We start from the raw sequence: 66,685 nt of genomic DNA, 5'->3' as shown, positions 1-66,685 counted from the left end.
TATATATGCTAATTAAACAATTACAATATCATTTATCGAATGATTAACACATACCTTATATAATTAAGAATTATATTTGATATTATAATTAATAATTTATTATTTAAATATTTTTTTGTTTATTGCTAAATTATTTTCTCATTTATACTCATATTCCTTTATAAAAGTACAAAATGTAAATGGTGTTGCCATCACTTAACAACTTGGAGAACTTATTATAATCTTTTTTACCATAGAGTACTCACCGTATCGCCATCTATTGAAAAATTAAAAAACTAACAATAACCATTTTTACCAATTCACAAAAAAAAAAAAAAAAAAAGTTACTAGTGTTCAGTTTAGATGTGTTCAGTTTTGTTTTCCCTAGGAGTTCAGTTTTGTGGAGTTCAGTTAATTGGTGTGCAGTTTCACTTGTGTTCAGTTAATGACCTACCAAAACCGACACCTCTCCCCACCTACCCTTATGTTCTGAGAGTATCGAGTGAGATCGATCGCTAGATCTCGGTCACTCGGTCAGAGTTAGTTCCTTGACCTACACCAGCTCTTCCAGCTCTAACTAGCATAGGCACTTTGCCTCTTCGAATTTTAATTGCTCTAAAAAAAAACTTAGAATATTTTCTACAAATCGACACAACTGTAAGTTATTCTTATTCAATATCTTATTGATTATTTTATCAATTTACTGTTTCGATAATATTTAAGTAACATTTGGTTACTTAGATTATCAATTTAAATTCATTAAATCATTTACAAATTTAACTTGTAATAAATTACGACCGCATGGTCTAAATTTTCTTGCTTGAGTAAATTAAATTCAAGGCACGCATTGTGTTACATTGTCTAATCAAATAAATATTGAATAGAATAAATTACATTTTTGCTACAATAAATAATCAGTTATTTATTTAAAATAATTAAATATTTAATTATACAAATTCACGACCTCGTGGTCAGCCATTCAATATTGAATACAATTTATAAAGTACAGTGAAAAAGTCTCGTATAATAATTTTATTTTAAATTCAAATAAAAGTAACATTTACTGTGATTTTGTTGTAAAATCAGTGCTACGTTTATGTCTACAATTTGACATAATTTAATCTTCGATCACATTCAACCAACTTGTATAATTATATTGTACCACATCTATATAAAATATATATATATATATATTTATACATTTTGTATATCGTTACTGGCGATAAAATAACCAAGCCAACCTGTCAATTTGCGAGCGTCTCCGAGGTCAAGCCAAGGTACACTCCGTCACTAGATTGCTAGATTAAATTACCGACAACCAATGTAAGTACCTTCTTTTAAGGAGGTTATACACAAATTACTCTTTTTTTAAAAAATATAATGAGAATGTTCTGAAATTTTGTATACAAGTAGATCTTTTCATTCTGAATACAACGGTATAATTATTTTCTTATGTTGATCGGTTAAATTTTTTGTAATTAATTATTGAAAATAATATTTAACATTGGCTCTTATGGAGATTTCAACCATTTTTTTCGGATAGAAAAAATGATGAAAAAGTCTTGAGAAAAATCACACATATACTAGAAACCGAGTTTTATTAATTGCGCGAAAAATTTTCATATGTTGATCGGTCAATTAATAAGAAATTAATTATAAACTTTACAAAAATTAGATGTGGCAACGTATGGCATGTTCAAACACACACACATACCCGCAATCCCATATATTGTATACGGGGCGCAGGCGCTTTACACTTTATTATTTTACAGTGTAGCCAAGTTTCACTTGAGACTGTGACGTCAGAAGCTCCCCGCAACACCCGCAATGAATTTGTGTATAACCTCCTTAAATAAATTTTATTCAGTGTTTGTTCGGTGAATTTATGACAAGTGTAAAATTATTAACATTGTAAAAGCCAAGCGTCATTGTAGCGTCAATGTAGAGTCAGTGACTTGTTTAATTAATCGACTGGATTGCTTCTCAATCCCGTCGCTAGTATTTCGGCCGTCATAATTTAATTATTGTTCGGGTTATCCGCAATTTTAATAATTTTCAGTCTCTGTTTCCGTTATGACCGCATGGCTTTAGGTTCTCTCTTTTCGACGCGACGCGCGAGTAAAATTTAACTGTGTTACCTATTTAATAATTGTTTTTGTATCGCATTTTCATGTAATAGTAACAGGGTTAATTTATAAATAAACTGTGCTCCGATTTTTACTGAATTTACAAGTGTTATTTGAAATTATTTCTACTGTATTACTGTGTTATATTTTCGCGTATTTTTCAGGTTCCTTTTTACCTCTCCCTACATTACGCAATTCCCTCTCCCTACCTTTCTTATGCGCCCTGGCTGCGCAGGATAAACAGGGTTAAATTAATTACATATCTAGTTGGATTATTTCAAAGGGCAATATTGATTGTCTAATAAATGATCCGGCTACGATATTTCATATTTATAATTTTTTTACAGTGATTTAAAAAAATAAAAAAAGGAAAAAAATAGTCACCTGTAATAGTTGATTATTTATTACGTATTTTATTTATAGAGTTGGAATTTGGTAATAAAAAATTTTTTATAGTGAAAAAAAAAAAAAAAAAACGAAACTGACGAAACCGAAACGGAACGACACTGACAATTTTCAATTTTACCGAAGCTCACCCAAAACCGGAACCGAAACGAAACAAGGCCTGACGGAACCGGAGCCGGACCAGGACGGAACCAGCAGTTTTTGAGTATAGACGAAACCGGCACGGAACTTGTCTAAATTCGGTATCGTTTCGGTTCGTGTCCAGCCCTAAAAATTATCGACTTGAAAAAAAATTTTTGAATTTAAAAAAAAAAAGAGTTGAGTGCAGTAGATAATACTAAAATACACTTATAGCTAAATTTTCAGAATTATTCGAGACGTAGTTTTTGAAAAAAGTTGTTTCGAAAATTTTCGAGGTGGTAAGGCAGAACGGGTTTCATGTCGCCTTAAATAAAATTGAATTCTTTTTTTCTTAAAATGTAAAGTTGACTGCAAAATTCAATATATTAATAAATAACATCAAAATTTTAAAATTTATATTAGTCATCGTTCAAAATTTAAATTATTCTGTTTAAAATTTGACCTTGTATTTCAAGATTTTTAAAACTAATATATAAATTATCAATTATTAAATTATTTACAAAAGGATATAATACACATCTTATAATTCAGTTTATAAGATTCTGATGAATTTGTACGACTCCTTGAATATTTCCAGCATATTGCAGAAGTAGCATCCACCATAATATCATTTGGTTCTCACATGACATATATCGAATGCGCCATTGAAGCCCACAAATTAATATAAAAGTTAGCAAGCCACCTGGTCCTTGGCATGAAGCATAAGACAATAGCCAACTTGATTCACCATTGCCATCCTTCAATTGATAATCCAAGACATATATATTACACATGTCCCAGCGACCATAATAGCGACCTGCCTCCAAATTTACCATCATGTTTATACTTATTGGATTGCCCATTATTGTTATTTATTAAATGCAAACAAGTTAATTTTATTTTGCATTTAATTTTATTATGATTCTCCATTTTATTATTTACCAATTTCAACTTTATTTTATTTTTATGTTTATTTTTGGCACAATCTATTTTGTATTGTTGACCAGCATTTATTTTTCCAATATTATTGTCATGAGTATTATTCATGACCTTGAAATGAAATTTCTTTTCAACAACATTCAAATTATTATTATTAATATTATTTTTACACATATTATTATCACAAATTATTTGGTAATAATTATTTGCTTTATCAACATGATTGTTGTGATTTTCATGCATAACTTTGATTTTATCTTTATTTTTACATATATTATCAAGAGTTATTTGATGATAATTATTTGCTTTATCAACATGATTGTGGTGATTATTATGCACAAAATTTAATTCATTTTTATGACAATTATTATCAATCATATCATCAATTATTTTATATCACATATTAATTTGAATGAAAATATTTTGTCTAATTTTCATGTATTATTTTATCATACAGTACATTTATTATTATTATTTTCTGATGAAATCAGGCGTGCCCAACGCTTAGTTGCCACGTGTATCCAGATTTTATTGTTATTATTTTTATTTTTCTGACGAAATTTTTACAAATATGGCGTGTTCAACACTTCGTTGCCACGTGTATACAAATTATTATTATTATTATTATTTACTCACAGAATTTGTTGATTTTCTTCCAATTTATATGCGAAAATTCTTTCTCAACAATTTTTATTCTTAATTTAATGATGTATTTTATACTTTTATCAATTTGCATATCGATACTTCTCTTCTCACTCTCGTGATTGAGATTATAATTTTGAGCCAATTATATGTACTCACGATTGAATTTTCACAATTTTATTAATTTCTTTATTTTATCAAATATTTATTTTTTCTTTCTTTTTCTCACCTCGTGGTTTGAGCTGTTAGTTGGAAACCAATTGAGAATTTTGGTCACAACTAAAATTTTATATCTATTAATTTATATAAAATATTACTCTTTTTTTTTTCACCGCGTGGTTTGTGCCGCTAGTTGGGAGCCATTTGTGAAGTGTAGTGGTTTTCCTCACTTTACTATTTTTACATTTATTTGAATTTCAAACAATAATTTTAAACAAAGACACGAAATTTATATTTAATATTAAAAAGAATAAGACAATTTATTTAACAATTAGACTATTTGATATGATAATTTAACAAGACACAATATATATAAATTAATGGTTGTGAGGTGGCATAGCCACATCACCAATACAACTTTACAGGTATAGTTCGGACGCACCGTTTGGCTTGGTGGCCGGACTAGATGCGAAGAGAGCAGAGTCTCAAGCGACAAGAAGAGAGAGTTCTCTCCTACCCACACATATATATACGGCTAAAACACCTCACTGACTACGTCACATGACATGTCAATGTGGTGGAAGACATCAAATATTTCTATCTCGCTACATAGTTATTTTGATTTTTCTAGTTCGTGAGCTGAAACAATCACTGTGCCCACGTTGTCAAAGAGAAATCGTTGAATACAGGTCAGTACCATGCAACCACTGGTTTGCATGCAAAAATTGCATGCGTACAGAAAGAGAAGCAGCTTTGGAAACAAAAGAAAATATATACTGTAAACTGTGCAAAGAAACTATTATAGCTTTTTTTAAAAATTATGTTTCATAAAAAAAATGCAGCTGATCAATGTGTAATATATGATTTGTCACATGATTACTAATAATAAAATTAATAATATTAATTTATTTTATTTTTTTCAGTGAACATGATTCGGGTAATATCAATGAAAAGCCTAAAAAAAATAGCAAATTAATAAGTAAAAAAATGAGGTGATAAATGTGCTAAAATATCAGATCAAATTAATGGAAAATTTGGTATAACTGGACTTGTTAATGATAATGTTAAATTACAATTTAAAACAAAATATATTTACATGGAATGCAATTAACATGGTGTAAAAGTTGAGCATAATATTGACAATTTTAATTTAGTACTAACAGTTATTGTTCCGGGTCGAACCACGTGTCTGTCGGTCCCAGACTGACCGGATTTTTATTCTTTTTATTTTTTAAACAAAATACAATAAGTTGATAAGTTTTAAACATTACTCTGCTTTTTATGGCTAGATCGTGAGATCATACAATTTCAAATAACATGTGACTAACAATTTTGGTTTATATTTTTTCTAAAATACTTTAAACATATCGATATAAGTCGATACTCGAAAGAAAACCGATTTATGTTTATATGTGTATATGTATGTATCGACTTTTGTGTGAATTCCTCCTTACTTTTATGTTTCCCTGTAATAATCTCGTAGATACAGTGACGTTTAGTTAGTTTCTTTTAGTAAATGTGTATGAAATTTTTTAATTTTAAGAGGTTATAGAAATGAACAAGATGCAACTTTAATTTATATTTTTTTTAAAATATAAAAAAGTATTGGGGCGAAAAAAACTTGCAAAATATCCGTACATGGTTTTAAAATTTATATACATGTAATTTTATTAAATTGCCTTTTCAATGATAATATAAATTAAAAGTATTACTAAAAAAAAAATACATGAAAACTTTGACAGCTATCTACGGTAAATAAATACGTGTCAAATTGGAGTAATTGAAAAGAATCTTGAGAATTGTATCAGAGAACTATAAAATGAAAGAGTGGCGCTTGCAGATATACATGAGTTATTATCTATTATCGTATTATACATGTAGTATGTATATATGACATACTACATGTATATAATACGTGTATATAACATGCATGAGCGCTCTACTCCTTTACTTTATGGTGCGCTGATACAATCTTGGATATTTTATTGAATTTCACTCTTTCTCTTGAAGTACATATTAAAAAACCAACATATAGTATTAAGAAAGTAGAAAAAAGAGTAAGAAGATGTTTTAATAAAATGTTTAGTTTTTTTTTTTTTTATTCCATTGGAATAAAAAAAATAATTTCAATGTTTTATAAAAAAAAAAAAAAGATTGAGAATAAAAGATTCGCGAAATATCTGTAGATAATTTCAGCATCAATTAAAATAATATACTTAAAATTAATTTTATATGCTTAAAAATTGTATTTTTTTAAATTTAATTTTATTAGAAATAAAAAATAGTGATTTGAGCAGGAATCGAACCCGTGCCTTGTAGATACATTTCAATTTTTGTGTTTGAAAACGTGTGAATTTTTTTTTTAATTTTATTTTTTTCTCATTTAAAATAGCAAGTTAAAAAAAAAATCCCGGATAATATCTGTAGATAATTAAAAAATTCATAGTCTGCCGTATTTTATCCGAACGTACTCCATACATACGCTGTACCTTATCTGTACGTATGCCGTACTCAATAGAAATCCATTTAAAAACCAACAAAACTATTTTCCGGAACAATAGATATTTCATTTTTTTCCAATATATTATGCGGCCGTACTTAATCCGTAGGTATGTGGTACTTTATCAGTACGCATAACGTACTTCATCCATACTTAAAAAAAAAAAACGTTTAATTTCAAAGCCAAAAATTCTGCTTATCGAAATATCAGATATAAGATAAATATTAGATGTAAAATAGCGATTTACGAAAAAAAATCCGCATAATGTCTGTAGACATGAAAAAGCATAGTCTGCCGTATTTTATCCAAACGTACTCCATACATCTTTATCCGTACATACGCCGTACTTTATCCGTACGTATGCCGTACTTGAAAAAAATCTATTAAAAAAATCCGCATAATATCTGTAGACAATTAAAAAAGGTTAGCATAGTCTGCCATATTTTATCCGGACGTACTATATACATCTGGTGTACTCTATCCGTATGTACGCCGTTCTTCATCCGTACATATGCCGTACTTAATCCGTACTTTGTTCAAACGTATTTCGTATTTAAACGTATTCTGTATACCGTACTTAGAAAGTAAGAATTTATAAGCTAAAAAAGTTGCTTTCCAGAACAATAGATATTTATTTATTTTATTTTTTTTCTTTTCATTTAAAATGGCAATTTCAATAAAAATTGCCGCAACTGTAAATAATTAAAAAATTCATAGTCTTCCGTATTTTATCCAGATACTCTATACATCTGGTGTACTCTATCCGTATGTACGCCGTAATCCGTACATATGCCGTACTTAAAAGAAATTTATTTAAAACCAAAAAGCTATTTTCCGGAACAGTAGATATTTAATTTTTTCGGTGTGTTATGCTGCCGTATTTTATCCGAACGTACTCCATACCTTATCCGTACATACGGCGTAATTTATCCGTATGCATGCCGTACTAAATAGAAATCCATTTAAAAACCAACAAAACTATTTTCCGGAACAATAGATATTTCATTTTTTTCCAATATATTATGCGGCCGTACTTAATCCGTAGGTATGTGGTACTTTATCAGTACGCATAACGTACTTCATCCATACTTAAAAAAAAAAAACGTTTAATTTCAAAGCCAAAAATTCTGCTTATCGAAATATCAGATATTAAATAAATATTAGATGTAAAATAGCGATTTACGAAAAAAATCCGCAAAATGTGTGTAGACAATAAAAAAAGAATAGTCTGCCGTATTTTATCCGGACGTACTTTACACATCTGCTGTATTTTATCCGTACATACGCCGTACTTTATCCGTACGTATGCCGTACTTGAAAAAAATCTATTAAAAAAATCCGCAAAATGTGTGTAGACAATAAAAAAAGAATAGTCTGCCGTATTTTATCCGGACGTACTTTACACATCTGGTGTACTCTATCCGTACGTACGCCGTACTTCATCCGTACATATGCCGTACTTAATCCGTACTTATGCCGTACTTGAACGTATTCTTTATACCGTACTTAGAAAGTAAGAATTTATAAGCTAAAAAAATTGCTTTCCAGAACAATAAATATTTATTTATTTTATTTTTTTTCTTTTCATTTAAAATGGCAATTTCCATAAAAATTGCCGCATCTGTAAATAATTAAAAAATTCATAATCTTCCGTATTTTATCCAGACGTACTCTATACATCTGGTGTACTCTATCCGTATGTACGCCGTACTTGATCCGTACATATGCCGTACTTAAAAGAAATTTATTTAAAAACCAAAAAAGCTATTTTCCGGAACAGTAGATATTTAATTTTTTTTTTTCGGTGTGTTATGCTGCCGTATTTTATACGAACGTACTTCATACATCTTTATCTGTACATACGGCGTACTTTATCCGTATGTATGCCGTACTATTAAGAAATCTATTTAAAAACCAACAAAACGATTTTCCGGAACAATAGATATTTCATTTTTTTCCAATATATTATGCGGCCGTACTTAATCCGTAGGTATGTGGTACTTTATCCATACTTAACAAAAATAAACGTTTAATTTCAAAACCAAGAATTCTGCTTATCGAAATATCAGATATAAGATAAATATTAGATGTAAAATAGCGATTTACGAAAAAAATCCGCATAATGTCTGTAGACAATTAAAAAAAGCATAGTCTGCCGTATTTTATCCGGACGTACTCTATACATCTGCTGTATTTTATCCGTACATACGCCGTACTTTATCCGTACGTATGCCGTACTTGAATAAAATCTATCAAAAAAATCCGCATAATATCTGTAGACAATAAAAAAGACATAGTCTGCCGTATTTTATCCGGACGTACTTTATACATCTGGTGTACTCTAACCGTATGTACGCCGTACTTCATTCGTACATATGCCGTACTTTATCCGTACGTATGCCGTACTTGAAAAAAATCTATTAAAAAAATCCGCACAATATCTGTAGACAATAAAAAAGGCATAGTCTGCCGTATTTTATCCGGACGTACTCTATACATCTGCTGTATTTTATCCGTACATACGCCGTACTTTATCCGTACTTTATCCGTACTTGAAAAACATCTATCAAAAAAGAAGTGGACAAATATTTTCTTGGAAAAGACCAGAGATCAATGCTCAAAGTTTCTCAGAACCATTTCCGAACTATGAACATTTCTTGGCTTATTCAGTCAACAGAAAAAATAATTCGATAATGAGTCCTGATTTAATTACAGAATTTTGTCGTTTTGTGATTAAAAATAATTTGATGCCACACAGTTTAAAAACATTAAGTAATTTTAAAAAGAAAATGTATCGATTTAAAATTCCATCCAAAATAGGAACTTTTAAGCGCAGAATCGAGCTACAAGTGTATGAACTTATTTTGAATGGATCTGTACCTGGATCATTCCTGTCAGAAGAAGAAATTGAAAATTTAAAAAAACGATTACAACTCAGTAAAAAAAAAACAAATTAAAAAAAAAAAATAAAGTGTAAAATATTTTCTTTTTTTTTTATGATGTTTTGATTTTTTAAAACAATGATTATTAAAAGTGTAATTTATAAAAATACCAGAAATGGTGAAAAAATTGATTGTCAAGTTGTATGTCGCCACTTCTCACAGCCCCTGTGATGAAAAGTATATAATAAAAAAAAAATTTATTTAAGTATGAATAATGTACAGCAGCATACTTAAACTTCAACTGGAAAAAAATCGAATATCTATTGTTCCCGAAAATAGCTTTCTTGATTATCAAATTGATTTCTTTTAAGAACGGCATACGTACGGATAAAGTACGGCATAAGTACGGATAAAGTACGGCGTATGTATGGATAAAGTACAGCAGATGTATAAAGTAAGAATTTATAAGCTAAAAAAATTGCTTTCCAGAACAATAAATATTTATTTATTTTATTTTTTTTCTTTTCATTTAAAATCGCAATTTCCATAAAAATTACCGCATCCGTAAATAATTAAAAAATTCATAGTCTTCCGTATTTTATCCAGACGTACTCTATACATCTGGTGTACTCTATCCGTATGTACGCCGTACTTCATCCGTACATATGCCGTACTTAAAAGAAATTTATTTAAAAACCGAAAAAGCTATTTTCCGGAACAATAGATATTTAATTTTTTTTTTTCGGTGTTTATGCTGCCGTATTTTATCCGAACGTACTCAATACATCTTTATCCTTACATACGCCGTACTATAAAGAAATCCATTTTAAAACCAACAAAGCTATTTTCCGAAACAATAGATATTTCATTTTTTCCTAATGTATTATGCTGCCGTACTTAATCCGTAGGTATGTGGTACTTTATCAGTACGCATAACGTACTTTATCCATACTTAAAAAAAAAAATAAACATTTAATTTCAAAACCAAGAATTCCGCAAATAGTCTGCCGTATTCTATCCGGACATACTTTATACATCTGCTGTACTTTATCCATACATACGCCGTACTTTATCCGTACTTATGCTGTACTTTATCCGTACGTATGCCGTTCTTAAAAGAAATCAATTTGATAATCAAGAAAGCTGTTTTCCGGAACAATAGATATTCGATTTTTTTCCAGTTGAAGTTTAAGTATGCTGCTGTACATTATTCATACTTAAAAAAATTAAATGTTTAATTTTAAAACCAAGAAAACTGCTTAAAGTAATATTAAATACCAAATTTTTTTTGCAATATATTATGCTACCGTACTTCATTTTAACGTATGCCGTATTTAGAGAAAAATGAATTTGAACACTAAAAAAGAAAACTATTTACTTTGAAAGTAATTTGACATTCAATTATAGGTCAACAGTTGCATCAAATGGTAAGTAAATTTTTGGTTTTAACACTTTTAATATGCTGTACTTCTTCCGTATAAACGCTGTACGTCAAAAAATACATGTTCAATTTCTAAGCCAAGAAAACTGCTTATCGGAATATTAGATATCAATTTTCCTTGCAGTGTATTATATTACTATAATTTATCAGTTCGTATACCACACTTTATCCGTACCTTTGCCGTACTTCGTCCATGCTTTTTTTTGTGTGACAAAAAAAAAAATCCAAAGTAGGATTTGAACTCATGACTCGATAATTTTTTTTTCCTTGTACTTTTCAACATATAAATTTTTTTTTTTTCTTTGGTAAAACGTATTTGAAACGCAAAATTCTCGCAAAATATCCGTAGATAAATATAATTTACATATAAAAAGATTTTTCGTCGTATAATTCTTTTGTATTAAAGACACGATATCGTCTGTCTTTCTCAAAGAATAAAGCTGTAAAAACGCCCTTTACAATAATGAAATAATATATTTATGCGTTCAAGGCTCTCCATAATTTTTTTTAGAAAAATGAAGCTTTAAGAATGCCCTCTACAATAAAACAAAAATATATTCAGATGATCTTGACCTGTCAATATTCTTTTATAAAGAATAAAGCTTCGAAAACGCTCTCTACAATAAAAAACAAATATAGTTAGTCTTTCGAAGACTTCTAAAATTTGTATTTAAGAAATAAGGATTTAAGAACGCCCTCTACAATGAAACAAAAATATTTTTAGACGTTCTCGGCCTGTCGATATTCTTAGATATGAAATAAAGCTTCAAGAACGCCCTCTACAATGGAAAAAAAATTATATTTAGGCTTTCGAGGACTTCTAAAGTTTCTATTCAAGAAATAAGGATTTAAGAACGTCCTCTACAATAGAAAAAAAAAATAAATAGATACGTTCTTGGCCTGTCAGTATTCTTTCTTCGAGAACGCCCTCTGCAATAGAAAAAAAAATTATATTTAGGCTTTCGAAGTCTAGAATTTGCTTTCAAAGAATATAGCTTCAAGAACGCCCTCTACAATAGAAAAAAAATTTATATTTAGGCCTTCGAGGCCTATCTAAAATTTGCTTCAAAAGAATACAGGTTCAAGAACGCCCTCTACAATAGAAAAAAAAAATATATTTAGGCCTTTGAGGCCTACCCAGGTAGGAGTTTTCGGGCTTGAACAACTGTGCCTGGCATGTGCGAGGGTCGTGTATCAAGCCTTGGGAGCACAGGCTTGACACAAGCTTGTGTCCATTGTTTTCCCCGGCCTCACACGAGCCTCGTTAACGCAGGCTTGACACAAGACTGTCCCCGTTGTTTTCAACCAGCCTCACACAGGCCTCAATAGTCCAAGCCTGTGTCAAGCCTGTGTTTTTTGTTTTCCCCGGCCTCACACGAGCCTTGTGAACACAGGCTTGACACAAGACTGTCCCCGTTGTTTTTAACCGGCCTCACACAGGCCTCAATAATCCAAGCCTGTGTCAAGCCTGTGTTTTTTGTTTTCCCCAGCCTCACACGAGCCTTGTGTCAAGCCCGTTTTACCAAGCCTCACACGGGACTTGACTTGTGCATATATTCAATTAAAAAAAAAAAAATTATATTAATTAGATCAATAAATTGTAAATAGAAATTTTAAATAACAATTATTAGGTTTTGACTATCGTGTCAGGCTTTTACAAGGACTGTGAATTGGCTCTCGAATAAACTCATTGATATAAAAAATTTTGACTGACTCTTTTATTAATACCCCGGTGGTTGACTTGATAGAGCATTGGAGTTCCACGTGAGTGGCCTAGGATCGATCTCCCGTTACGCCATTCATTTTCGTTCATATAATTATCGTTAATTCAAATTGTATCGCGTAAAATATAATAATGTCAACTTAATAAATTAATAATAATTGTTTATTTATATTTTTTTATAATTTTTTTTGCAAGCCGGTGTCAAGCCTGGGAACACAAGACTGTGTCAAGCCTGGGAACACAAGCCTGTGTCAAGTCCGATACACTAGTCCGACACCAGCAAATACATCGTGAACATTCCAGACTTGACACAGGCCCGAGAGCCGGGTAATCAGGCTTGTCCCAGGCTTGTGCCCGTCGTCACTTCCTACCTGGGTATCTTAAATTTGCTTTAAAAGAATACAGGTTCAAGAACGCCCTCTACAATAAAAAAAAATATATTCAGGCCTTTAAGGCTTCCTCTGGAATTTTTGAACTTCATAACTTTCCAAGTGTCAAATCAGCTTTCTCATATGCTACATTACCATTATAGTCAATTGATTTAGTTTATGGTTTTTTTTTTTTATTTTTAGTTTTCGATATCATGATGATTAAATATAATAAAATATTACAATAATAAAACAATAATGAAAGAAATAATAATAATACAATAATAACATTAGAATTTAATAATTTAGAAAATGTATAATGCATTAAAGAATGTATAATTTTAAAGTTTTGTAAAATATAAAGCCCCACTTTCACGACACTTAAATTCATTTTTGTCAAATTTAATGTTACCATGCAATAATTATAATAATTTCTATGTTAAAAAGATTGCCCCCTTTATGACTTTATAAACCTTCGGTGTTTCAAAATATGAAGTTACGTGTAAAAACTCATTTTTAGTTACTCTCATGCAGTTACATGAAGACATATAAAGTCAAAAGAACGACGTATGGCTTTATGTGACTGCATAAATGTATACTAAAAATGACTTCATTTTACGTAACGTCATATTTTTAAACACTGAAGTCATTATGATAATTTTAAAACGGAATAAAACAGTGATCATAATATATAAAATTACTCACGAAAATAATTCGAATTATAATTCAAAACATTTTTTTAAAATTACAAACTACATTTTGAAAATTAAATCTAACATCCACTGTTGCTGACCCTTCGTTCCATAAATTATGTGGTATTTGAATGTACTGCAGCTCGATAGTCACTATAAAAGAAAAAATTAATGTTAGTATTGAGTAGTATTCAAGTACCCAAAAAAATCATTGAAATTTTGTAATAATTATGTGTCCCATCATCACATTATTATTAATTATAAATATTTTTTGCTTGTTCCATACTCAAAGATTAGGTCTCTGTGGCTCGTCACTTCCACAGTATTTTAAGACTCCAAACCCTCTTGATAGTATGTATGTGTGTGTGTGTGTGTGTGTTTGTTTGTTTGCTTGTTTGCGCACAAAAGTCCCTAATAGTGATCAAAATGGAACACTTAGAAGAAAAATGATTCTACTTATCTTTTTTTTTGAAACGTTATCGATCCGCTGAATTAACCACTTGAATGCTTTTCCTATTTGATGTGAGTGATCTAGAAAAAAATTCAAACTGTAATTATGATTGATATCAACGTTTAACTTTTTCAAAATACTATTATTACCATCTTATCAACTTTTTAAATCAGCTGAACAACTTATTTGGAAAAATGAATCTTGCAGTTATCTCAGTTGTTGCAGGTAAAATGATTAACGGTGCAGCCTGAAAATGTAATAGTTATTCACTTGAATTTTAATCGTTTATTATATTCAATAAAAATTCGAAACTCACAATAACCAACGATATTTTGGATTACCTGTTTAATATAGAAGTCAATCTTTATTATATTGCCGAAACAACAGCCTCGACGAATGTACATATTGCTTAAGTAAGTACAGCGATTCTAGCTTCATAATGAATCTTGGCTAGTTTTATTCTGTGGATGCATTTAAATATTATTTTAAGAAACTTGAATTTTCTAACGTAAAATTATTAATTCAACTATACCTGATTGATGACCCGAGCAAAGTGAGTTCCCAGTTATTTTTAAAATCAAATATATTCTCCCGTTCCGAGTTCTGTTGATAAATCATGAAATATTATTGGAATTTTTCATTTATTCATTAAAAATAAAAAAAATTAAAAGATTCTAAATTTTGAGTAATTATGAAGAAGGAAAGAAAAAAAAAAAATTTCAATTATGTATTTTAAAAAAAGGTACCCAAGTGTTAGTAAAATAAGATGAATCTTAACGATCGTTGTCTATGTTTTCGTCAACATCCTCGTTATCATTATCGGCATGAACGAACCCTCCTGTGAAGCAGCAAACGATAACATGCATACAAAGATTTTCGTATAAAAAACTATGACGGTTGGAACGGAAGATGGATTTATATTTTGAAAAACTTCGTTCAACATCGACTGATTCTAAAGAAGCATGTCGACATGCAAGATAATCATCCAATTCCCATCTAGGGATTCGTGTATTTTCTGCTATGACATTTGTTCTTAAAAACTCATTGACGTTTCTCATAGATTGATAACCAGTATTAACGTCATAGACTGCTCTCATTTTTGTTATAATATTATCTGGAATTCCGTCAGTTTGTGTTATATAATCATATACTTCTTGGAATATAGTTATCCTTTCATTTAACGGCAAATCTTCTGCCTCGAGTCTTGTTATAGCATCTGCAATGCGTATGTAATGTTCAGCAATATGCACAAATTCTTCGTGAAGGCCTTCTCTCGAAAAAAGTCTTTTAGCTTTTTTTATCGCAGCAGAATCAGGATCTAAATGATCGATCACTCTACGGACGTGGTCATAATTTTGTGCATAATAAACAGCTGCACGCAACCATGTGCCCCAACGAGTTATTATAGGTTCTGGAGGCAATGAAATGCCTCCAGCCATTTGCTGGAAGAGTCTCACTCTTGTTGGAGCTTTTATAAATACTTTCTTTGTTTCTGAGATAACTTCGTTGGCATTATCAAATTCGTCACGTACCCATTCAGCTACAAGACTTAATGAATGACATAGACACCTTACGTGTAGCATTTTAGGAAAATCAGGAGCTAACAATCTCCCTGATCTCATCATGTATGGGGCTGCATCAGTACAATAAATTAAAACTCTATTGTAGTGAATACCATCAGGCCACAATATATTTAGAGACTCTATTACAAAATTACGTATGGTTTCACCATTTCCAGCATCGAGGCATTGAGCATGAATGAGCCTTGGTCTTCCAGGACGATCGGGTATAAGTGGCCGTATGATGGCATGAGCAACAATTTGACCTTTGGAATCGGTGACTTCATCAACACTTATAAAAATAGAATGATTCCCAATTTCGTCACGTATGGACTGTAATTTGGATTGATAAATTGCAGGTACATAAGATTGACGAAGTGCTGATGGATCAGTTATTATTTGCTGAGTATATTTTTCGAGAAAAGCTGAAAAAGTTTGATGTCGCAACTTGTGAAGCGGAATGTCAACTGTCATTAATGTATCAACCAACTCCATGCTGAATGCGTTTTGTCCTGATGAACAAGCTGCGAATGCTGCTTCTGTGGGTCTAGGTCTTGCGGCTTTTAATTCTCTTGTTCTTGTGTGAAATTGAGAATCGTTGTGATCTCTCAAGCAATCTAGTGTAACTGTCGTCAAACGTTTGTGACAGTACACGCATTCAATGGTGCCATTTGCAATTCGATATATATTATCATCGATTCTTAAAGTGGCTATAAAATTCGTAAGTCGTTGTTGTAATAGTAAATCTGGATTATTTCGTCGATCAATCGCATGTAAGTGGGTTTGCCCTGCAATGTGCCGACGGATTTCTGTTACGCTTCGAACGTTTGTCAGTGCTCGTTGACAAATTGTACAATTCACGATATTATTTGCTTGTACCTCGAACGTGTCTCGAGGAATCCGAAGGGCACGACATGCTTGAGTTATAATTCTGTCCATGTTTCTGTTTTGAACTGTAAATATGAAAAAAGTCATGCAAGGTCTGCTTCTGAACAATGATCAATAAATACTAACTAAGTACTGACGGAAATTAATAAATAATATTACATAGAAAAAACCCGTACCTCAATCATCACCCCCAGAACGCGGCTTAGAAGATTGAAATTTTTTATGAAAGGATCCCAGGTAGAACGAGGCAGGAAATAAAACATACACGAAAGGACTTGATCAATATTATAGTGGAAAATTAATAGTATTGTTCGAATTAAGGTGGAAAGTAAATCCCATCGTCGAATAAACTTTGGGCCCAAGAGGGTGCGCACCTACAGTTGGTTATAAAAAATATTTTCAGTACCCCTCTGTCCAAAATATATTCACTATACTGACAGGTTCTTGGTAGTATGCGTGTATTCCATATGGATAGGCACACACATACTATCATAGCCAAAAAACATGAGACAGAACGACGAATAAAAAAAATAGAAAGACTGCTAATGATAGAAAATTTAATAATTAAAAGTTGAATATCTCTTAAAATCGTAGGCGGAAAATGATCTATGAGTGCTTAAAAAATCCGTATTAAAAAGTACTACAAAGTGATAAAAAAAAAAGAAATATTATATATAAACATAGAAAATTTTTTCAATTACAAGCGTAAATGTGTGTTCTATCCCTATCCTTGTGTGTTAAAGCTGTCAACTTTGACATCAATTATCGTAAAAAAAACTAGTGAGAAAATGTTGAAATAATTCATGGAAATAGATTATTATTCGAGCTTTTATTTAAGCCCAAAAAATCAAAAATTCATAGAAGGGAAATTTTCTTTACTTTCAACCTTAAACATAAAAATAATAATAAAAGCATCATATTAATAAATTTATTAAGTTTTGAGCCTGTCAATATTCTATTTTAAAAAATGAAGGTTTAAGGGCGCCCCCTACAATGATAGAAAAATATTATTGATATATTTTATTAATTTAAGGCGCTTTTGCCCTTCCAATATTCTAATTTCATGGAACAAGGCTCAAAGACTGCCTTTACAATTATAAAAAAATATACCTCAAGACGCTCTTGACCTGCCAATATTTTATTCCAAGGGATAAAACTCAAAAGGCGCCTTCTATGATAGGAAAAAAAATATATTTAGACGTTCTATGCCTTCCAATATTCTATTTTCATTAGTAAAAGCTCAAAAGCGCCCCCTACAACAATGAGTGATTTCAAGATAGAACAGCACCCGTATTCACGGGGCATTTCAAATTAGAGCTTTTTTCCTCCACTGGCGGCGCTTGTGAGCTTTTGTATGTCAATCTATATAAAAAAAATTTGACAACACCATCAGTAGGAAGGTAAGCCCCAAATTGTATAAAATTTGCCCTGTGAATACGGGTGCTGAGCTTGGTCTTTGACGTTGAAACCAGGTTTAGTGTCGAATTTTTAAACTAATTGTTACCTAGTTTTAGAATTGCATTTTATACGAATACAGATATAAAATTTCGAAGTAGCTACAATTAGTTTTGGAAAAAAAATATTTCTCGAATAAAAAAAAAAACGCGCACCTTAATTTTCACCACCAGAACACGGCCTACAGGACTCAGATTTATCAGGGTTCTGTAAGGGTAAAAAATGTCGCATACGAATGCTCAATTTTTCTGAAGTCAAATTCAAAGTCTAAAAAAAAAAAATTTTATTTCGGGGCACTGAATTTTCTACACCCCTGGGGTGCTATTCTTGGTCTCCAGCGCCCAGAAAAACATAGAAATTTTAGAGTTATCGTGGGCTAGCATGGGAGGAACATTTTTCAAAACTATTTTTTTATGGCTCAGTTTTAGAGAATAATCGAATACAATAATTAGAATGAGTAAATAAGGGGATCTAATTTTTTCAACAGGTATTTCAAGGGTATAACAAGAAAAAACATGGAAAATTCGCGTTTATGGTGGTCTACCATGAGGGGAACATTTTTTTTAAATTATTTTTCCACGGTCAAGTTTTAGAGGACATCAAAATATATTGTTCACGACAAGAAACTAAAGGGATCTAATTTTTTTACGGGACCAACAAGAAAAACATTCAAAATTATTTTTCAATTTTATTTTAACTGTTCATTTTTATTCACTCATTATTATATTTTTATCCTAAATACGCGTCAATGAGGATATTCTTGCATGAAAAAAATACGAAGCTCATTATATACACCAAAAATCTGAATTTTATCCATATGTTACAACTGCCGCTAAAGTTACCTGAGTAGACTGTAGGGCGCGGAACGACTGGGCGCTAGTTTCACCGTCATGAAGAAAACGATATCGCTTTTGTCGCCAGAGCGTTTCGAGGTTGACTTAATTCGACTAAACACAAACATCCCTAGCGTAAGGCAATAGTAAATCCAGACCTTTCCAGAGAAAACCAGGCTATTGTAAAAAAAGCATTAATTTACAATAATATTAATAATTGTTGATCAGCAAAAAATAAATTAATAATTTTTAAAGACATTTTTATTGTTAAAAATAATTTTTTGCGTAAAAAAAAAAAAATAACAAATCAACCTGTGGCAATACAAAAGCCAGAGAAAAGCCAGAGTGAAGCCAGAGTAAAACCAGACAAAAGTCAGACCAAAGCCAGACTTGTAAAAAAGACATTTATTTATAACACTATCAATAATTATTAATAAACAAAGCCAGGATGTTCGTCGGCGAAACTGGTCGGCTGAGGGTGCCATGGTTACTAGTAACTTAGTTTGTTTATTTAAAAAAAAAAAAACACTTACAAGTTCAATTAGTACGAATAAACTATGGCCGTTTTTTTTTTTTTTTTTCATAAATTTTATTAACTCCGAGAGATGTCATCAAATGTCTTTTATTTCACATTCAAATATTTATTGATAAAATGAATTCAAATGTAGATATATAACCCTGGTTGATAAAATGTTCGGACTTAATTTTTTTTTTTTGTGTTTCATTTATTTATGCATATTTTTTAGAATTTATATCAAGAAAAAAAAAGTAAGTATTTAAATAATTTAATTTAACAACGCTTTATAAAAAAATAACTTTTTTAAACTATATTTTCTGTTAAAATAAAAGAGTGTTAATTTTTAATATTTTTATTAGTGTAAAAATAATGTTATTTAAACAATAAATTCAACAAAAATTTAAACAAAAATTTAAACGATAATTTAAACAACAATTTAAACAATAAATTGAACAAAAATTTAAACAAAAATTTGAACGACTATTTAAACAACAATTTAAACAATAAATTCAACAAAAATTTCAAAGACTTTTTAAACAATAAATTCAACACAAATTTAAACGACTTTTTAAACAAAAATTACACTACTACTTTTACTAGAAAAAGTTCTAAGAAAATTTCTACAAAAAATTCTAGAAAAAGTTCTAAAAAAAGTTCTCAAAATATTTCTAGAAAAAATTCTCAAAAAAGTCCTTAAAATATTTCTAAAAAAAGTTCTAGAAAAAATTCTCAAAAAAGTTCTCATAATAGTTCTCAAAAAAATTCTAGAAAAAGTTCTAAGAAAATTTCTACAAAAAATTCTAGAAAAAGTTCTCAAAATATTTCTAGAAAAAATTCTCAAAAAAGTTCTCATAATAGTTCTCAAAATAGTTCTAAATAAAGTTCTAAGAAAGGTTCTAGAAAAAATTCTCAAAAAAGTTCTCATAATAGTTCTCAAAATAGTTCTAAATAAAGTTCTAAGAAAAGTTCTCAAAATACTTCTAGAAAAAATTCTCAAAAAAGTTCTAGAAAAAGTTCTATGAAAAAGTGTATTTTTTAATATGTATTTTTTTAATCCAAAAAATGGATTATTTTCAGGTAAAGGTTTAAAAGAAGGTAAATTGTTTAAAAGAATGTTAAATTTATTGTTTAAAAAAATGTTGAATTAAATGTTTAAACAAATGTTTAAATTTCTGTCTAAATAAAAAAAAAAAATTAAGTCCGAACATTTTATCAACCAGGGTTATATATCTGTATTTGAATTTATTTGATAAAATATATTATTGACTGTAAAATAAAAGACATTTAACGACATCTCTCGGAGTTAATAAAATTTATGAAAAAAAAAAAAAAAAACAACCGGCCATAATTCATTCGTACTAATTAAGGTTGCTTCCCAGAGATTGAATTTCTATTGAATTTTTTTTTTTTTTGGCTTATTTTGTAAATGAAATAATTATCTATCTGGTAAATTTTTTTCAATTTTTTCTGACGTGGATCTTTTGAGATAATTAGTCTCAAAGTTGATAACTTTTATACATGAGGATAGGGGGGAACTTTACATTTTGATTTTTAGCTTATTCGTTGTCTATTAAAAAACCTTCCATTTACTACAAAATTTTAGTGATTACAAAGATACATACGATAAAAAATTTTGAATTTTTTCTGACGTGGATTTTAAAAAATAAATAACTTTAAAATATTAAAACTTTGCTAGATGCGCGGCACACTGACATGAACACAAGCATGGTTTTGGCGTACTACGTAAACTTTGTTTGCTAGTGTGTTGCCGCGCACACACATACTACTAAAGAACTTGGTTTTTTCATCAGTGGCGCCACAAAAATTTCAGGACACGAGAATAAAAAATAGCGTTATCAATATACGGGCCCTTCGTGGCATAAATATTGGTTCGGTAATGCGACTGGGAAGCAACCTTAAACTCGTATATCTGTTTTTTTTTTTAAATAAACAAACTAAGTTACTAGTAACCATGGCACCCTCAGCCGACCAGTTTCGCCGACGAACATCCTGGCTTTGTATAATAAACAATAATAAAGTAATGATTTTTAGAGACTTTTTTATTGTTGAAATCAATTTTTTGCGTAGAAAAAAAAAAAAAAATCAATCTGTGGCAATACAAAAGCCAAAGTAAAGCCAGAGTAAAACCAGACAAAAGCCAGAGCAAAACCAGCCTAGTAAAAAGACATTTATTTATAACAATATCAATAAATATTAATGAACAATAATAAATTAATGAATCTTAATGATTTTTATAGACTTTTTTATTGTTAAAATTAATTTTCCACGTAAAAAAACAAAAAAAAAACACATCAATAAAAAATTAATTTTAACAATAAAAAAGTCTCTAAGAATCATTAATTTATTATTGTTTATTAATAATTATTGATATTGTTATAAACTTTTTTACAAGTCTGGTTTTGTTTTGGCTTTGGTCGGGCTTTTGTCTGGTTTTACTCTGGCTTTTCTCTGGCTTTTGTATTGCCACAGATTGATGTGTTTTTTTTTTTACGCGAAAAATTAATTTTAACAATGAAACAGTCTCTAAAAATCATTGAAATTCATTAATTTAATAATAATGTCTTTTTACAAGTTTGGTTTTGCTCTGGCTTTTGTCTGGTTGTACTCTGACTTCACTCTGGCTTTTGTATTGCCACAGATTGATTTGTTTTTTTTTTTTCTACGCAAAAAATTGATTTTAACAATAAAAATGTCTTTAAAAATTATTAATTTATTTTTGCTGATCAATAATTATTGATATTGTTATAAATTAATGCCTTTTTTACAACAGTCTGGTTCTACTCTGAAAAAGATCTGGATTCACTATTGCCTTACGCTAGGGATTTTCGTGCTTAGTCGATTTAAGGCTAATTTCCATCAAAATTCTAGTAATTATCTAGTCATGATAGATCCTGCTGCAAGATCTTGCAAGCATTTCTATAGCGTGGAGACACCGCTTAACTACACTTATCAATTTATTATTTCTCAAAGCAATGACATTCTACTTACTTTTTATTTACCCGAATATCACACCTGACCGTTGAACGAATTACCCTTTCATGCACTATATCACTTTATTATTGAAAACAAAACTACCTGAAAATTTTAAAAAGAACCTGAAACAAAACAAAGAAAAATATCGCTCCACGGCGTTCACAAAACGTCAACAATTGCAATAAACACTCAAAACTGTCAAATTTTAATGTTAATTATTAAGTGACAATCAGTATTCTTTTTTATTGTATGTATAGAAAAATATATTAATAAAGATATTGTGTGAGTATGATTATGTTCAGCCAAAGTCTGTTGTTACAACGACAGCCAGTCACTGAATGTCATTGACAGAGTTGCCAACCCGTGACGACGGCAGGATGGTAGTGTGGGAGGGCATTAGGATGGTAGTGTGGGAGGGCATTTGGATGGTGTAAAGCTTGTAAAGCTTTTGTATGTAAAATCCAGCAGTCCAATTCACAGGCCATTACAATTTAGGGCTTTTTTCCTCCGCTGGCAGCGCTTGTGAAACTTTTACTAGCGCCATCAACGGCAAAAAAAGCTCTAAATTGTAAAAAATTTGCCCTGTGAATCGGACTGCTGAGAAGCTACGAAGGTATCGGTCAATAAGGAATCTTTTTTTCGGTTGCTTTAAGAATATTTAATATTATAAAATTATTAGAGATGATACATAAATTTATTTATACTGATTTTGAATATATATAAATAAATAATAAAGTTTTCAAGTATAGAACAATTAACTTTTTTATCATTTTAAAAATAATAAAAAATAATAATTATAATAATTATATAATAATTAATTTCTTTGATCTCTTGGATTTCTCAGGTCATTGCAATATTTTGTGATAACCACAACGAAATCCTTATGGCTCAAACGGTTTTTCATTTTGTTGACAATGTAAACTACAAAATGATAACATTTATGTTAATAATAATAATAATATCTGGCATTATTCTTTATCTTACGCTCTATAGCAGTTGAAATATTCTCTGGAATTTTTCTCCAGCCTCCTTTACCAGAATAAGATGAGTTTTTTAATGTTTCTTTACCAATAATTATAGTTAATAATTGTCTCGTCATTTCCTTGGGATTATTTTTTAATTTAATGACAAGATGTTCCAGTTGGATAGAATTAATAAAAACATTCGTTCCCGGATATAATTCAACTAAATTCTGAAACCAAAAAAGTTGGTTTTAAGGTGAACATTAAAAAACCTCAAATTTGAGTTGAATATCACACATTTGAATCTTCCATCAAAGCCTCAGTTGAAGCCTTGATTGGATCTTTCGTGACAGCCGCATTCAGATCCTCTTTTGAAGCATCAGTTGGAGCTTCAGACAAATCTTGCACTTGAAGTTGTGTTGGAGCTTCAACTAAGTCTTCAATTGAGCCTTCTACTTCAGCTGTTGCTTGAGTTTCAACTGGTACTGTGACTGGTCCTTCACTAGCAGCTTCATTCGACTTTTTGTGAACAACGTCAGTGTCAATTAAGCCTATAGTACCAGCTTCAGATACTTCTAGAGAGGCTAGAAATTCTTGGTCATCTGACAAATTTAAAAAAAAAATGAATCCAAAATGGTTTTATATTTATTCATTATAATTATTACACTGAATAAAATTTATTGTCAATTAATTTAATCAGTTAAATGAAAATACTTTTCGAAATTGAGCTAAGGAATTAAAGTTGATTACCACAAAAATTTTTTGACTTTATATTTTCATGAGCTAAACTTGCCAAAAAGAATTTATTTTATTGAATAATTTAATTATAAGCAAATTATGTGGTAATCTACATTGATTTCCCAACACAAATACGAAAAAGTATTCTCGTTTATCAAAATGAATAACGAGCGTGCTTGAATAGTATTATTATACTATTACAATTATATTTAAATAAAACATTATGAATATTTACCATGTAGAAATAATAGTTGAGCTTGGTACCAACGTCCATTTTCCCATTTTCCTCGAATTTTACCTTTCTTCTCAAAACGAATATTTTCTATTGGAACAACGCTCGAGGTATACGGTTTTTTACCTGTCCACAAGAGAAGTCCAAACTTTTTTGGATTATTCTGCATTTTTTTGCCAAATTCAAATTGAAAGTTGACAGGAAATATGTCAATCTTTTACTGTGTTGATTTTTATGTTGCTATGCTACTTAATAATTATAAACATTGAGTAGAAAATTGGATAAAAAAACAAAAAACAACAAACTGTTTGATTATATATTCAGTTTGTTGTTTTTTGTTTTTCATATTTAATTTTTTACTCAAACTTTATTATAATTAATAATAATTAATAAGCAACATAAAAATCAACAAAATAAACGATTGACATATTTTGTGTCAATATATTTATAAATATATGAAGCTGGTGATAATATATGTTTACAATTAGCAAGTGCATAGATTTAGTATTTAAGTGATTATAATAATAAAGGACAATTGATTGGACAGCACGTGATTATTCAATGGAAGGTAAAAATCTAGTGTATATATTTCAAATAGTTGTTAAATCAGATCTATTCAATTGTCAACATTCAATGATCGATTTAATGTCAATGAGTTATATGGAAAAATCAGCATTATGGTCGTATTATGGTAAATTTGAAATGTCAATATTGAATTCACAATTATTATTATTACATAATTGTGGTGATAAAAAATATGTATAATGGTACATCAACATGTCAAGCTGCTATTAATCTTGCATTTGTTCAACTTGGTGAATATAAAATTGTTAATGTTATATCTAATCATGCTAAAAATAGAATTCCAAATGAACCAAGTAATAAGGAAATGGGATTTATTTTCCTCTTGTAATTAATATCATTAGATTTAGATGTAAAGTTTATTTATTTATTTTATTTTTTTACTTTTAAGATATGGATGTTATGTAAACAATTATTATAATTTAATAAAATGATGAGACATGATCGTTTAATTGATGCTGAATTATTGGCCATTCAAATATCAAGTCTTGATCCACTTGAAAGTAAATTTTGTCTTGCTAAAGTATCACTTGCAAAAGGTGATTATCCAAATGAATGAAATTATCAAATGATTAGTTCATCAGTACAACCAGGTGATGGTACATCTAGTACAGAATCAATAGTATTATTAAATCATGCACTTCAAATATGTACGAAAAATTATTTATCATAGTATGAGGCTATTGTTAAAATGCATTTAGCAAATATACAATTAACAATTGGTATGCCAAGTCAAGCATTAAATGTCATTGATGATGCTATTATTAATATTTTATCACATGGTGGATGGTTTGATTAAGCAAGAGTATTTGTATTATATGCTTAATGTCTCATTGCAACAGCACTAAAGTATGGTAATAAAAAAAAGCTAATTATTCAAAATTCAATTGAATATCTTGTAAAAGCACAAATTAATTATCATGAAGTTAAAGAACTTGGTAGATTAAAAAATACACTTATCTTTTATCAATGTTTTATAATGAAATTGATTTTAAAAATAAAAGAAATCAAGTTGCTTTTGAATATAGACACCTTGATCAACAGTATACTACTAAAATAAATGCAATTATGTTGTATTAAAATTATTATTTATTATTATATATATATTGATTTGTTTTTATTTTTTAATATCCCAAGAAACCAAATTTTAATATGCCGTTACAGATAATAATTGTCAGATATATTTAAATTTTTATTTTAGATAGAAACACGTTGAGGTACGTTTTCACTCTTGTCTTTTTATGTTTTCCTGATACCACGACAGACCCTAAGAACGCCTCAAAGTCACGAAAGCGACGAAAACCTCATACGGTATTATAAAAATATACATAAGCATAAAATCTCATTCAATGTCATTCAATATTCAATAATTGAAGTATAAATCATTTAAAAATAATTTATCAATTTTAAATGATGGTAAATTAGAAACAAGTAAATTATCATTAAGTTTAAGTAATACTAAAAATGAAATATTAAATTCAGCATCATTATCATGTACTGGTCTCGAATTTGATGATTGGTCACAAGAGCTAAAAATAAATGATGATAGTAATTCATTTTATGGTCTTCCTGATCGTGTTAAAAGTTTAATATTTAAATCAAAAAAAATAAATTCATTATATGAATGGCAAAATCAATGTTTAAATTTGCCATCAATTAAAAATCGTAAAAATTTAATTTATTCATTACCAACAAGTGGAGGTAAAACACTTGTTGCTAAAATGTTAAAACAAATAATATGTTATAAAAAAAATTCAATATTTATATTACCATTTATATCAATTGTTCATGAAAAAATACAATCAATGGCACCATATGGTGTTGATTTTGATTTTTTACTTGAAGAATATGCTGCAAATAAAGGACAATATCCACCAATTAAAAAAAGAAAAAAAAATAGTATTTATATATGTACTATTGAGAAGGCGATTGGTTGAATAAATAGTTTAATTGAAACAAAAAGACTTGATGAAATTGGTATGGTTGTTGTTGATGAGTTACATTTACTTGGTGAAAATGGAGGAAGAGGTGCTTGTCTGGAGGTGCTATTAACAAAGCTACTATATGCAAATGATAATATTCACATTATTGGAATGAGTGCAACAATTGGTAATCTAGCTGAAATTGCTGAATTTTTAAAAGCTGATATGTATGTTGAAAATTTTCGTCCAGTTGAATTTAAAGAATATGTTAAATGAGGAGATAAAATATGTTCTGTTGATGTGAAAGAAGAAAATATATTCCAAGATTGTAAAACTGTTAACTATCCAGTAAGTAATTTTAATTAAATTTCTCGAGTATTATTAATAATTAATAATTGTCTTTTTTATATTTTAGTATTCAAAAAAATATGCAATACTAGATCCAGATAAAATTGGAGAATTAGTTATGGATGTCGTGCCAAATGATTCTTGTTTAATATTTTGTTCAACTAAAAAAAATTGTGAATGCCTTGCTGGTTTATTAACACATGTTTTATTCAAGTTTGTTTATTTTTTTTTTTGCTTGTTAATTAATTAGTCATTAATTTGTATTATTATTTATATATTTTATTTACTATTTCAGTCCTTTAAAAAACATAAAGAAGCTGAAAAACAACTACTACTTGATGCATTAAAAACAGAGAGTAAATTATGTCCAATATTGGCTGAAACAATTAAATATGGTGTCGCTTATCATCATTCTGGTTTGACAACTGAAGAAAGAAAATTAATTGAAGATGGATTTCGTGAAGGTGTACTTCGTGTTATATGTGCAACATCAACACTTGCTGCTGGTGTTAATTTACCAGCAAGAAGGATAATCAAAATAATACAATAAATATTTATTAAAGTTGAAAATTAATTAATCAATTTTTTTTAGGTAATTCTTAGAAAGCCATATATTGGAAATCAATATTTTTAAATTTAAGTAGATATGAACAAATGATTGGTAGAGCTGGTAGAGCAGGAATGGGACAGATTGGTGAAAGTATATTAATTTGTCGAAATGTTGATATGAAAAAAGTTGAAGAAATGTTAACATCAAAAATGGATGATTGTTTGAGTACACTTCATCAAGAAACAGACCGTGGTATAAATTATTTAATTCTCAGTGGAATACTTTTATCACTTGTTAAAACACGAGAAGAAATACATCGTCTTGTTTCATTTTCATTATCGGGCTTGCAAGCTAAAAAACGTGATATTAATATTAAAGAAATTGTTGATCAATCAATTATAAATTTAGTCAAGTCAAATGCATTGTTGATCGACAAAAAAATATATAATTCAAATTTTAAAATTGAAATATTATCACAAAAATCATTAACAAATAATCATGATGATGATTTTACGTCATCAAATGATATGACAATGATGAGTTATTTAGAATTATCAAATTTAGGAAAAGTGGCAATGAAAGGTAATTTTAATTTATCAACAATAATTATAAAAAATTAATTATGTGTTGTTTTTTTTTTTTTACAGCTAATATTGATTTAAAAACAGCTTATATTCTTGCTGAAGATTTGAAAACACCTCAAAAGCAATTGATACTGTTGAATGATTTGCATTTACTTTACTTTATAACACCGTATGATTTTTCTGATAAATTTAGAGTTGATGGATTGGTTCTTTATGATAAGGTATGTTTATTAACTTTAAAAATATATCTATATTATTGTTGATGTGTTTTTTCAACTAAAAATAATCATCAACAGATAATGAGTCTACCAGAAAGCCTGATGGTTGTATCAAGATTACTTATTATTAACGAAATGACTGTTACAAAATTACGTGAAGGTGTTGTACCAAAAGTATCATCTATCATCATCTAAAATAATTTTCATCTATTTTTTTTTTAATAATATACAATCGTTTTAGAGTGCTTCAGTCAAAGTCGTTTCTCGTTTTTATTTGACATTGATACTGTATGAATTGAATAATCAACAGCCAATTCATATTGTTGCTGAAAAATATAAAGTTGATAGAGGCTGAATACAAAAGATCATGATTTCAGCAGCATCATTTGCAAATTGTATTATTAAATTTTGCCAAGAGATACCAGAATTTTGGGCATTTCCAGATTTAATTAAAGTATTTACTAAAAAATTGAGCTATGAATGTTCTGGCGAGCTAGAAATTCTAATGGAATTACCAACTGTTAAAGCAGTAAGTTTATTATTTAATTTTTCACGTAATTTACGTAATAGAAAATTGAAATAATATATTTTTATTGACAAATAGGGAAGAGCTAGACAACTTTACAATGCTGGCTATAAAACATTACTATCAATTGCAACAGCAGATGCCAAAGAAATTGCTGAAAAAATTCGTTACATGCCAAAAAGTTCAATAAGTCGTATTATTTCATCAGCTCATGGAAGTAATTAAATAAAATTGAATCTTAAAATTTTACCTGACATATTGTTTTTAATATTTTAGCTATTGGAAGAAAAAATTGAAAATTAAAAAGACGAATATGCAGAAATGATGGATGATTTGGATCCAAATTTACCTGATTTTTAATCATTCATTTTTCAATTAATTAATTAATTATAAAATAGTGTTGTTAATTTTTTCGTACTGATCATGTAAGTATATTTTTTCAAGTTTATAATGCTCAAATATATATGTTAATAATAAAAAAAAATTCAAGTATATTCAATGATGATTTATTTATTTACGAATTACATAATTATTTTCATTTGAAAAAAAATAATGTGTCAATCAGATCAGTATGCCTGTAATCTTGTCATGCTGATTAAGCTGTCACAAACATTAATAATTCACATAAAATATTAAATTCAATAATGTGGTACAGTATTTTAATTTATCAAAGTAATTAAATTATCTTCTTTTGTATAAGCATGTTTTTAAATAAATTTGTGGAAGATTTTTATTTCTTCTATTGACATCTTCAATTTTTTTAAAGTCCATAAAATAAAATAAATTATTTGACAAATCTTGATATGTATTTTGAAAGCCATATTTGTCTAATGACTTTACAAATTCTTTAATATTTTCAAAGCGACTTACAACATCAGCAATTTTTAATATCCCACTGTAAATTATAACTACAAAAACAAAAATTAATTAAATTAATTAATTAACGAAATATTTCAATTAAAAAATACTTACTCTTGTTTTAAAACACATTTCGCTTCTAAAAGATAATCTGCTAAATTTTTTCCTATGAATGACAAACAAAATACAACAACATTAACACTGATAGTTAGCAGGGATGTATGTGCCATATCACAAGCTGTGACTTTATCATTGACAGCAACTAAATCAAGTGAGTGAACTTTTTGTTCAACTGGTTCACAAAGCTTAGCATCACCACAACCAAAATCAGCAATAACATATTCTTTTGGCTTGTAAAATAAAATAATAAATAAATATTTTTGTGCTCCATTTCCACTACTAGTGTCGCGAAAGTTTTCATGTAAACGATGAATAAAATATAATTAATCTAAAACTGTCGCGGCATTCTCCTGCTGGATTCGCTCTACTAACATTTGTGAATATTTTGACTAAAATCTCGTTCAATTTCCAATCGACGTGGTGTTAACTTCATTTCAATTATTGTCAAGTTCAGTCAAGTTTTTTTTTACCATACTATACCATACCTAGAGGGGGGTATGAAACGAATGAACGTGTGATTGATAGGTTGACCGTTAGTTCTCTGAAAGTAACCTAACTCCAATTAGGATAGTTAAATATTTTATCTAACATTAATGATTGATTGATAGGTACTGGTTGACATTTATATTTTGGATTAATCAAATTGTATCGATAATATTCAAGCAGAATTATATTGAAAAATCGTTGAGCTCAACATGATGTCTACAATTATAAAACCCAAGGTTAATTGTGAGTCGAATTAAGATTATTTTTAATTTTATTATTTATGAAGTATTTTTTTTTGACATTGTTGATTACTCAATAATGAAAAACGATTGTTTCTTCTATTTCTAATTGATAATAATTCTTTCTTTTTATTTATTTATTCATCAAATTCAAAGTTGAGTGTAATTAACTCAATAAAATAATAAAACTAACAGTATTTCTACCCTAATTTTCGGTTTTTTATTTGACCACCCTGGCGGAATTGGCAAAATAGTTTTTGTCGCCTGTGCGATAGCAAAGCCAGAGATAATAAATACAGAATATTAATGATACCAGACGTAAATTTGGGCTTTTTATGGGTAAATTGTTTAAGATAAATTATTATTTAACTTACTTTGAGCAATAATATTCATGTAATGAGATAAATATAAATAGAACAAGTAATGTAGAAGTTGACAAATTTTGACGTTTTGAGGTTGTAAAAATGCTATTTATTCATAACAATATCAATAATTATTTTTTGAAAATTAAGGTACTTTCATCGTCATGAACCTAGAACCGCTGATTGTCCAAAAAAATCGTAAATAGGCTCATTAGATGAGTCTGTATTTAAAGTGGTTAGTAGTTCAAAGGGTTTAATTTGCAGTTGAAAAAATAAAGATAAAAAATAAGAAATAAAACTTTAAAGTAAAATAATTTTTTTGTTTATCAACACAAATCAAAACAATTATGTCAGCTAGATGCAGGAAGACGGAAAGAAATTCGTAGTAAAAAAATTGAAATTCCTGCTTCTATATGACATAATAGTTTTTATTTTTGATCGTTGAATGGAAAAGTTATTTGACTCAAAAATTTTATCTTTTTTTTTTCATATTCAATTTTTGACTTACAAATTAAATCCCGGTTACTTCAAATTACTACAAATCAAGATTTATGTAATAAGCATACCTACGATTTTTTCGTACAACCAGCGGTTCAGGTTCTCGTCATTTATTTAAAACCAAAAAACTTCTAAAGTTTAAAAATTTTTATGTTGAAATAGGTAAAAAACCACGTATCACAGAACACTTGAAAAGATCTAACGCGTCCTGTGAAAAAAAAAACGAACTTTATATAATACGACCAGCAATTAAGAACACAATTTGGTTAACACAGTTCCAAAACTGCGAGGCATTCCGAGCTTATTCGAAGAATAAAGAAGAAAATTCAAAATTGGATGCTGATTTAATCACGAAATTTAGTCAGTTCGTGATAAAAAAAAACTTGATGCTCAACAGCTTAAAGACAATGTCATTATTTAAAAAAGAAAAGAAGGGTTTAAAAGTTTCAGCCAAAATAGGAACGTTTCGTCGGAGAATTCAAAAACAACTCTACGAACCTATTTTGAATGGAACTAAATTCGAGTCACATCTGTCAGAGGAAGAAATTTCAATTATTAAAAAAAAATTAGAACTCACTAAAAAAGAAAAAAATAATGACTAATAAATAAAGACATATAAAAGAATTTCTTCATTTTTATTATTGTCATTTTTTGTATACCTATATATTTTTTTTTCCATTCTAGAGGGCACTTTTAATCTCTTGGAATCTGATATTGGCAGGCTCAGGGTCGGTTTTCACTCACAGCTTCATGACGCGCGACACCAAGCGTCTTGACGCAAAGCAGCCGCCTTCTTGACGCAAAGCACCCAACTTCTTGACGCAAAGTGTCCAACTTGCGCACATGAAATTATGACGCGCAGTTTAGCCGCCATTGTTGTTTACATTCTGTCAAATTTAAAACATGTGACCTTTTTGACAGAATGTAAACAACAATGGCGGCCAAAACAAGCTGCGCGTCATGAAGTTTCATGCTGCGCGTCAAGAAGCTGGACACTTTGCGTCAAGAAGTTGGGTGCTTTGCGTCAAGAAGTCGGCTGCTTTGCGTCAAGACGCTTGGTGTCGCGCGTCATGAAGCTGTGAGTGAAAACCGACCCTCAAAGCGTCTCAAATTATGTTTTTATTGAATTAAAGGGAGCGCTTTTGGGACTTCGATCATCCGATAAAATATTGGAAGACCTTTAACGTTTAAATATATTTTTTTTATATTGTAGAGGGCGTTCTTGGAGCTGTATTCTTTGGAAGCAAATCCCAGACTTGGGAGGCCTAAATATAATTTTTTTTTCTATTGTAGAGGGCGTTCTCGAAGTTTTATCCCTTATGAAAGAATATTGACAGGCCAAAAACATCTGTAAATATTTTTTTTTCTGATGTAGTAGGCGTTTTTGAAGCTTCATTTTTTGATTAAAGAACTTCAGAAGGCCTCAAACGCCTGAATATGATTTTTTTTCTATTAGAGAGGGCGTTCTTAAAGCCTTACTTCTTGAAAAAAATTTTTAAAGTCCTCGAAAGCCTATATATAGTTTTTTTTGATTGAGAAAGGCGTTCGTGAAGCCTTATTTCTTAAAAACAAATTTTGGAAAGCCTCAAAAGACTAATTATATTTTTTTTTTCAATTGTAGAGGGCGTTCTTGAACCTGTATTTTTTTAAAGCTAATTTTAGATAGGCCTCAAAGGCCTAAATATATTTTTTTTTTCGATTGTAGAGGGCGTTCTTGAAGCTGTATTCTTTGGAAGCAAATTCTAGACTTCGAAAGCCTAAATATAATTTTTTTTTCTATTGCAGAGGGCGTTCTCGAAGCTTTATCCCTTATGAAAGAATACTGACAGGCCAAGAACGTATCTATTTATTTTTTTTTTCTATTGTAGAGGACGTTCTTAAATCCTTATTTCTTGAATAGAAACTTTAGAAGTCCTCGAAAGCCTAAATATAATTTTTTTTCCATTGTAGAGGGCGTTCTTGAAGCTTTATTTCATATCTAAGAATATCGACAGGCCGAGAACGTCTAAAAATATTTTTGTTTCATTGTAGAGGGCGTTCTCAAAGCCTTATTTCTTGAATACAAATTTTAGAAGTCTTCGAAAGACTAACTATATTTGTTTTTTATTGTAGAGGGCGTTTTTGAAGCTTTATTCTTTATAAAAGAATATTGACAGTTCAAGATCATCTGAATATATTTTTGTTTTATTGTAGAGGGCATTCTTAAAGCTTGATTTTTCTAAAAAAAATTATGGAGAGCCTTGAACGCATAAATATATTATTTCATTATTGTAAAGGGCGTTTTTACAGCTTTATTCTTTGAGAAAGACAGACGATATCGTGTCTTTAATACAAAAGAATTATACGACGAAAAATCTTTTTATATGTAAATTATATTTATCTACGGATATTTTGCGAGAATTTTGCGTTTCAAATACGTTTTACCAAAGAAAAAAAAAAAATTTATATGTTGAAAAGTACAAGGAAAAAAAAATTATCGAGTCATGAGTTCAAATCCTACTTTGGATTTTTTTTTTTTCCTCATTTCAGACCCTGTGTACTAATTTATATACTAATTTAGTTTATTGTTTTATTATGATGTCGTAATTATTTATTTACCAAGTATACAAGTAAATAAGGTACGAATCTTAAAAAAAAAATCACTTCTTTCAGTAGATAAACTTTCGTTGTTTTATCAGAAAGGCGATAATGTATCGTTATTTAAAAAAAAATATACAAAAAAAAATTTATTTATATGTAAATTATATTTATCTACGGATATTTTGCGAGAATTTTGCGTTTCAAATACGTTTTACCAAAGAAAAAAAAAAAATTTATATGTTGAAAAGTACAAGGAAAAAAAAATTATCGAGTCATGAGTTCAAATCCTACTATGGATTTTTTTTTTTTGTCACACAAAAAAAAGCATGGACGAAGTACGGCAAAGGTACGGATAAAGTGTGGTATACGAACTGATAAATTATAGTAATATAATACACTGCAAGGAAAATTGATATCTAATATTCCGATAAGCAGTTTTCTTGGCTTAGAAATTGAACATGTATTTTTTGACGTACAGCGTTTATACGGAAGAAGTACAGCATATTAAAAGTGTTAAAACCAAAAATTTACTTACCATTTGATGCAACTGTTGACCTATAATTGAATGTCAAATTACTTTCAAAGTAAATAGTTTTCTTTTTTAGTGTTCAAATTCATTTTTCTCTAAATACGGCATACGTTAAAATGAAGTACGGTAGCATAATATATTGCAAAAAAAATTTGGTATTTAATATTACTTTAAGCAGTTTTCTTGGTTTTAAAATTAAACATTTAATTTTTTTAAGTATGAATAATGTACAGCAGCATACTTAAACTTCAACTGGAAAAAAATCGAATATCTATTGTTCCGGAAAACAGCTTTCTTGATTATCAAATTGATTTCTTTTAAGAACGGCATACGTACGGATAAAAGTACAGCATAAGTACGGATAAAGTACGGCGTATGTATGGATAAAGTACAGCAGATGTATAAAGTATGTCCGATAGAATACGGCAGACTATTTGCGGAATTTTGGTTTTGAAATTAAATGTTTATTTTTTTTTTTAAGTATGGATAAAGTACGTTATGCGTACTGATAAAGTACCACATACCTACGGATTAAGTACGGCAGCATAATACATTAGGAAAAAATGAAATATCTATTGTTTCGGAAAATAGCTTTGTTGGTTTTAAAATGGATTTCTTTATAGTACGGCGTATGTAAGGATAAAGATGTATTGAGCCCTGGATAAAATACGGCAGCATAAACACCGAAAAAAAAAAATTAAATATCTATTGTTCCGGAAAATAGCTTTTTCGGTTTTTAAATAAATTTCTTTTAAGTACGGCATATGTACGGATGAAGTACGGCGTACATACGGATAGAGTACACCAGATGTATAGAGTACGTCTGGAAATACAAGACTATGAATTTTTAATTATTTACGGATGCGGTAATTTTATGGAAATTTGATTTTAAATAGAAAAAGAAAAATAAAATAAATAAATATTTATTGTTCTGGAAAGCAATTTTTTAGCTTATAAATTCTTACTTTATACATCTGCTGTACTTTATCCATACATACGCCGTACTTTTATCAAAACTTATGCCGTAATTTTATCCGTACGTATGCCGTTCTTAAAAGAAATCAATTTGATAATCAAGAAAGCTATTTTCGGGAACAATAGATATTCGATTTTTCCAGTTGAAGTTTAAGTATGCTGCTGTAATATTCATACTTAAATAAATTTTTATTATATACTTTTCATCACAGGGCTGTGAGAAGTGGCGACATACAACTTGACAATCAATTTTTTCTAAATTACTTCTGGTATTTTATAAATTACACTTTTAATAATCATTGTTTTAAAAAATCAAACATCATAAAAAAGAAAAATATTTTATAATTTTATTTTTTTTAATTTGTTTTTTACTGAGTTGTAATCGTTTTTAAATTTTCAATCTTCTTCTCTGACAGGAATGATCCAGGTACAGATCCATTCAAAATAAGTTCATACACTTGTAGCTCGATTCTGCGCTTAAAAGTTCCTTTATTTTTGATGGAAATTTAAATCGATATGCATTTCTTTTTAAAATTATTTAATGTTTTAAACTGTGTGGCATCAAATTATTTTAATCACAAACGACAAAATTTGTAATTAACTGTGACTCATTATCGAATTATTTTTTCTGTTGACTGAATAAGCAAGAAATGTCTATAGTTCGAAATGGTTCTGAGGAAACTTTGAGCATTGATCTCTGGTCTTTTCCAAGAAAATATTTGTCCAATTTCTTTTGATAGATGTTTTTCAAGTACGGATAAAGTACGGATAAAGTACGGCGTATGTACGGATAAATACAGCAGATGTATGTAGTACGTCCGATAAAATACGGCAGACTATGCCTTTTTTATTGTCTACAGATATTGTGCGGATTTTTTTAATAGATTTTTTTCAAGTACGGCATACGTACGGATAAAGTACGGCATATGTACGAATGAAGTACGGCGTACATACGGTTAGAGTACACCAGATGTATAAAGTACGTCCGGATAAAATACGGCAGACTATGTCTTTTTTATTGTCTACAGATATTATGCGGATTTTTTTGATAGATTTTATTCAAGTACGGCATACGTACGGATAAAGTACGGCGTATGTACGGATAAAATACAGCAGATGTATAGAGTACGTCCGGATAAAATACGGCAGACTATGCTTTTTTTAATTGTCTACAGACATTATGCGGATTTTTTTCGTAAATCGCTATTTTACATCTAATATTTATCTTATATCTGATATTTCGATAAGCAGAATTCTTGGTTTTGAAATTAAACGTTTATTTTTTTTAAGTATGGATGAAGTACGCTATGCGTACTGATAAAGTACCACATACCTACGGATTAAATACGGCCGCATAATATATTGGAAAAAAATGAAATATCTATTGTTCCGGAAAATAGTTTTGTTGGTTTTTAAATGGATTTCTATTTAGTACGGCATGCATACGGATAAATTACGCCGTATGTACGGATAAAGATGTATGAAGTACGTTCGGATAAAATACGGCAGCATAACACACCGAAAAAAAAAATTAAATATCTACTGTTCCGGAAAATAGCTTTTTTGGTTTTTAAATAAATTTCTTTTAAGTACGGCATATGTACGGATGAAGTACGGCGTACATACGGATAGAGTACACCAGATGTATAGAGTACGTCTGGATAAAATACGGAAGACTATGAATTTTTTAATTATTTACGGATGCGGCAATTTTTATGGAAATTGCCATTTTAAATGAAAAGAAAGAAAATAAAATAAATAAATATTTATTGTTTTGGAAAGCAATTTTTTTAGCTTATAAATTCTTACTTTCTAAGTACGGTATAAAGATTACGTTCAAGTACGGCATAAGTACGGCATATGTACGGATGAAGTACGGCGTACATACGGATAGAGTACACCAGATGTATAAAGTACGTCCGGATAAAATACGGCAGACTATGCCTTTTTTATTGTGTACAGATATTATGCGGATTTTTTTAATAGATTTTTTTCAAGTACGGCATACGTACGGATAAAGTACGGCGTATGTACGGATAAAATACAGCAGATGTATAGAGTACGTCCGGATAAAATACGGCAGACTATGCTTTTTTTCATTGTCTACAGACATTATGCGGATTTTTTTTCGTAAATCGCTATTTTACATCTAATATTTATCTTATATCTGATATTTCGATAAGCAGAATTTTTGGCTTTGAAATTAAACGTTTTTTTTTTTTAAGTATGGATGAAGTACGTTATGCGTACTGATAAAGTACCACATACCTACGGATTAAGTACGGCCGCATAATATATTGGAAAAAAATGAAATATCTATTGTTCCGGAAAATAGTTTTGTTGGTTTTTAAATGGATTTCTATTGAGTACGGCATACGTACAGATAAGGTACAGCGTATGTATGGAGTACGTTCGGATAAAATACGGCAGACTATGAATTTTTTAATTATCTACAGATATTATCCGGGATTTTTTTTTTAACTTGCTATTTTAAATGAGAAAAAAATAAAATTAAAAAAAAAATTCACACGTTTTCAAACACAAAAATTGAAATGTATCTACAAGGCACGGGTTCGATTCCTGCTCAAATCACTATTTTTTATTTCTAATAAAATTAAATTTAAAAAAATACAATTTTTAAGCATATAAAAAAATTAATTTTAAGTATACATGTATTATTTTAATTGATGCTGAAATTATCTACAGATATTTCGCGAATCTTTTATTCTCAATTTTTTTTTTTTTTTTATAAAACATTGAAATTATTTTTTTGATTCCAATGGAATAAAAAAAAAACTAAATTTTATTAAAACATCTTCTTACTCTTTTTTCTTTTCTTAATACTATATGTTGGTTTTTTAATATGTACTTCAAGAGAAAGAGTGAAATTCAATAAAATATCCAAGATTGTATCAGCGCACCATAAAGTAAAGGAGTAGAGCGCTCATGCATGTTATATACACGTATTATATACATGTAGTATGTCATAATACATACTACATGTATAATACGTAATAGTATGCATGTATGCTATCTGCAAGCGCCACTCTTTTATTTTATAGTTCTCTGATACAATTCTCAAGATTCTTTTCAATTACTCCAATTTGACACGTATTTATTTACCGTAGATAGCTGTCAAAGTTTTCATGTATTTTTTTTTTTAGTAATACTTTTAATTTATATTATCATTGAAGAGGCAATTTAATAAAATTACATGTATATAAATTTAAAACCATGTACGGATATTTTGCAAGTTTTTTCTTTAATACTTTTTTATATTTTAAAAAAAATATAAATTAAAGTTGCATCTTGTTCATTTCTATAACCTCTTAAAATTAAAAAAAATTTCATACACATTTACTCTAAAGAAACTAACTAAACGTCACTGTATCTACGAGATTATTACAGGGAAACATAAAAGTAAGGAGTAATTCACACAAAAGTCGATACATACATATACACATATAAACATAAATCGGTTTTCTTTCGAGTATCGACTTATATCGATATACATACATGAACATATCAATTGCATTCATTTTTTATTCAAATAAATTTTTAAATTTGGAATATTTCAACAATATTACACTCCCGCGTACGGCAAGTTCCCTGCCCTATTGATAAGTTTTAAACATTACTCTGCTTTTTATGGCTAGATCGTGAGATCATACAATTTCAAATAACATGTGACTAACAATTTTGGTTTATATTTTTTCTAAAATACTTTAAACAACGATTTAATTTATGTACTCTTTTTATAGCTTTTAACAAACTCGAATACAAAATATTCCCACACATGGTCAACTAATGCATAGATTTTTCGAGTAAAAATCACGTAACAAATAAAAACAATAAACTCAAGTTTCTCTTTGGTAATATTATAACATATTTTTTAAAACATTATTTGTCAAGAATTAGAGAAAATCTCACATCTGTCAAACAACTGCACTAATGTATTTTCGATACACAGAATGATCGTCAAATCGACAATAGAAAAGTAAATTTATAACTATTTAAAATAAAATAAATTCATGAAAACGTCTTGGACTTTCCTGTCGTAAAATCTATATTTTTTGTTTACACATGGTACTTTTATGCCACCTTTTGGACCACACAAGGCCCAATTTTATGTCTAAAAATCCCTCCACCTACACATAGTTTTTTACCCTCTCTTGAACTAATTTTTGACCAATTAAAACTAATTTTTAACTAAGTACACACCCATTTTTTGGACTTAACAATTTTCAACAAACTGAGAAATCAGTTGCTCTTCAACACTCGTTTACGTTACATCACTAATTAATATTGATTCGCATACAACGGGATTTTTTTATACTTACAATATAAAATAGTAGTGTCTGTCCATGACAACACTTTCTAGAGTCAACTCAATATACAATATACAATACAATTAATTATAATTTTAGTGAAATAATAATGTGAATATATTAATAGAATTTAAGCCACAGTGTTTGGATTCATTTAAAGTGTTATTCCTATTATTTCAATTTACAACCTATCCTCCACATCCTTTGATAGCCCTGTATCAAACTCAAGGCCTTACAACCCTTGTGAAATTATCGTAGTACATTTGGTTACGTTGTGCGATACAGTTATATTAAAGTTCAAAAATATTGTATGATGATAATGATGTACTAGTCAATGTTATTATAAAGAGAAATATTATTATTAAATGTAAAAAACCTGGTTATATTGCATATGATAATAATAACTATGATGAAGAAATTGATTGTTAAAGATAGTAATGTAACAATGTATTTTAACATAATAAATGATTTGAATTAATTTACTTCATTTTTTTTTTTTTGCAACTCACACTTTATTATTGACTGACGAGAAAATTTTCCAGTTTTGTTACCAAGCGATTCTTTTCGATTTCATGGGAACCATCATTACCAACAGTTGTTTTTAATTGAAAATTATTCGTAATTTTTCATTATACTTAAAATTTCTGAGTAGTAAAAATGAAAATTTGTCACAAATACTATTTGGAGTAATTAAAATTTAAAAATATACTTGCAAAGGTAAATAATTATATTATTTAATGTCTATTTAGTATATATTTGACTTGTTAATTTTGAAGAATTGTCGTTTTCACGGAAATATATTTCTATTCTTCGTAATTCTGACAGTTTGTACATTTATTTTTTATTGATAACTTCGTTTTGGAAACAATCAAATTTGAAACTTCATATCAATTGACAATTTATTGGTTTGTATTTATCTGTATTCTGTTAATTTGCGTTTTGTAAAATTAACAATTTTCCCAGATCAAGGATTGGCGCCAAATTCTATCTTGGGAATTTTAGGTTTGTAATTTATCTTCTTTGCAACAAAAAAGTTAGGGACTTTAATCGGGAGCGTTTAATTCTTCTTTTAATACAGTCAAAGAAACATTGGTATGAAGACTATTCAATTAGTTGACGCATTACCACTTACTGATTTGACACGTGCAGGAGTTTACGCTATTGACCGATAACCTCGTATATGGCCGAAACCGTGTGAATTATTGTCAATCTTGATAATCATAATCAACCAAGATCTCATTGGGTGTGTTTTTACGTCAATAATCTGGGACATGGACTATTCTTCGACAGCTTTGGACGACCTCCAAGAGATCCCCGTTTCCTTTACGCTCTCAAAAGAAATTGTGTCATCCACGAGTACAACAATATACAGCTGCAAACTGTTACGAGTAATTGTTGCAGTCATTGGTGGATTGTTTCTCTTCATTATTTTGTGAATGGTGGGAGGCTCGACGGATTTCTCCGATTATGATGTTAAACGGAACGACCGATATATTTTAAGAATGTTTAAAAAAATTGTAAGTAGACGTAGGAATTATGAACATAAGAAAAATTTTCATTTCCTTACTGGTAGTGGATCTAAAATATAATCATCTATTTGTAATCGAATTTAAATAAATAAAGTAATAAAAAAACATGTGTGGAATTTTTATTAAAAAATAAGTAGTTTATAAATTGGGGGGAAACTGCATCCATTGGTTCAGGTCAAAACTCCCCTTCCATATTACATTATCAAAAATGTACCCACATCGTCTTTTACGACAACTAGTTTCAAAAATGACGTCTTCAGTAGAGGATAGAAAACGTAGATATAATAAATATATTTATCGTGTAGAAGAAACTAGACAAAAAAGTATAGAGCTATCACTGATAACAGATATTTGTGATCCTGTAAGATTTTCTGCTTCTGGATTTTATTATACTCGTTATGGAAGTTAGAATGTTTTGAGTGTTGTGTTGAAATTGAAGAATGAAGTCGAGGTGGCAATCCGTGGCTAGATCATCAACGTGCTGAGGCAAGCAGTCGTTTTATCAGAAATATAGCTTGTGATAATGTTCCTAGAGGAGTAAGTCCCCAACCTATGGAAGGTGATCCACATTGTATACCTACAGATTTTCGTGCTTCGTATCGCGTTTCATCTACTTCACGAGAAGAAAACCGTACATTTTATGCTGAATTTTATATTGATCTTGAAATGGAAGAATATTCTAATCCTCCAATTGAAGAACATTGTGTTGGAATATCTACTACACCTCCAGCGGAAAAAGATCTGGTCTCATATGAATCACGATCAAAAACATTTTATTATTGGCCGAAATATATTTCTCAGACAAAAGAATCCATGGCTGAAGCTGGATTTTTTTTATTCGTCTATAGGAGATTATGTAATTTGTCATCATTGTGGAAATGGAATAAAAGATTGGAAAAATAATGAAGATCCATTGGGAGAACATGCTGGATATTTTCCGGAATGTTATTTTCTCCGACTAATAAAAGGAAATGATTTTGTCCAACGATATTCATTGCAATACAATTTTAAAAAATGTGAAGGAAGTACAGAAGAAAAAAAAATTAAGAAAAAATTTTTATTTTTATTTTGGAATTCAAGTTCACATTAAATAATTAATAAAAAAAATTATATTTATTGATCATATTATGATTTTTTAATAATTAAAATTATTTAAGATAAATAAGTTAAATTGCACTCCAAAGAATTTAATGTGTTTTTTTTAGTGATAAAAAATATTGATGATTTAATCATTTTAATAAAATTAATATTTTTTGATAATGAAATTGGACCCCAATGCACAGCCATTTTTAAAAAATAAATCATTCGGCGCCTACGCGTGCACTGATGAAGATTACATCAGTGTTCTGAATGCTAATAGTTCATGAAAGAAAGCAGCCATTGCTATCTTTGGCAATACATCCGTTGATTGACTGTGCTTTGTGCTATCAATTAACTTCTGATTCGTCTGACAGCTCTGTAGAAAAAGAAAAAAAGGAAATGACTTATTAAATGTACTTAATTAAAAAAAAAATTAAGTTACTTAAGTACTACAATGTAGAGAGTAAAATTTTTCTAAGTTTTTGTCTTTTGTGAACTACACTTGAAAGCCATAAAAAAGTAGTATACTGTATAAAAAAAAAAAAAAAAGTCATGAACTTCAAAAGTTCAATATAGTGGCTTTTAAATCAGACATTAAAAATTTGATTGGCAGCTCCGGGTTGGTGCATTTTGGTGTATTGGTGTATTTTTAAAAAAAAAGACAAGCTCGTTATATAAAAAATATTCATAATTATATATTTATTTGGATTAAATTGGGATATTAATTGTCAAGGTAATTAATATTATAATAATACAATAAATAATATCAATATAGATTCATGCATATAGTAATTGAGTAAATTTTATAAATTTGTATTGTGTGCAATTGTGTGATATTTTGGTGACAATTCATTTACATTTACAGATGGAAAAAAATAGAAGAAAAGAATGAAATTAAATGTAACCAGTGCAATAAAATTTTCAGTGAAAAAAGAAGTCTTTATGCTTATGCAATCTGTGAATATATAAGTATACTTATTTAAAACTGAGAAAACACATTTGGGGCAAGCATCATTATCCAGTGAAGATGGAAGAATTCGATTTTTCTAAATGATGATGGTGATTACAATGTTATTTGTTTATTTATTCATTCAATTAATAATAATTAGTGTGATATTTTCTAATATAAATTATATTTATCCATTGTAAAATAGTATATTTCGTTACAAGTGCCCAGCCAGAGAGTGTGCTCTCAACGAATTTGGAGGGGCTCCTCCAAATGAGTTGTGAGCGGGCTCTCTGATTGAGCACATGTAACGAACTACATTTTATGTTACTAGGGACAGTGGTAATAATGTGTGAATTTCCAAAAAACGCACTACCCCTCCAACGCTTTGGAAATTCACACATTATTCCCACTGCCCTTGTAACATAATATATTATTTTGACACTCTGTTTGTAAAAGATACCATTAGGCACCAATTATAATGCGTAAAGAAATACTTTTACGCACGATTTTTTAACAAGAAATCGGGCGTAAAAGTATATACTCTCAGTATCCAAAAAGTATTGTATATAACTTGTACGTGAAGAAGGTGATCCTCCACGACTTTGAAAGTGTCATACTCGTTACCAGGTCGTTTTCGACTTGCCTTCGGCTTGTCCTCGTCCTCGTTCTCAACTCCTGATGACTTGTTTTGACACCTTCAAAATCGTGCAAGAATCACTTACTTTACGTACTAGTTATATAATATACTATATATACAGATTTCATGGATTGGAAGGGTAGAGTTAAAACTAAAAAAGCTGCACCTCTATAATAAAAGATACGAACAGCAGAGTTTTGGTAATTCCAACACCAAATGAACATCTGCAACTGCAATTTTAAAAAATTCAAAACCACTGTTTTTGCTACAATGCTTTATGCTTCATGAATGAGTGCCCTCACCGGTAAGTTTTCTCGATCACTGACGAATCGAGTCTCCACTCGGTGTCTACGACTACACAGCTCTATGGTGTTATTCATTTTTTATTAGCATTGTACTCGGGGTGCTCGGGGATGCGTTTGCTCCCTTAACTGTTACCCTTATGATGCAAAAGATGGAGCTAGGGGTATCCACTTGTACCCTGAATATATAATTTCATAGAATATAATTTATCTAAAATTAAAAAAAGTTCTGCGCTTACCGCAGGGCATTACAACACTATGAATATAAATATTTATCAAGTATACCATTTTTCTTTTACTTTGATTAAAAAAGTATAAATGAATTATATTGTAAAATTATCGTACAATTACAATAATAATTTTCTCTTCCAAACGAACACATCAATGTCTATTTCTTTTTATTTTAAACATAAAATTAGTCAATATTATAAATAAATTATTATTGTATAATAATTCAATATTATGTTTTGAATTTAGGAAATATTATTTTATATAAACAATAATAATAGATATATTAATCTTGTAAATGAAAAATACTTGCATATATATGAGAACTTTACTTCGCCTAACAAATTCAAGTATGACTAATAAATACAAATAAAATACTTGTATATTAATATATACAACGGCGCATATATATATGTCTATACTATATTTGGCTATGTCTACCAATTATGATCAACGGTTCGTGCGTCACTATCTGCAATCACTTTGAATTTGATAAATTTTGTAGCTCATATCGAGATATATGTCTGTGAATTTTTTCAGATCTTTTCTAACATTATTTTAGCCACTATTATATGGGGTAGTTCACGATTTTGCAAAAAAATTTTTTTTTTAATCGATTTTATTCAATATTTTTTGCAATAAAAAAATTCAATGATGAATCATTCTCTATGTAAAAAAAAGTCAGCTTTTCGAAAAAAGTATTCTTTTTTTTCCGAAAAATTTTTAAACTATTGTTACGTCTTGGTATATTTTCAATTAATAAACAATAATAAATAATAAATTAACAAATTCAATAGATGCAGAACAAGCAATAAAATTTTTCTTTTTTTCATTTTTATTTTCACATGGAGTTAAATTCAAATTTTGCATTCTTATAAAACAATTTATTTTTTTCTTTTTGTTATATAAATTTTGGTAAGCAGTTTTCAAAGTCACCTCTGCAACGCGAGATGCCACATCCGTTGAAGTTGCTAAATTATTATTTATTAAATGTTTAAACAATTACAATATGCTGACTACTATGGGAACCATTGTATCTGATTGGTTCAACTATGGTACCACTTTTTGTCATCCCTACCTTAGTTAATATTTTTATGGGAATTTTTAATTAATAATTTTTAAGGAGCTTCACTTTCGTGATAACTTTTATTCGGCCAACATCTAACTAAATTTAAAATCATTTTAATCGAATTAAATACTTAGTAAAATTTCATAAATTTATATTAAAAATTATTGATCATTTTAATTGATAAGAATTTAAACAAAATAAATTTAATCCTTTGAAGAAGTTAATAATAAACAAATAATATTATCAGTGCATAAAAAAATTTAATTAAATAACTGTGTAAAATAATTATTCCTACAAAATATACCCTTCCTAAATCCTAACATTGACTGTGAATTTTTCCGGGGTGTTGTTTTCTGTGCTACGAGTTGTGTTACCTATTGGATTATTCGAAAATTTTCAACATCATCAGGCGACCATCCGGATTGACACGCTCTTTATAAATTATTTTTGGATAACCAACAACAACAAGGTAGAATCTACAAAATTTACACATTCCCTCCTAACCCGTTACCCTGTAGGGAATAACAAAATACGAGGATTTTAAATAAAACGTTAAATATCAGGTTGATTGAATTAAATTATTCCTAATAAATTATATTATTATCTTTCAAGTTAAATATTCTTCTTTTCTTTTGTTATTTTATAGACTAATTTAATCAAATCAACTTGGTACGTAACACTATTTAAATTTAAACTATTTTCGATTTTTAACTATTTTCTAATTTTAAAATCTAAACTGATTTTTATTTTTTTAAACTATTTTCTTCTAAAAATCGATTTTTATGGAAGTGCGCATACATTGATAATTTCGAAAATATTATTTTCGAAAAGCTTAGCAAATTTCACGTAATATATGTCTTAATGTCAGTGGGATCTCCATAAAAACTCTCGCAACCATGTAAGAACCAAAAAAAAATCCAAGAAAAAATCATTTAAAATCATGATTGTCATGATAAGTTTTATTTAAATATTGCTCATGATAACGAGGCTTAGAATCATGTTCACAGATGTTGTTTTATTGCTGATTCTTATGCGCAGAAGCTGATTATACAAGCTAATAACATTTTACTATTTCTAATAAACGTTAATTTACCGGTTTTTCTACATAAATAAACTGCTTAGAAATCATAGTCTATCAATAAGTTATCCTATTCTTCCACCAGTTTTTCATACCTGTTAATAAAATATACATAGGAAAAAAAAAATTTACAATCAAAAACGAAACTTCTATAAAATCGAAGTTTTCTCCTTGCAAATAATTTGCTCGAATCATGAACGAAATGTTCTTGACTTGTGAAGAGCACTTGTTATTTTGAAAAAAAAAAAAATTTCCTCAATCAAGGCGTCTCTGTCATAATCCATAAAACAATTGCTCGAATTTGAGAAGTTATCTTCTTGGATTATGACAAAAACATTCTTGCTTCAAGACAACATTGTCATAATCTAAGACCATTTATCCTATGATTAGTATGCTTCTTGGATTATGACAGAAAGTTTATTGCTTTATGACACTATTCTTTTTTTCATTGTGACAACTGCTTGGACTCAAACCCTTGAACTCTAAGTCTACCTATTCTAAGATAAAAAAAAATAATTCAAGGGAGAATGGCCCCCATTGAAGGAAATTATAAACTTCTTTTTTTATTGTTTTTTCAGATAGTTGAAATTATGATGAATCCATTAAAACAAACTCTCAAATCTCTTACAGATTTAGTTTAAAAGTTATAATGTTTATAAAAAAAAAAATTTAACGTGGGCTCTTATGAGTAATGAGTAATGGAAATCTTATGAGTAACGAGTAATGAAAAAATGACCCTCCAAAAACAGTAGTTATTGCAAAAAAAAAGTGTAGACCGGAATTATTTTGTATAGTGTTTATTTGTGAATATAAGTAAATGAAGTTATTTAGAATAGATTGACAGTTTTAGTTTTATCAGTTACTATTTGTCTTATTAATAGAAAATAGCAAAAAAAAAAACGCTGTTTTTATCTTTTTTTTTTTTTCTTGTCAACAAAAATATTGCAACTACGCATTGGATAAATTTGATAGTATATTGTCCACTGCGTCTCTGAAACGTATGTTTACTCAGACCAAACGTTGCCAAATCCCTATTGTTGTGTAGGTGTGAATTTTTTTGTAATTGTGTGGGTAGAATAAATCAAAAGTTTTCACGTCAGCGACTGCTTTTGGGACAGGCAAAAAATAGAGCTTAAGCTCCACGTAGAAAAATTATATCTGAAATATATATCAATCATATCTCAATTATATCTCAATTTCGACAGATATGGAGGAGATATAAAAAAAATATCGAATATATCTGAATAATATATATTATTTTTATATTCCTGGTAGAAAAAATTCGTCATATACATGTAAAGTTGGGTGGTTATATAGTTGTTATTAATTATATGTCATATCTTCTTTGTGTATATTTTTATATTTATTTTATATTTCTAATGATTTTTTTTTAAACTAAATATATTTCGGATCATTTGTATATATATTTTATATCTCCTTTTTATATTCTTCAGATCTATGCTATATATATTGCATATCTTTTTTATATAGATTATGATATATAATATATCGGAATATAAAAATATATAAAATTGGTTTATAGAATCTAAAAAAAAGATTCAAAATATATATACAAATGATCCAAAATATATTTACTTTAAAAAAAAAATATTCGAAATCTTGCGAAAACGGTTCTATATATATAGGGGGATAGTGGCGAGACTCGTCACAAGTTATTCATGAAAATAACATATAAGAAAGGTGATTGATAAAAAATATAATTATGATGAATAAAATAGTTATAATAAACATACACAATAATATATACACAATCACTCTTGTATTTAAAATAATAAACTTAAATATTTTTAAAAGTTTTATAATAACCGTGTAGTCAATGGTGTTTTTGTTCTAAATGTATTATTTTTGTATTAATTTAGACGTCAAGTATTCAAAACGTATTTCAAAAATTTGTCAACGCTATTTTAGTTACACAGTTGACACGTATTTCTAATGTCATCATGGAGACATGACTGATTTGTTTTTTTGGCTAATGTACAAAATTTCATTTATATATATTAAAATTCAAAATACCTGTAATACCTTGAATATCAGCAAATAAATTACTGACATTTTAATATTTATGAAGATAAATTCCATGAAATTAATTTGGTGTAAATGAAAATGTTTCACCACTTGCTGTTTCTCTTGGAATATCTCTAATCATTTCTTTGGCAACAAAATCCGGTAAAACTGTAAAATTATAAAAAAAATAAATTAATTCATACCCTTGAATTGGACATTATAACTATGTAAACAAATAAATTCATGCATAATATATGAAAAATAACAATGCCTGGCTCCATTCGGATAGTATAATTGATCAGTTTCGAAAACCATTATTATTCATTGTTTAATGTGAGAAACAATCAAGTGACTCAAGGCAAGTCTTCATTCCATATTTTTGTTTTTTGAGCGACTTATTTGAATAATTTAAATGATTTACTTGGCAAAGATTTTTTCTTTTTTTTTGAAATAAATTTATTATACATATAAATTTACTATACGTATAGTAATAAAAACTATAAATTTTTTTCCGCGTAGATGTTAGACTAAAATGATCCTCACGCATGGCTATACAATAATAAAAACAAAAAAATAAAAAAAAACAACCATATTTCCAAAAAAAACTATAAATCTTAAAAGTTATTAAAACTTTTCTAAAATACTATATAAAAAAAATAACAAAGTTAAATAAATATATATATATATATATATATATATATCCAGTGGTGGTTTCGGGGACATTTTTTTTTTTTTGCGATTTTATTCAGTAATTGAACTTTGTACATCAATGTACATTCATGTATAAGACGATTTTATTGTATACACCAAAATAAAAAAATTTTCATCGATTGGTACTTTTGAGGACTATCGTTATGACACTGTTTCAACCCTTCACTTACCTTATTTATTCGAATCCTTTGTATTTTAGTATTGTGTTGGCATGAATTTAGAAGGTACAAAAAATAGAAGTAGTAAATTTTACATTTTTAATACATAAAATTTAAGATTTGACACAAGTCCTCAAAACAACCGATGCATGAAGAATTTATCTATGTAATGGTGGTTTCGAGGACTTTTCTTTTCAAATTTTAATTATCCCTTTAATATAACCAAATGACTGTTTTGACGGTGGCAATAGTCCTTGTATCTATTGATTAATACTTATATTGAATAACAATTCATAAAATGTATCAGGGCCATATGATAAGACTTCTTTGTTATCGTTTTAACTTGATGTCCCCAAAACCTCCGATAGATTTCTTTAAAAAACTATGTAATGGAGGTTTCAAGGACTTTTCTTTTGAAAATTGACTTATCTTCTTAAAATAACTCAATGACGGTTTAACGGCGGCAAAAGTCCTTATATCTATTGATTAATACTTATATTGAATAATGATTCATAAAATGTATCAGAGCCATATGATAGGACTTCTTTATTATCATTTTAACTTGATGTCCCCAAAACCTCCGATAGATTTTTTTAAAAAAACTATGTAATGGAGGTTTCAAGGACTTTTTTTTAAAAAATTCACTTATCTTTTTAAAATAACTCAATGACTGTTTTGACGGTGGCAATAGTCCTTATATCTATTGATTAATACTTATATTGAATAACAATTCACAAAATGTATCAGGGACATATGATAAGACTTCTTTGTTATCGTTTTAACTTTATGTCCCCAAAACCTCCAATAGATTTTTTTTTGAAACTATGTAATGGAGGTTTCAAGGACTTTCCTTTTAAAAATTTACTTATCTCCTTAAAATAACTCAATGACGGTTTAACGGCGGCAAAAGTCCTTATATCTATTGATTAATACTTATATTGAATAATGATTCATAAAATGTATCAGAGCCATATGATAGGACTTCTTTATTATCATTTTAACTTGATGTCCCCAAAACCTCCGATAGATTTTTTTAAAAAAACTATGTAATGGAGGTTTCAAGGACTTTTCTTTCAAAAATTCAATTATCACTTTAATTCAACCCAATGACTGCCTTGACGGTTGCAATATTTCTTATATATGTTGATTAATACTTATATTGAATGACAATTTATAAAATGTGTTAGGGCCATATGATAGGACTTGAAGATAAAACACTATTTATATATCTTACATGATGTCCTCGAACCCTTTTATCATATTTTTTTATCCGGATTATGTTGGTCGTTCTGAAGACTTTTCATAGAACTGAAACGAACTAATGATAGAAAATAGAGTACAGAGTTATGACTGTTTGGAATACGTGTATAACATCATCTATTTCTACGAAGTGGACTGAATCCGAGAAACTGGGAAAATATCAGTGAAAAACGGAAAAAATATCATAGAATAAAAGAAATATTAGAAGAAAAGTTTTTGAACTTGCAATTAAAGAGTTCTGAGAGTAAACAAACAATGCGGCCATTTTTTAAGTCATACTTAACGATTGTATGAATTTCAGTATGGGCTTCATGTTCCTAAAAGCACTAACGGAAGAAGTTTATGGTTTGGTACGTTCCGTGGACACCAAGAAAAATTAAGTAGAACTTGTAACAAAGACAACAGTCTTTCTCTAAATACCTACTGTCTATAACAAATAGTTTCAGTTATTACTATCGAAAATAATTCAGTTTCGGTTTTCCCGAAGGTATCTAAGAATTTCTAATGCTACTAAATTAAGGCGGTATCTCGTTGTTCAGGCTACTGGTTCAAAGTAATCAATCATTTCCAAGGTTCCGGAAAACCGGAAAAAATGGTCTCAACTTTCTATGTTAAAAGAATACAGAACGACCGTCTTCCAAATCAACGCGATTTTCGTCGGAGAATTTCCTTATATTTTGGTTTTATGTGATAGTCCTTATGATTTGATTCGTCGAATAAATTATTAAAACTATAATAAATTACAGTGTAGAAGAATGGCCTTATTTCGAGTTTGAAATATTTATTTTATAATTTCCGGTATAGGCTGCGAGTCCTCAAAACCACCGTTCTACGAATAAAAAACTTTTGCAGCATGGTGGTTTTGAAGACGTCTCAAAATTACGTCGTTGATTCCGTTTTGATTCAAGTCTGGTTTAAGATTATCAGAAAGGTTCTATGAAATTTCCAAACTCGCAGGTCCCGTGTACACCGAGAAAGTTTGAGTAGACTTGTAACATAGACAACGGTCATTCTCTAAATACCTACTGTCTAACAAATAGTTTCAGTTATTGCTATCGAAACAAATAAAGTTCCGGTTTTCCCGGAGGTATCTAAAATTTTTAATGCTACTAAATTAAGGCGGTATCTCGTTGTTTAGGCTACTGGTTCAAAGTGATCAATCATTTCTAAGGTTCCGGAAAACCGGGAAAATTGTCTTAACTTTCCATGTTAAAAAAATACAGAACTACCGTCTTTCCAGTCAACGCGTTTTTCGTCGGAGAATTTCCTTATATTTTGGTTTTATGTGATGTCCTTATGATTCGATTCGTTCAATAAATTATTAAAACTATAATAAATTACAGTGTAGAAGAATGGCCTTATTTCAAGTTTGAAATATTTATTTTATACTTTCCGATATAGGCTGCAAGTCCCTAAAACCACCGTTCTACGAATAAAAAACTTTCGCAGTATGGTGGTTTTGAGGACGTCTCAAAATTACGTCGTTAATTCCGTTTTAATTTAAGTATGGTTTGAGATTATCAGAAAACTTCTATGAAATTTCCAAACCTGCACGATTTGTGGACAGCAAGAAAGTTTGAGTAGAACTTGTAAGGAAGAAAACGGACTTTCTCTAAATACCTACTGTCTAACAAATCGTTTCAGTTATTGTTATCAAAACGAATTAAGTTTCGGTTTTCCCGACGGTATCTAAGAATTTCTAATGCTACTAAATTAAGGCGGTATCTCGTTGTTCAGCCTACTGATTCAAGGTGATCAATCATTTCTGAGGTTTCGGAAAACCGGAAAAAATTGTCTCAACTTTCCATGTTGAAAGAATACAGAACGACCGTCTTTCCAGTCAACGCGTTTTTCGTCGGAAAATTTCCTTATCTTTTGGTTTTATGTGATTGTCCTTATGATTCGATTCGTCCAAAAAATAATTAAAACTATAATAAATTACAGTGTAGAAGAATGGCCTTATTCCAAGTTTGAAATATTGAATTTATACTTTCCGGTATAGGCTGCAAGTCCTCAAAACCACCGTTCTATGGATAAAAAACTTTCGTAGTATGGTGGTTTTGAGGACGTCTCAAAATTACGTCGTTAATTCCGTTTTGATTTAAGTATGGTTTGAGATTATCAGAAAACTTCTATGAAATTTCCTAACCCGCTTGTTCCGTGGACACCAAGAAAAATTAAGTAGAACTTGTAACAAAGAAAACGGTTTTTCACTGAATACCTACTGCATAACAGATAGTTTCAGTTTTTGCTATCGAAACGAATTCAGTTTCGGTTTTCCCGAAGGTATCTAAGAATTTCTAATGCTACTAAATTAAGGCGGTATTGTTGGTTCAAAGTGATCAATCATTTCTAAGATCCCGAAACCCGGAAAAAATTGTCTCAACTTTCCATGTTAAAAGAATCCAGAACGACCAGTCAACGCGTTTTTCGTTGGAGAATTTCCTTATATTTTGGTTTCATGTGATATTCCTTATGATTAAATTCGTCCAATAAATTATTAAAACTATAACAAATTACAGTGCAGAAGAATGGCCTCATTTCAAGTTTCAAAGATTTATTTTATAATTTTCGGTATAGGCTGCAAGTCCTCAAAACCACCGTTCTACGAATAAAAAACTTTCGTAGTATGGTGGTTTTGAGAACGTCTCAAAATTACGTCGTTAATTCCGTTTTAATTTAAGTATGGTTTGAGATTATCAGAAAACTTCTATGAAATTTCCAAACCCGCACGTTCCGTCGACACCAAGAAAGTTTGAGTAGAACTTGTAACATAGACAACGGTCTTTCTCTAAATCTTACTGTCTAACAAATCGTTTCAGTTATTGTTATCAAAACGAATTAAGTTTCGGTTTTCCCGACGGTATCTAAGAATTTCTAATGCTACTAAATTAAGGCGGTATCTCGTTGTTCAGCCTACTGATTCAAGGTGATCAATCATTTCTGAGGTTTCGGAAAACCGGAAAAAATTGTCTCAACTTTCCATGTCGAAAAAATACAGAACGACCGTCTTTGCAGTCAACGCGTTTTTCGTCGGAGAATTTCCTTATATTCTGGTCTCGTGTGATAGTCTTTAGGATTTGATTTGTCAAATAAATTATTAAAACTATAACAAGTTACAGTGTAGAAGAATGGCTCCATTTTAAGTTTGTAAGATTAAGTTTATAATTTCCGGTATAGGCTGCAAGTCCTCAAAACCACCGTTCTACGACTAAAAAAATTTCGTAGTATGGTGGTTTTGAGGACGTTTTGAAAATACGTCGTTAATTCCGTTTATATTTGAGTATCGTTTGAGATTATCAGAAAGGTTCTATGAAATTTCTAAACCTCTACGTTCTGTGGACACAAAGAAAGCTTCAGTAGAACTCGTAACAAATATAATATCTTTTTATTATTCAAATTTTAGCATATGTCCTCGAAACAACCATTCCACAATTATAAAAAATTGTATGTCACGGTGCTTTCGAGGACTTTCAACAATTATGTGCATTTTCTATTTTTACAGAATGTCTTCAAAACTGCCAATAGCTGGAGATACGAAATCCGTAAAATGGTAGTTTTGGCGACATTTAGATTAAAGTAGAATCGAAAGTTATTATCCAATCGACTGCAATTTCAACGATGAATTTCATGAAAAGGGAAGAATCTTATTGAGAACTGCCAGAAAATTCATATCGAAATTCATAAATTCGACTGTTCCATCGAATTGAGGTTCCAAAAATTAAGTCCTCAAAACTGCCTCTGTGTGAAAAAAAAGGTAGTTATTGGTGGTTTCGGGGACATGCAATATTAAAACAGATATAATTATGTTAAATGTTATTATAAAGCATAGTGATATTTTCTTTATACTGAAAATTCACTGAGAACATGTTTGTAGTTTGAATTGAATCGTAAAAATGCATTTAGCGCAGTAATGTTGCTTTTTTATCAAAAGTCCTTGAAACCTCCAGTAGATCGAAAAATGATGTTCTTGGAATGGAGGTTTCAGGGACACACGAAAAAATTCTTATTTTGGTAAATAATTGAATTTTTTCATCGAATCATTACTATTTATAGTTTAAGATGGAATCAATTGAAGATAAATCGGTCGTAATACCTACTTCACATTTCAATTTATGAAAATTATACCTGGTAAAATAAAAAGTCCTCAAAACCACCAAAGCATATTTTTCAAATGGGGTTTTGAGGACCGTCCTCAAAACCACCATTAACTGAGATGTTGCTTTGGGGACCGTCCTCAAAACCACCATTGTATATATGAAGTAGTCCCCGAAACCACCACTGTATGTATATATAAATATATATGGGGCATTCCAGGTTAAATCACCGAGTCATCGGCCTGACCCCTACCGATTCACTTGGAAATTTTTTTCTAGGTGTATTTTGGACCAAAAAACGACCTTATTCTTTTTCAATTTTTTTCCACCATTTTTACACCATAAAATAATTTTTTTTTTCCTACTATAGAGTATTTCTCAAATTAGACCAGGTTTAAAATTCTGAAATTTTTCCCATATCATCTCGAGGTAGAAACAAGTCACCCATAAAAATTTGGGAATGGGCCGAGAATAATAACTAATTTTTTTATAACTGATTAAAAAAAAATTTTTTTACCAATTTTAAAATAATCTAATTTTAGAATAATCTAATAATGGTTTCTTGTAAAGAAATCAAAAATAAAAATAAATGATATCTGGGCAAATTTAGGTTTTTTCCATATTTCGAGGGTAAAAGCTTCAAAAATTGAATTTTAAGCATCGCAGTTTTTCTATCTTTCCATCCTTAAATATAGGGAAAAACAAAATTCATCGAGATATCATTTATTTTTATTCTTGGTTTCTCTACAAGAAACCATTATTAAATTTTTCTATTTTTAAAATTCGTAAAAAAATTTTTTTTCAATCAGTTATAAAAAAATTAGTAATTATCATCGGCCCATTCCCAAAATTTTATTGACAGAATGATAAAAAACAAAATTTTAAACCTGGTCTAGAGAAATACTCGGTAAAAAAAAAATTATGAAATGGTGGAAAAAAATAATTTCGTTTTTGGTCCAAATCCTGAATTCCAAAATAATCGGTATCAAACGATGACCGGTATTTGAAAATGCCTCCCTATATATCTGGAAATATTGTAGATTAGTATATCTTAGTGGTGGAATTTTCATATTGTCCGACCGCTTTTTAATATTTGATAATTTTTTGAAGGTCTTTGAAAAAAAATAAAAACAAAAAGTAAGAGATGTACACCATACTACAAACATATGATGGGTACAATTGTATGTATATATAGGGGAAAGCGGGGCAAAATGGAACACTTAAGGAAAAAAAATAAATCGATGTATGACAATAGTATTTTCCGATTAGTTTTTCTCCCTTATTAATAAAAAAAACATAAATAATTTTTAAAAATTAAAAAAAAAAATTATTATTATAAATTTATTTATCGTTGTTGAATAAAATGTGATATTAATCACAAAAATTAACTTTTTTTTATTTCTCTTCATTTATAATTACGAACAATTGCTTTTAAATTAATTTATCACTATTTTTCTCGACGAACAAAAAAAAACATATAAAAAATAATATTCTTTGTTCTTAAAAAAAATGTTCAAAAAATTTTCAAGAAAATTTTTTTTTTATTGCATCTATTTTCTTCCGGCTTTTTTAATCGAAGAGTGACGAAAAAATGAAAAAAAATATGAGTCAAAATATTTTTTTGGGTGTTCCATTTTGCCCCGCCGTTCCATTTTGCCCCGCTTTCCCCTATATATTATTTTTTTTTTCTTTTGTTAGATAGTGTGAGGGTCTTTTATATTTTCTTTTTTTTTTTTTTTTTTTTTCCTGAACTTGAAAGATTTAACCGTTAGATCAGTTTAGAAAAAAAAAAGAAACACAACCATTTTTTTGCTTATGCAAGCATAAAATACATCCTTCCAAAAAAAAAAAAACAAAAAAAAAAATACCGAAAAAAAGTAATAATAATAATTAAAAAAAAATAAAATCGAAGTTTATTAAAAAAATAAAAAGAAAACGCACAAATGCGTTTTATAATAGTTTGTCTATTTAATAGGGCTTCATGCGGTACCCAGACCGAGATCGTCTTCAGTCAATAAAACGATACGGATACCAAGACCAATCGATACCGCCAGGAGACTTTGAATCAAATTTTTTCTTTTTGCTCGTAATGAATCGTATTGAAAAGAAGAACTGTTATGCAGTAAAATACTGTACAGTAAGACACTGACACTACAGTTACAACGAGATATCTACAAGCCTTATGTACCTATGAAAATCGTAAAGTTACGCCAATTATATTTTCCTAAATTGATATTTTTTGTATCTGATATTTTAAAAGCAGTATTTTACTTCGTGAAAAGAGAAAAATACATATCAAGGAAGAGAAAGAAAGAAAAAAATCTATTATTTGTTTATGGAATTTCTGAAGACTTTTGTCCAACTACTTCATTGATTTTTAAAATTTAAAGGTTCAACTTTGAACATTTTTTCTTTTTTTATTTTTTCGGAAAAATTATTTTAATAATTCTAAAAGCTATTCATGTTATAATTTTGTATGATTTAATTTATCAATTTTATTGATATAAAATATAAATCAAAATAATTCAATATTTATTTGATTTATTTCATTATTTTATATTTATTTATTATTTTCAAATATTAAATAATATAGTATTAATTATTTTTATTTTATATAAACTTTAATAAAATATTTATATATTATTCAATCATTTGGTTTCCATTCTTTTATATTTTACTTAACGAAAAATCATTAGTTTAAAAGCGAGACCCGGCGATACTTTCGAGACGATACTGAGACCGAGACCTAAAATCCTGAAACTGCGAGACCGAGACCAAGACCAAGACCTGGTGCGAACGAGCGAGACCGATACCGAGACTCGTTGAATCTCGTCTTGTCTAGTACTGCATGGAGCCCTAATATTTAATTAATAGATAACGCTAATGAAAGTGAAAACGGACTAAAAAAATTAGAAATTATGCCCATCTTTTTTTCAAACAATGAGTAGGTAAAAAAAATTGAAGGTCTTATATGAGGCCAAAGAAAAAAAAACTGTCAAACTTATATATAAACAACTGACGAATTGACATAATGAATACCCATACACTTGCTATATTTTCAAGAATATTAAACTTTTTTTTGCACATATATGATAAATATATTTTTTTTTTTTTTAATATCACGATTTATATATAAATGGAAAATAATAAATAAATAAAATTTATAAAAGAAAAACCATAATTAGTATCACTTTTACAATATATTACAATTCACTTTTTAACTCGTTTAATGACGGTTTTTAAGTAAAAAAAAATAATAAAGGCATTATTACGTATATTATTTAGAAAAAAAAAAGTATGGAAAAAGTACTTACTCAATGACATATTTTTTGCAACTTCAAAACGTATTAAATATTCTTTTTTTTTTTAAATGGGAAGTTAAAACTTCTATAAAAAAAAAAACATTTCCTTCACTGAGGCATATTTTACCCTACTTTATTCCACGCGTTTGCGTTCACAAAGTGATACTTTACCCCATCTTTCGGCTAACACGCACTCATAATGTCCCCAGGCTACTAAGTTGCTTTATTTAGGCTGCTAAGTTGTTTTATTTAGGCTACTAAGTTGCTTTCCTAGGTATTTTTAATCACTAGAGTTAGAAATTCTTGTCAAATAATTAGAATTATGATGTCGCGCTGTCTGGTGTGATACAACTTTAGCTATTCTATTTGATCTGACTGCATTTTGTGTGTAAGTGTGTGTGTATCATTTGACATACTCGGACCTGTCATGTTGCAACTTGTTGATATTGTTGTTAATAAAACAAAAATTGATAGTTGTAATGAAAAATAATTGTGTTCTTTAAAATGAAAACTAGTTTAATTTATGAAAAAAGAAAAAAAAAAAAAAGGGGGCAAAAGGCGCCTTATGTTTCCACTCTGTCTCGGGTATCACTCACCGCGTTTGACTAAGTCCTATTTTATGCACTTGTATCACAAAGTACTATTATAAAAAAAATCACTTGTGACGAAAATTGAAATTTTCAATACTCCGGTGGGTCATGAGCAATTATTAATTGGCTCATTTTTTTTTTTTTTTAAATAAATGTCATATTGCTCATAGGTTATGTCGTTTTGTTTACTACGGAATATTATTATAAACATATGTTCATCTGTGTGAGTGCGTTTTACTGAGCAGGGCTGCCAACTTCGTGCAACTAATCTGCCTCAATATAATTTTGACAGATTCCAATGTTAATCAGTTCCGTGACTCCGAAAATAAAATTTTGTAATTAATCATCAATATCTTTGTCAATTTTTAAGATATCGCGTTAATTTTTGCGGCAAATTGTAGATGAAAAAAAAATAAAACTTTAAATTAGTCGGTGGAAGTTAATCGGATGGATAGTTTAAGAGTTATTAATTTAAAAAAAAAAAAGACAAAATAACAAATTTAATATTTTTAGCATTTACGGCTTTAGTAATTACTTTTTGAAAAAACGAAAATATACGAATTGTAGGTATTAAAAATACGCTTCTTTTGATCATAATATGAAGTCTCTAGGTCTATTGGCTAAGGAGCTACGACACTTTTTTTTTTTTCTTAGACAAATTCAATACGTAGGTGACGCGAAGCGTCCCACCTACGTAAGAACTAATAGGCTAATTTAACAAAAAAACAACTTTCACAGTACAGTTGAAAATAATATGAAAAATTTTCAGCAGATAAATTTGATATTCAAAATTGTTTTGTAATTTTATCAGTAGTTAGTTAAGAAAATTTTAATAAATGAAACGTAGTTAATGAAGTAATCAAAAATCAAATTTATTATATGAATTTTTAAATTTCAGCATTGCTTCCTATTCATAATATATTGGCTAAAATTTCAAATATAATTCAAGAAGCTATATCAACAAAAAATTTAACAAATAGTCTAAATACAAGTGATTCATTAGTAAAAAATGGAACTGATCAAACAAAAGCGTCAACATCTTTTAACAAAATCATCAATGAAGAAAAAAAAAATTATGATTCAAATACAAAGTTACCCAGGTAGAAAAATATGTGTCGCGCCTGACTCAATAAAGTCGTAGGAAAGTCGGGATTTCAGTCGGGCCGACGTCGGATATTCTGTTAAATTCCCTTAAAGTAAAAGATTTAGAATATCGATTGCATTTTCCGAAAGAAACTAAATTGTTGATAGATAGACTACTTATGTTTGTAATTTGTTTCTAATCATTCTAATCATGAATATTTTTCAATAGATTAAGCATAATTTTTTGTTTTACTCGAATTAACATTAAAATGACAGCTTGAGGTTATAGTCGAGATTTTAGACGACATTTATGAGAAAACGGTTCTCATCCAATTAATGTATATCGAAAATACTAAGCCTGCTGTTTTACCGGCAGGCTAGCGACGAGTAATTTTAAATATGCAACTTTAACAATCATGTTCATGTTTGGATCGATTTGGATTAGCTAAGAAATTAAGGTTGCCGAAGAATTATGTTTCATGGAAATAATGTTGCTTAAAATATAGTTTTTTGGCAACCTTAATTCCTTAGGTACATCTTTTCCTTAGCTACTACTTTTCCTTGGACATTTTTATTTTTTGAAAATAAAATTACATGAAATTTATTTATTAAATCATCAAAAATATTTAAGGAAAAGATGTAGCTAAAGAATTAATGTGACTCAGGAATTATTTCCTTGAAACACAATTTTTTGGCAACATTAATTCCTTAGCCACATTAATTCCTTAGCTGCTAATTTTCCTTGCACATTTGTATTTCTACAAAAAAAATTTACATGTATTTTATTTATGAAATAAATATAAAATGTCCAAGGAAAAGCAGTAGCTAAGGAAAAGATGTAGCTAAGGAATTAATGTGACTAAGGAATTATTTCCTTAAAACATAATTCTTTGGCAACCTCAATTCTTTAGCCACATTAATTCCTTAGCTACTGCTTTTCCTTGGACATTTGTATTCTTGAAAAAAAACTTTACATGTATTTTATTTATAAAATAAATAGAAAATGTCCAAGGAAAGTTAGTAAAAAACAACTTTAAGGAATTAATGTGGCTGAGGAATTGAGGTTGCCAAAAAATTATGTTTTAAGGACATAATTCCTTAGTCACATTAATTCCTTAGCTACATCTTTTCTTTAGCCACTGCTTGTCCTTGGGCATTTTTCATTTATTTTATAAATAAAATACATGTAAATTTTTTTTTTAAAAATACAAATGTCCAAGGAAAAGCAATAGCTAAGGAAAAGATGTAGCTAAGGAATTAAGGTTGTCAAAAAATTATGTTTCAAGGACATAATTCCTGAGTCACATTAATTCCTTAGCTACATCTTTTCCTGAGCTACTACTTTTCCTTGGATATTTTTGATAATTCAATAAATAAATTTCATGTAATTTTATTTTAAAAAAATAAAAATGTCCAAGGAAAAGTAGTAGCTAAGAAAAAGATGTAGCTAAGGAATTAAGGTTGCCAAAAAATTATATTTTAAGCAACATTATTTCCTTAAAAAACAATTTTTTGGCAACCTCAACTCCTTAGCTACTGCTTTTCCTTGGACATTTTTATTTATTTCAGAAATAAAATACATGTAAATTTAATTTTTAAGAATACAAATGTCTAACAAAAAACAGTAGCTAAGAAAAGAATGTAACTAAGGAAATAAGGTTGCCAAAAAATTATATTTTAAGCAACATTATTTCCTTAAAAAACAATTTTTTGGCAACCTCAACTCCTTAGCTACTGCTTTTCCTTGGACATTTTTATTTTTGTTAAATAAATTTACATGTACTTTATTTATTAAATGAATAAAAATGTTTAAGGAAAAGCAGTATGGTTAGCTACCTTATTTCCCACATGATAATGATAATAATCATAATAGTAATATACCTGAGTCAACAATACAATATACAGATGTTAAAACAATCGGTAATTATATTTTAATACAATATTCAAGACGATATTTTTATTTATTAAACTTGTTGTTTTTAATCCAAACCGATCCAAACATGAACATGATTGTTGAAGTTGCATATTTAAAATTACTCGTCGCTAGCCTGCCGGTAAAACAGCAGGCTTAGTATTTTCGATATACAGTAATTGGATGAGAACCGTTTTCTCATAAATGTCGTCTAAAATCTCGACTATAACCTCAAGCTGTTATTTTAAAGTTAATTCGAGTAAAACAAAAAATTATGCCTAATCTATTGAAAAATATTCATGATTAGAATGATTAGAAACAAAGTACAAACATAAATAGTCTATCTATTAACAATTTAGTTTCTTTGGGAAAATGCAATCGATATTCTAAATTTTTTACTTTACGGGAATTTAACAGAATATCCGACGTCGGCCCGACTTTTCTCCGACTTAATAAGTCGGGACACTCCGTCAGCCGACAGTCGGGCCAACGGAAGTTTTCTACCTGGGTAATGGTAATTTTGTTTCTTTTAATTTCTATGTTATATTGCTAATTTAATTCATTCATTTTATATTGATATGAAACTGTTTGATAAACAATTCATATTTTACAGAAAGAATTATTTAAAGACACTGATGTTTGGATACCAAAAATTGTTTGGCTAACTGCTACAGAAAAAAAAAAATGTGTGTTTTAGCAGTACGCGCGAGGGAAGTAAAACTTCTATCGCAGTCTGTCAAGATATTTGTAACGACTTTAATAATATCAACAATCAATTAATTAGTGATATTATTATTAATATTGATAAAGTTCATAGTATAAATGATGATATCAATATGATATTTATAATAATAATATCAATCATGTGAGTTGCGGTTTTATTTCTATTTGGATTTTTATTTTATATCCAAATTTTACCACAAATTACTTTAATTTAATATTACAAGATTTTGGTTAAATATTTTAAATAAAATCAAACACAATTTTTTAATTTAATATTATTTTAACTCTGTATTTTAATATGCAATTTATATGATATACTGGTACAATATGCTTTAATGTATGGGTGATGTGGTAAAACCACGTCACCAAAAATATTTATAATTTTTATTTTGCGGACGCACTCGATGGTGGCCGGACTGGAAGTGCCGTTTTTATTTTTCTCTCCCTATCGAAACACATACAAACATTTTACACCTAAATTCTCTCCGTCTAGTGTCACGGACACTCATACATACATCTTATACATATATATATTTATACACGCTACAACTACCCCCCTTTTTCATTATACATGATTTATCATATTAATGAAAATTATAGTAGCGTTTACATACAAGTAGTATACAAAATATTTATAATAAACAATTCAAAATTCTTAATCATCATAGACTTTAAAATCACTATTATTTTACATTTAAAATTAATTTTAACTGTACCTAAATAAAATTTTACAATAATCCTTATTTACAACCACAAATATTTCTTTTTAAAATCAAATTAATCTTTGACCTTGAAATTTAACATACAAAATTATAGTTATCAAATATTAAAACTTTACATTATTTTTTAAAAAAGGATATAATATACATTTACATTGATTAGTAAAATTCAGATGAATTTCTGCCACATCTTACATATTCCCAGCATATTGTAATCGTGGCATCCATCATTGAGTTATTGAATTTAACTTCTAGAATATTATATACGATATATAACATTGAAGTTATTTGAATTAGGATCATCAACAATATGCCACCTGGTCCTTGGCATGAGGCAAATGACATTAACCAGAGTAATTCAGCATTCACTCTTCTCAATTGAATAGTCAAATCAAAGTCAACAAACATATCCAAATGACCCAAATATCTTTTACATCCAAATTTGCCATCAAATTTGTACTTTCTGCCATTCATATTATTATTATTAATTAAATGTTTGTATTTTATCTTGCATTTAATTTTATTTTTAATTTTATTATTGACACTATTGACCAGTTTGTATCGTTGCCCAGTATTTACTTTTCCAATATTATTGTCATATTTATTATTGAACACATTGACTTTCATTTTCTTCAAATTGTTTGTTTTATTAGCATTATTTTTACATATATTATTATCACAAATTATTTGGTGATAATTATTTATTTTCTCAACATGATTCTGGTGATTATTATGGACAAAATTTAATTCATTTTCATGACAACCATTTGTTGTATCAATGTATTGATTATGAATTTTATCCACAACATTAGATACACTTTTATTTTCACAGATATTTTCAACAAAATTTAATTTATTTTGCTGATTACAATTTATTTTATCATTTTGATTGTTGCGATTATTCATCACAATATTAAATTTATTTTTATTTTGATTATCAACAACTATTGTTTGATTGTGTTGATCACACATTGTTTTATCATTGTGATTAATATCTTTTGAGATATCACCCCCCTGCTGATCATTTATTTTATTTTCATTTTTAAACACATTATCATCAACATTTAATTTATTTTGTTGATGTTTATTTATATTTTCAATATGTTTAAATTTTTCTTCAAGCTGTGCTCGGGCTTTATCTGCTTGTGCACACGCTTGCTCGGCTATTGTTTGTGCCTTTCTTGCTTCCTCTATCTCAAATTTTAATTTCAGTATTTCTGCCTCTTTGGCTGCCATCTTGCACAACAACGTGTTATTTTTATTTTTATTATTTTTACACTTATCAACACTTGTTGTATTTATTTTATTTTTATTTTTGCCTTTATGGCAATCTCCTGAGGTGTTACCCCCCTGTTGCTCACTCAATATTTTCATGTTTTCTTTAATATTTAATTTTTCATTTTTATGTTGTGATTTCATATCACTAAAATACTGAACAATATTATATTTGTTTATGCTGATAGATTCATCACCATAATTTATTGACACTCCATTTTTAATTATCCATTGGTATCCCAGTACCATATCATAACCAAGATCATACTCCACAACTGCTTTATCATAAAATTTGACCTCGTTTATTATATATGTAAAATAAACGGTTTTATTGGCTGGATTTTGATCATCTTCTATTTCGTGAACATCTTGATCTGAGTGTAATTTAAAAACATTGTACGACATTACATTATGTGCACTACCTGTCCTTATCAATGCTCTGTATTCATTTTTTCCAATTTTAACTATCAATTCTGGACATTTTACATTCAATATATCATTTAATTTCTCCATTTTATCATTATTTTAATACCAGCAATTATTATTTTAAATATTCTATTATCACTTATTTTATATTGAGTATGTTTTTAATGAAAATGTTGTGTTTAATTTTCACGTATTCTTTTCATACAATTGATTTCATTGAAAATATTATTATTATTATTATATATATATTTTATTATTTTTATTTTATTTTTATGATGAATTATTCAATACTATGACGTGTCCAACTTCTAGTTGCCACGTGTAATTTTATTTTATTTTTATTATTTTTAATTTTCTTGACAAAATTTTACACATCAAGCGTGTCCAACATTAGTTGCCACGTGTAATCAGATTTTATTATTATTATTATTATTTAATTTTTCTGATGGAATTTTCACAAATATGGCGTGTTCAACACTTCGTTGCCACGTGTATACAAATTATTATTATTGTTATTTTGCTCACAAAATTTGTTGATTTTCGTTTAATTTATATGCAAAAATTCTTTCTCAACAATTTTTTATATTTTAATTTAATGATATATTTTATACATTTATCAATTTTATATACAATATTACTCTTCTCACTCTCGTGATTGAGATTATAATTTTGAGACAATTATATGTACTCACGACTGAATTTTCACAATTTTATTGATTTCTTTCTTTTATCAAATATTTATATATATATATATTTTTTTTCTCACCTCTTGGTTTGAGCTGCTAATTGGAAGCCAATTGTGAATTTTGGTCACAACTACAATTTATAATTATTGATTTATATAAATTATTACTCTTTTTTTTTCACCGCGTGGTTTGTGCCACTAGTTGGGAGCCATTTGTGAGTTGCGGTTTTATTTCTATTTGGATTTTTATTTTATATCCAAATTTTACCACAAATTACTTTAATTTAATATTACAAGATTTTAGTTAAATATTTTAAATAAAATCAAACACAATTTTTTAATTTAATATTATTTTAACTCTGTATTTTAATATGCAATTTATATGATATACTGGTACAATATGCTTTAATGTATGGGTGATGTGGTAAAACCACGTCACCAAAAATATTTATAATTTTTATTTTGCGGACGCACTCGATGGTGGCCGGACTGGAAGTGCCGTTTTTATTTTTCTCTCCCTATCGAGACACACATACA

At 28.8% G+C, this 66,685-nt stretch overlaps 2 protein-coding genes and 1 pseudogene across 2 annotated transcripts; 1 reads left to right on the top strand and 2 right to left on the bottom strand.

Moving 5' to 3' along the window:
* Nucleotides 1-23,487: 23,487 nt before the first annotated feature.
* Nucleotides 23,488-24,810, bottom strand: LOC122850431. The gene is made up of 4 exons (XM_044149582.1): nucleotides 24,609-24,810; nucleotides 23,933-24,237; nucleotides 23,658-23,865; nucleotides 23,488-23,594 (listed from the first exon to the last, which is right to left on the bottom strand). The coding sequence occupies exons 1-4, from the start codon at nucleotides 24,772-24,774 to the stop codon at nucleotides 23,488-23,490; spliced, it is 786 nt and encodes a 261-aa protein (XP_044005517.1). The 5' UTR covers nucleotides 24,775-24,810.
* Nucleotide 24,811: 1 nt separating this feature from the next.
* On the top strand, nucleotides 24,812-29,560 carry LOC122850430 (annotated as a pseudogene).
* A 456-nt stretch (nucleotides 29,561-30,016) lies between these two features.
* Nucleotides 30,017-65,442, bottom strand: LOC122850429 (ribosomal RNA-processing protein 8-like). Its single transcript, XM_044149581.1, has 3 exons — nucleotides 65,284-65,442; nucleotides 30,308-30,543; nucleotides 30,017-30,230 (listed from the first exon to the last, which is right to left on the bottom strand). The coding sequence occupies exons 1-3, from the start codon at nucleotides 65,440-65,442 to the stop codon at nucleotides 30,017-30,019; spliced, it is 609 nt and encodes a 202-aa protein (XP_044005516.1).
* Between the last annotated feature and the right edge of the window lie 1,243 nt (nucleotides 65,443-66,685).

Source organism: Aphidius gifuensis, linkage group LG2, assembly GCF_014905175.1.
Source record: "Aphidius gifuensis isolate YNYX2018 linkage group LG2, ASM1490517v1, whole genome shotgun sequence".
Lineage (NCBI taxonomy): Eukaryota > Metazoa > Arthropoda > Insecta > Hymenoptera > Braconidae > Aphidius > Aphidius gifuensis.
The sequence above is the reverse complement of the archived record's forward strand: the minus strand, read 5'-3'. Positions and strand labels throughout refer to the sequence as shown.

Coding starts and splice junctions, on each gene's coding strand:
- LOC122850431 (XM_044149582.1), bottom strand. CDS start 24,774: ATGCAGAATAATCCAAAAAAGTTTGGACTTCTCTTGTGGACAGGTAAA. Junction 24,238..24,608: donor TCAACTATTATTTCTACATG/GTAAATATTCAT, acceptor TAAATTTGTCAG/ATGACCAAGAATTTCTAGCC. Junction 23,595..23,657: donor TATTTCAACTGCTATAGAGC/GTAAGATAAAGA, acceptor ATCATTTTGTAG/TTTACATTGTCAACAAAATG.
- LOC122850429 (XM_044149581.1), bottom strand. CDS start 65,442: ATGTCGTACAATGTTTTTAAATTACACTCAGATCAAGATGTTCACGAA. Junction 30,544..65,283: donor ATGATCTTGGTTATGATATG/GTACTGGGATAC, acceptor TTATTTTACAAG/CCAAAAGAATATGTTATTGC. Junction 30,231..30,307: donor AAATGTGTTTTAAAACAAGA/GTAAGTATTTTT, acceptor TATAATTTACAG/TGGGATATTAAAAATTGCTG.